The sequence below is a fragment of the Vigna unguiculata genome, chromosome 2 (assembly GCF_037176805.1).
Source record: "Vigna unguiculata cultivar grain cowpea cultivar isolate G323 ecotype 2 chromosome 2, ASM3717680v1, whole genome shotgun sequence".
NCBI classification, from domain to species: Eukaryota; Viridiplantae; Streptophyta; class Magnoliopsida; order Fabales; family Fabaceae; genus Vigna; species Vigna unguiculata.
The window spans coordinates 21,702,409-21,769,149 of NC_140793.1; the positions used below are offsets into that span (position 1 = coordinate 21,702,409).

The 66,741-nt window shown below is 32.3% G+C and overlaps 2 protein-coding genes and 1 non-coding gene across 6 annotated transcripts; 2 read left to right on the forward strand and 1 right to left on the reverse strand.

Moving 5' to 3' along the window:
* The first annotated feature begins 28,623 nt into the window (after window positions 1-28,623).
* LOC114173775 (Squamosa promoter-binding protein-like (SBP domain) transcription factor family protein) lies at window positions 28,624-34,126 on the forward strand. Of its 4 annotated transcripts, none has more exons than XM_028058363.2 (4): window positions 28,624-28,827; window positions 29,577-30,298; window positions 30,707-30,843; window positions 33,006-34,126. In XM_028058363.2, the coding sequence occupies exons 2-4, from the start codon at window positions 29,625-29,627 to the stop codon at window positions 33,638-33,640; spliced, it is 1,446 nt and encodes a 481-aa protein (XP_027914164.1). In that variant the 5' UTR covers window positions 28,624-28,827; window positions 29,577-29,624; the 3' UTR covers window positions 33,641-34,126. The 4 variants fall into 4 exon arrangements, with proteins under 4 accessions (XP_027914164.1, XP_027914167.1, XP_027914166.1 ...); XM_028058366.2 differs by having other exon boundaries at window positions 28,658-28,809; XM_028058365.2 differs by having other exon boundaries at window positions 28,813-28,971.
* Window positions 34,127-51,898: 17,772 nt separating this feature from the next.
* TRNAV-CAC (transfer RNA valine (anticodon CAC)) lies at window positions 51,899-51,972 on the reverse strand. The gene has a single exon. It is a non-coding gene; the product is annotated as a tRNA-Val (tRNA).
* Window positions 51,973-63,718: 11,746 nt separating this feature from the next.
* On the forward strand, window positions 63,719-64,554 carry LOC146888440 (zinc finger BED domain-containing protein DAYSLEEPER-like). The gene is made up of 3 exons (XM_085670106.1): window positions 63,719-64,280; window positions 64,361-64,428; window positions 64,510-64,554. Exons 1-3 carry the CDS (start codon window positions 63,719-63,721, stop codon window positions 64,552-64,554), a joined length of 675 nt encoding a protein of 224 aa, XP_085526232.1.
* Window positions 64,555-66,741: the final 2,187 nt, after the last annotated feature.

The window sequence follows — 66,741 nt, forward strand, 5'->3', positions numbered from 1 at the left end:
CTTTCATATATATATATATATATATATATATATATATATATATATATTACTATGTGATATAATATTTTTTAAGTAATTTTAGAATATAAAAAAATAAAAAAATAGGAAAGTTATTTAAAAAATAATATTTCAGATGATAAGAAAAAATTGTCAAAATTTAATTATTTAAATATTATTTTTTATATGTAAAAGAAATTTAAATGTGTGTGGAAGGAGTGAATAGTAACAGAAATAGATTAAAAATATTGTACAGTTATTAAATTATTTCTTCAATTTGTCAATCAATATTCTCATAATATAATTGACTTTGAACTAGGGAAAGGGTCATTTGGATGTTTGAAATCTTCAATATAAAAACAGTTTTTGTCTGGACTATAAGCATCTTCTTCAAAATGTATCATCTTCAAGTTAACAATTTCATAAAATTAGTTATTAATCAAAAAATGATATTTTTAGTCTTTTAGCGAATGATGAGGTGTATAATTAATTCTCATTAAGTTTTTTCTTGACTTTTAGTCTTCAAAAAATTTAAAAATTGTGTATTTGGTTCTGAAAAAATATTTATCTGTAGTTTCTTTCTACCTTTATTTTGGGTCTTTAAAGTGATTTCTTAAATAGTTTTTTCAGTTTTTTAGCTTTTAACTTCTTATTTTAACAACTTTTATAAAAGTTAAAAACATACTTAAGTCAGAATTAAACATAATAATGTAATGAATACACACTTTAGACTCACATTTAATATAAAAAAAATCGTGTATTCAATTTTCACCCGGTAAAATATAATCAAATCAATGATGATTAGGTTAGTGTGAGTGAGATTTTGTTTCGGAAGAGAATATTTACTAATTTTTGAAAAATAAAAAAAGGAACTATTTTATAGGGTTCATATATTCTCTTAAAATTTTCCTTGATACCTCAAAGATTTTCATAATTTCACATAAAAGAAAATTAGAAGGTGAAGTACATAGAAAATTAGAAATACTTGTAACATGAGAAACTATTTATATTGCGAATACAATGGTTGTTGTTTATGTAACTACAAATTGAAAAAGAAAATGATTTTTAATAAAGCCATGCGTGGTGCATGTTGATCCCCAACAACACACTCTGCTTTTGGGAACAGAGTGGAAGTGAATTCAATAAAGAGGAAGATGGTTTTGCCAAATAGCCTTTAGAAATTTCAATTTTTTGACTTTTAGACTCTCTTCTCTGTTTCACCATATTCTAAACCTTACTTTTCTAGATTCTTTCTCTCCCTTTTTATTCCTTTTTTTTTTAATTCATTTAATTATCTTTTGTTGAGGGTTAAACTCTCTCTTTCATTCTACATCCTATTTTTTCTTCTTCTTTTTCACTAATCAGGTTAAGAAAAATCTAAACTCTATTATAGTTTTAAAATATCACAGATTGTGTGATCTCAAAATGGTTTTTGAATTGTATAATATAAAATTTTAAAAAATATTTTGTATTGTATAATCCAAAATGTATTTTTGAATTTAAAAATATATTTTCCTCGGTATAATATAGATGTACATAGAAAATATATCTCTAAACTTAACAATATATTTTAAATTCTGTAATTTAAATAATTTTTTACATTATACAATCCAAAACATATTTTTAAATTGAAAATTGTAAATTTAACCCATGTACACTTTAGATTCATTTAATACTCATAACATTTGTTGGACTGAAAAACCCATTTCTTGCTTCCCTCCTTGGTAATTTTTTTTTTCTTCACTTCCATAGCTTTCTTCTTGTACTCCTATAATTTCTTTTTCTCATTCTTCCCTTTCTGAAAGTTACAATTTGAAAGTTATTTTATAACTTTTGAATTATGCAATCTAGAAGAATTTTTTTTTTCTTAAAAGAAGACTTTTGGATTAAAATCTAAAAGTCAATTTTGACTTTTGGATTATACATACAAAATTCATTTCTAACTTCTAAATTATAATTTCGAGAGTATTTGCAAAAAAAAAAAAAAAAAAAAAAACTTTGGAAGAAATCTCCTCCCCCATTTGGACTTGAAAGCCCATCCGTGATAATTGGCACGGTACACACATTTTGGACAGAAAGTCCAAAAGACCAAAATGAAAAGAAGTAACTAAAGTAATTGAGATTCAAATATTTATTTTGAAATTACTTCACTTTCCACTTATTTTATCTTAAAATAAGTGACAATTAAAACGTAATAATTAAGATATAAAAAATATGTGTGTTAAAATTTGTTAAGATTAATCTATCGTACCCATTTTACTTTGTAGAATTTGACTCTTTATCTTCCATAAACAAAAAGAAAAACTTGTGTTATTCACTTTGATTCTATGGAAAAAGTCACATACGCTGAAAAAAAATAGCAATTTTAGTTCAAGTAAACTGATTTTGTCTGAAAAAAAAAAAGTTTGTGGCTGTTTTATCGGTTAAGGTTCAAACTTCTGACACCGGTTAGCAAGACTTTTGGGAAATTTATTATATATTTTTTAAATTAAAAGTATCTAACTAAAATACACACCACATAAAATTTGTATATAGAAAAATAAATTCATGCAAATTTCATGTATGGAAAACTAATTACAAAAAGTTACATTTAGGACATAATCAACTTCCCCCTCTTAGATATAAAAATTAGTTTGCATTTACACATAAAAATTGAGTCTAGAAGTCACGTGCATGTGTACTTCTGAGACATAAATTTTAATTTGTTATATCAAGTAAATGTCTGTTTTAAATTTAGAATATAAGATCATTTTTATCAGATTAATTTGAAACAGTTATTAATAATATAAGTTAGCCATTCTTAAGTTTATTTATCATGAAAAGTTTTTAACATGTTTGCCAATTTTTTTTTCTGATTTCGTCTCTTCCATTAGTGCATGAATATTTTAAGAAGATAATACGTATAATAATTTTAAATTTTATTTATGTATTTAGAATTTAAATTTCTTTTTTCTTTTCTAAGTTTCTTTCCTGTAAATCAAATCGAACAATGTTGTACATGTATACAATATGCCCAGTGGACTTTTATTGTAATCTGATTTGCATTTAGGATAAAAGTTTATCTAGTTTTAATTATCTCTATTCTTTATTTTCTATGCATTTGCATTCTTACTATAGGACATTTTAAAAAAGAAAAATTTATGTTATTTTTAATTATATATTTATTAAGTTTTAATTTTGTATATTTTATTTTAATTTCTAAAATTGTTTAGAAGGATTCTAAAATTGTTTGAAGAGATTTATATATATATATATATATATATATATATATATATATATATATATATATATATATATATATATTCAATATGTATAATGAGAAAAAATAAGTGAGAATAATTGTATTATTTTTCATTATTAACATGGTATCAGAGTTCTTAATCTTTAGGACTCTAAGTGTATAAAAGTGAACAGACTTAATTGTTATCTAAACCTAATTGTAACATTAATCTCTGCTCACTAAACCTCTGATCTATGTTATGTGTTTCAACCTCCATTATCGTACACAATTGCAGTCTTCATTGTTGTATGTTTATCCTGATCTAGGTGTTTATCAATTATTTTGCAATGACTGGAATTGAAAATGGAAACAAGCCCAAGCTAGAGGAAAGCTATAGAATGTGCATTCAGCCTGTCGATTCAATGGAAAAAAAATATCTCAAATGGCCTTAATATGCTCATGTTGTTGTTCCACAATCATGAGGAGTTAGAAAGAGTAAGATCCTCCCTTAGTAACATGAAAAACCCAATAGGTATGTGTTCATTGATATATTTTGGTATATTATGAGTCACCCTTTGATGATTGAATCCTCAATGCACAATTAAGAAAACATTCAGTTCTATCATTGTCGTCTTACACATCCATCATTTCGTGTTATAAAACTTTTGTTTCCTTCTTTGTTTAAGGATTTGAATTTGAATATGCATAATTCTCATTGTGAGGTTTGTGAATTGACAAAACACAAACGTGTTCTGTGTCTTCTTGCTTACAATAAAATAAGCTCTAATCCTTTTTTATCTAGTTCATACTAATGTGTGGGGTCCCTTAATGTTTCAAATATTTCAGGAGTTAAATGATTTATTACTTTATTAATTATTGTACAAAGGTAACATGACTTTTTCTCCTTAAAAACAAATTTGAGGTTAGTTATGTTGTTAGGAAATTTGTGGCACTGATTAAAAATCAATTTGGGATGGTTATCAAGAAATTTAGGTCTGATAAAGATTATTTTAATCATACATTAGACCAATTTTTTCAAAATGAATGGATAATTCGTGAATCCTCATGTGTTTATACACCTTAACAAATGAAGTTCCTGAATGGAAAAATTGACATCTTTAGAACAAATAAGAGCATTCCCCTTTCAAAAAAATGTTCCAAAAAGATTTTGAGGGAATCCACTCTCACTACCACTTATTTAATTAACAAATTACCCTCTACTATTTTACAATTAAAAATTCCAACGTCAATTTTCAACTCCCATGAATCTTTCTAACTCCATTGTTCCAGTAGATACACTATCCATTTTTGTCTTATTTTCTTCATTGTGTCATTAGTTATAGGTGATGGATTCTTGAATCTCTGAAAAAATAACACAACTTCATTATGTATGGATATTAATGTTTAAAGTTTGATATGATTTCTAAATGTGAAAGATATATATTATTTCCTCTGCCCAATCACCTCTAATTTCTGCTCAAATATTGGTTTTCATCCAAGACATGACGTAATATCCATATTTCCATGAATATTTCTACTTGTTACACTAAATATGACAAAAAAAATAATCATAGATTAAGCTCATAAATTGACATGCCAAAATGAATAACTTAAAGATGAAAAGAGTTCCAACCTTTGGATAGATTACTTGAATTTGGGTTGATCTAGGCTTACCCAAAAATCTAATTAAATTGGAAACATATGTTAGTAGCAATATATACTAAGTAGATTATATTAGAAAAGTAAGACTTACATTTGTAGCATGATTTTCAAATCATTTTTCATCTTCCTATGCAAAGAACAAAATCAGACAATTATGCATTCTCTTGATTTGATGACCATTAGTTGTCAATGAGACTTATCATGAATCAGAAATAGTTAAATGACTAATTACCATTAGTTCATAAAATTACAGTAATACTTACCCATCAATGTAGGATGTAAGGTATATCTCTCTTTGTAACTCAAACATCTATGTTTGCAAATATGTTTGCATTTGCTCAACTATGTTTCTAAGAATTTGGATGGTTTGAGGTTCGATAAATCCATACATGGAAGCCTGACGTTGGTCAATAGTGATTGTGTCCATGTACCTATAATAAGACAATTAAATATAAATTAAAAAGTAGCAATTTCAATATTTAAATAAGGAAGACAATAAAAAAACTTACAAGCACTATAATTGTATGATTAAAATATTTATCATCTTGTCTCCTGAAATCAACTCTATTGCATCATTTAACAAAATGTACAATGGGACATAACACTAGAGGCCAAATATACTTAACTCTCACTATAGCTCTATTGGTCCTCTTTTCAACTTGATTAAGTTTGTCATGAGCTTTCGTAGAGGATCATCCTCTGTTTCTGCCGTGTCATCATCTTCATGGATAATAGGTTGGCACATCACTTGCTTTTCAGGACGGAAGAACTAATATTAAGATTTTCAAAGGTGTGGATCATTTCTTTGTAAACAATAACATAAAAATACTAAGAATAACAATGTAGTACCTGTGGTCGACCAAAGTAAGGCATTATCAATGCTTTCCAATGGTTATTGTGTGTATATCGTTTCGACCATGGGAAACAAACGAACCTTGAGTCTCTTACTCAACTAAGTCATCTTGCACCACATAATCAAGTTTAATCATAAAGCACATCATATGAACTATGGTTTTGGGTTTAGGGTTTGTACTTACTATTTTTTCAAATATCACCTAAGTTGATTGTGATGTGATGTGCTAATCAGACTTAGTTTGAGCAACCTTCCACATCTTGTACCTAGGAGGTATAGGTACTAGGTCAGGAGAATCAAGTTCTAAAGCCTCTACATGAGACTTACTCAAACGTTTCTCCAACAATGTATAGCCACCTTGCAAGAGTACAAGTGATGCATCATTATGCTTTTGTCTTTGTTGGGCTGCTATTCTTTTCTCACTCTAACACATAACAAAAATTAACAATTGTAAATCACAAATGTATGGCTTGTGTGATTATACAAAGCATTTAAGTAACAAACCTACCAATCCTCAAGCTCTTTAGATGCATGAAATTATATCCACTCCTCCTCAATTATGTGGTACTTATTACAAGGACTCTTATGTCGCCTGTCTCCAAAAATATAAAGACGTGAGTCATGACTTGAAGTTCCTCCATCTAATGGTTGTGTGAAATAACACCTTCTTAATTTATTATTGTTCGAAATGTCAAAATTTTGTTGTTGAAAATAAACATAAAAGATGTTAATGAATTAAGTAAACATATTAAACATTATATCCAATTTTAAGTAAACATATGGAACATACTAGAATATCCTATCATAGGAGGTTCTTCTTTATCCTTATGGCGTCATCCCATGATGCAATCACAATAGAGACATGCCTTTTTGGCAAACACTACTAAATAGCTATGAAAATTTTCTACATTTGGGCTACTAAGTGTACCTGATCGAGGATCAATTCAGTTGTGACATCCGGCAACCGAGTCATAAATATGTTAAGTCTAGTTTTTCTTGATCCAAAGCTCGTCATACCTAAAAACACATTGTTAGTAAATCAAGATAAAAAAATACAACCAATTAGCTCTATATTATTAGAACAAGGAAAGAAGAATAATTGTAAATGTGACAATAATAAATAAAGACCTATTAGGGTATTGCTATCTCCCATATGCCTTCATTGTGATCACTTCCAATATGGATGTCATAGGTTATTTCACTGACATCCACTTGAATGGTTCTTGATGAGAAAAACATTGTCTCAAGTATATCTAGAGAGTCTTCATCATGATTTTCGTGCATGTTTTGTCCTTCCAATATGACTGATAATATTGGCTGGATTAGTGACATAGAAGATTTGTCTTGCTTCACTAGCCATAATAAATGGTTCATTTGTATAATTCATCTTATTAAGATCCACCAAAGAGAAACTGAGGTCATCCGTCCCAACTATATAACTCATTATAGTGAATTTGAATAGATGATCACACATTCTGTCTATGTTCTGACGTATTGGATCAAGACAACGAGTACAAGTATAAAAACATGTCTTGTTCACAAAGATTGTGTGTTTTTGAGCATATTGCAAGAACATAGAAATCCCTTTTCCCTACTTTTCACTGATGTGATGTTCATTCATCCATCTTTAATCCATACAACGTTCTTAACAAACTCCATCAATCTCAAATTTTTAACTCTCACAACTATTCATTCGGAAAAAATATTTTTCATAATTTGTTAACACGTATACGAAGAAGTCTGACATCATAAATTTAATAAATTTTTGAAAACATTTCGCATTGGTCTCTAAAGTACATAAAATGAAGGTGATTATTCATGACCACAATCAAGGATGTATTTGAAGAACAACATGAAATGGTCTTAACCGAAATTTTATTAAATTTATGCATAAACTTCGATGTATACGTTATAGCGAATTATGAAAAGTAATTTTTCCAAACTGTTCAATTAGACAATTCAAGATTTAATACAAATGATTAAATTTTAATCATTTGTACTAAATCTCAAACAAGAACAACACAAAATGGTCTCAACCGAAATATTATCAAATTTATGCATAACTCCAATGTACACATGATATCAAATTATGAAAAATAAATTTTCCAAACTATCTTATCAAAAAATTCAAGATTTAATACAAACAATTAAAGTTAAGTCATTTGTACGAAATCTCAAACTGAAAATAAGGTTCGCTCAGTGTTTAACAAAAATTATAATAAATCTTAGTATAAAATGATAATGCACCGATAACATTCAAAAATCCAATAAATATAAAATTAGTTAAGGAACTAATAATAAATCTAAATTTGATACTAAAAATATTCTAAAAGTTTAAACAAATAAAAATTCCAAAAAGCCCTACTAAAAGAAATTTCTAAGACAAAACAAAAATGGGAAAGAAAAAAACATAACAATTGGCAAAACATGCAATCAATAAGAGACAAAGTGCAATGGCGGATATCAAAACTAACTTGGTAGTGAAACCAAAGTTGAGAACGAAGTCGGATGGAGGGTGGCCTTACAGCCCTAGTTGTCATTTCTAGAATATGACCTCGTCGTCGATGGAATGTGGCCTTAGGGCCTTGTCGCTACCATTAGAATGTGGGGCGTCGTCACCGTCGCTGGAGGTTGGATTTAATCCTTCAAAGCACAATGCATAATGAAATGAAAGCCAAAACCAATCAGTAAAATGAAAAAAATATATCCATAAATGAAAGCGAAACAAGAACGTGAGTGAAATGAATGAAAACTCACCTATGAGCTTCTAGTGTGCTGACCTTGAATGGGTGACATTATAAGCCATTTTATGTTAGTGCCTATGGTTGAGTTTATATTTCTAAATCTGCTATTCAAAAGAAATAAAATAATATTACTAAAACTGAACCTACTGAGAGAATGAGTGGTAAATCAAAATCTTCCTAAAATTGAATAAGGTCAACACATTCCATCCATATTGAAAAGGCTATTCCAGGATATGCTTAGGTTCAAGAATTCAACATGTAACCATTACAAGAGGTGGATATATCTAAACCTGTAAATCCTAATTCTACTAACCATGATGAATCTCCTTGTGATGTTGTTATGAGAATTTATATTTTTCAATTATCCTTAGAAAATAAACTAGAGTCGTTACTAAACATTTTTATCCTTTAGGAAATCATCTATCCTTTGAAAAATTATCTCCTACACATAAAGCCTTTCTCATAAGCCTAAACGCAATAACTATACCTTCTTTTGTATCTGAGGCATTAATTAAGAAAAAAAATTGAAACAAACCATGGATTAGAAAATGAAAGCACTGGAAAAGAATAATACTTGGAAGCTAGTCACTCTATCACTTGGCAAAAAAACATGTTGGGTGAAAGTGGGTTTATACAGTAAAATAGAAGATTGAGGAAACCATTGAGAGGTAAAAGCTTGAAGATCTTCTCATTTTCCTGAATCCAAGCAATTATTTCATCTAGTGTAGCCTTTCTATTGAACTTATCAATATTGTGTCTCATGAAGTTATTCATGTTGACCTGATTCCCAGATGCATTACTGGCAGTTTGCTACTAAATTTCATTTACCATTCGTTGGATGGCCTACGCGACCTAATTAGCAGGTTGGATTAGGTTCGACGTACAAGGTCCATGGCATGCCATCTGACCACATACATCAAGTTAATTCAATACAAAACAATACAATATATGCATTTTAAAACTTTCCAAGGCACATGATAAAAATGTGTCAAAGATTTTCAACCATCACCACTTACTCAGAGACTTTTACAAAGAGACTTTGTAAGCCACACAACCACATATGCAAACCACGGGACACACAACAAAACCGAGCCGAGCTCACTTTCCATAAACCCTAAAGATTTTTCGAAAAATCCTGGTTTTGATACCACAAATGTAACACCCGTTTCGAGATGTCACATGTAACTTTATAATTGCGAAAATATACCATCCTATTAAGTAGGAAGCTTCACAATTTTTTTTCAAAAGCCATTTTCTAAAATATGTATCCAAATGAACCTTTATTATCCAAAGTAAGCATTAATGAAATAAATCAAAATGGTTTAAGTCGTCAAAACAAAAACTTATTACAAGTTCTTTCAAGTTCAAAACTCAACCAATCAAACTATTACATTTGTCTTATTCAAAAGTAAACACTTCTAAATGCTTTTCACAAAAACTCCTAGAAATCTTTCCCATAAGCATCTCACAACTATGTCTCTCTACTAGTATTTGCATCAACATTTGCTCCCATATAACCCACATTATATGATCATCACACAAACACAAAATAATACACAAAAGCAAGGGTGAGCTAACCATTTAAAGTATCATACAACATTATATTACACATATAACTCAACTTGCATTATCACAACATATGTATAAACTTAACCAAGATAACAACTCATCACATGTTCCCAAACCAAAACATGCAATCATTAACATATTACCACCAAGTAATATTAAATAGTATGTCATTCTCTCATACCCACCACTCTACCTTTCCAACGCTACAACGCCTGTGAAAAGGGTCTTTCCCCTACTTTCCATAGACTTACAAGAAACAACTCTAACCGCTCAACAAAAACCTTGGGTAAGAGCACTCTTGCTAAGTTCATGCCAAAGACTTATGACTGAAAAAAACTCGTTTACCCTGACTCAACAAAGCCATCTAGTAAAAGAACCATCCTAGCTTTACTGTTATCAAAGAATTCATATTGTCCACTAGAAACAGAAACACCTTAACTTTATCCCAAAGTTGACACTAATGACTAAAAAATTGTTTCGAGAAAAAGAGGTAATCAAAATGTGCAGTTGCCGAAAACAAATTGATATATTCACTTTATCGACTTTTGGTGGTAATGAAACTGGACTTATTTTTTCTTTTGTTTGAATCCCAAATGGAAATAGTTTCATAAAGCTAAACCAAAACTATTTCTCTTTATTATGTAGTGTTAACGTCACCCATCAATCCTACCGAATTTCACAATTTAACCAATATCTCCTCTATAGAAAAAAAATTAAAAGCTCTTAACCTACCAATTTTCTTTTATTAACAATAATATACAATTGAAAAAGAAAAGAAAAACAAAGACTCATCCCTCGCGTATAAACCTCACTTTTGATACCTGCATAAAACTAATATAATAATATAATTCTCTCCAATACTTCCAATAAACCAACTCTACCGTAATTAAAAGAAACATTTTAACTTTATTCCAAATTTGACACAATTGCCTAAAAATTCAATTATGAGAAAATACGAGAAATCAAAATTGCTTATGGCTTAACCTAAAACTATCTATTTACTTTATTGACTTTTTCTGGTACGAAACATAAATTTATATTTGAATCTGAAATAAAACACTACTACAAATTCTCATATTACATGGGAATTTTCTTGCAAATTTGTTAAAAGAATTTGCAAGAAAAGGCTTTTTCCTACTATTTTTTCTAAAAATTTTAATTGGTAGGTAATTCCTTCATGAGTAATTATTTCCTACTAAATTATAAAATTCGCAAGTATTTCTTACAAAATTTGTTGCGAAAAGTGTTTTATACAAAATATTTTACAAAAAAATTGGCAGCAATTTCTTGCAAATTTTTTTTCATTACAAAATTTATAAATATTTTCTACAAAGAAAATTTCAAAACAAAATTGACAAGAAATATGAGTTTTTTTAGTAGTGAAAATAAACATAGTATATCTAAAAACTGCAATTCCACTTTTTTTTTTCTAGTCTAATTACCACCCATTAATCCTATCATAGCTAAACTTTAATATCCCATAGTACACATCTCCATCTATCTTGCCCAAAGTGACAAATCAATCATATTTCTTTTATTATAAACAATATATAATTGACTGTATAGCAAAGACCCATTCTACAAGTTTTTCCAACTTCTAGCACCAACTAAAAAATTTCTTTCGTATCCTTAGAATAAGTTATTCACTAAACTTGATAAAACTTCACACTACCCATGCAAAAACTAAACCTAAAACCTTGAGCTTCTATTTCTTAAAACATTAGAATAATATCCACACCATAAAACATGCTAAATAAATTATAAATAATTACAAAATATAAGTCACACCAAAGCTACACATAAACATTTCCAATCCACAACAAGACTCTAACTAATTGTGCTACTGTTCACTTATATCTATGTCATTATGTATTAATTTAAATAATACTCCTCAAGTCCAATTACCACTCTTGGAATAATAATATTTTTCTTGGGTCTTACGGTAACAATGGGAGGACCCAAAAGGGCTGGTCACAATGTAGCGTAGCAAAAAAAAAAAAAGGCTCACTCTTTCAATGGTTTGTCACTACAACATTGAGTACAAAGACGAGTCAATTTGAGGCTAAAAACGAATAAAAAAGGAAGAAAACGAGAGGTAACACAAATCTGAACGTGGGTGCTTCCAAACCAAAACAAGGAAGAACATGGGAAGAAAAAGTTTCTCCCTTTCGCATTTGGTCACAACAACATGTTCGAATCGCGTAACGGAATGTTTAGCGCTAGGACAAAAACCAAAAGGGGTGTGAATTAGTTTAATTATAAAATTAATACTTTAAAAAAATTTCCAAAATTTTACCGTTTAAATTAAACTTTTAGTTCTTTTAAAGCAAGTGCAAATAAATAAAGAGAGTGTGGAAGAAGATGAACATAAGTATTTATACAAGCTCAGATCAAAAGACCTTATATCCAGTTATTAATCTCTTAAATAAGGAGATTAACTTAATCACTAAAATAAACACAATACAATCAGATAAGAGAGTAAAGGTTTAGAGAACACCTCTCTCGAAGACACAAGAGATGAAAACACTTCCTCTAAAACACACAGAGGATGACAAACTTTCCTAGCAACAACAGTAGCACTCAATCTCCCAAGAACCCACTTAGGAAAAGTTATCACTCTACCCACACTAGGTTTTGCAAAGCCCCTTTCTTAAAAACACTTAGAGAGTTCTTCAACAATCACAACACTCAACTTTTGATGTTCTAAAACGGTTATTGTGGAAAGTAAAAGGACGATCTATAAATACAGTTTCAAAATTTAGGTCAAGCAACTGAACAGATAATTTCAAATTGCTAGAGATAATTGATTATCATAGTCATAATTGAATATTCCAGAGTGTTTTCTAAAAATAAAAGTTTGAAGTTGATAATCGACTATCTACAAAGAAAATCGATTATTCGAGTGTCTTTTTTGAAAACTGATTAAAACTTAGGATAATCGATTATCATAAGTGATAATCGATTATCCTAAGTGATAATCGATTATCACAATGCATTTTGTGAAAATAAAAATGTTCCCAAACAGATTAAGTGCAAGCTGCAATTTCTTGAAGTTCTAAGCTAATTAAACTACTTAGTAAAAAAATAAATTATTATAAGGAGGCTTTAAACATTAATGAAATGATGTTCAAATTTTCTTCCAATATTTGCTTTGAGGTTCCTTGCAATTTTCATCATCAAAACCTTTGTAACTCTAATCTTTCTGTTTTCCCAACACAACGTTGAGCACAAATATGAGTCAGTTAGAGGCTAAAAACAAACATATGAGGAAGAACTTGAGATGAACTAGCACAGACCTAGTGGCTGCTTTTAAACCAAAATGAAGAAGAACAAGGGAAAAAATTTCTCTTGTTCACAACAGAGGAGTAAATGAAGAATTCAACAAAGTAGAAGGCAACAATTGGTTTTACAGATAACTAAAACTAAAGAAAATAACCCTATTCATGGAGGTATAGGATACAGTTGAGATAAAATTGTAGCATATACCAATATAGGCTACGGTTCTTCAAGGAACCATATCATATAGTGGTATACAAAAAACATAGTCTTTGTTGACGCGGTGCCAATTTTGAAAATACTGTCAAAGAATAAGTGATGATTGAAGTAAAATCATAACATATACCAATATATGCTACAATGTTATTTTAACAATAACCTATTCTTCGACAATATTTTTAAAGAGGCCAACACGTTAACATAGTGTGAGGCTGGTCTCTAATTATAGAGTAGAGTTGAAAATGGAAATAGGAGAAAATTGTGCTCGCTAGAATGAATGGAGTGGCCCTAGGTAGTGATGAAAATGATGAAGGCATGTTGTGGTTTTAGAAATTGAATAAGCTAATGGAGGTGAGGGAAATGATGGCTTTGTGATTGAAAATGGAGGATAGGGGTGATGCTTGTGTATGAGGCATGGAGTGTGCAGGATATGAGAATTTTTATGCAATAGTGTATAAGGAGTTGAAGATGAATGATAATGGTAGAGGGAAGGATTTGTGCCCTTTTGGTGGTATGGGGAACGAAGGTGTGTGATAAGTGATGAAAGTTGTGTAGAGAATTGTGGAGATTTGAGAAAAATGGTGAAGTATCATGGTGAAAGGGTCTCGAAAAGAAGAATATCTCAAATAAAAATAAAAAATGTGCTTCTTTCACAAAAATTTTAGAAGATTTTGCAAATCAAAAGATGACAGATGTCAGCTTGTGAGTGGAGAGGATTTAGGAACAATATTTTTTTAAGAATTTTTGAAGAAACTTTTATTTCATTCTGCTTTTATTTACTACCTATTTTTGTTTTTTTTTTGGAAACTAATTTTATTTACTCGGATGAAATTAGATGTTGACACATGTCATTAACCTCTAAAGGTCCTACTCAATTTGCATCATTTGAAGTTAAATCACCATTAACGTCAAAGGTTCCTATACGACAACAGTCTTCTAAACCATGCCAAGTAAACTCAAAAGACTCTTACAAAGGCTCCTTTAAAGGTTTGGGTTCATTATAATATGGTAGATGACAATACAATTCGAAACTATTCTGGAACGATTAACTGAATTAAACATTTGAATGGTTGTTATACGAAGATACAAAGGGCATTAGGTATTGGAAAAGGGTGTGAGAGTGACCCCAATACCATGAATTTAAATATTGTTAAATTCAATCAAGAAACAACTCTTGTTGCACTTATTAGGACGATAATAATTTATGCACTTCCTTTTAGATTTGTTGAAAATGAAGAGCTTAAAAAGTTTGTATGCAAGAAGTTGCAAACATTGTGCTACTTTTTAATTAGGTTAATAGTGAAAATTGCAACTTTTAATAAGAAAAAATAAATAAAGTTTTTCAAAATTTTAACCCATCTCAATCCAACTTACTAAATAATTAGTTGGATTTAACATAAAAATGGTTGTTTCTTCCTACACCTTCACGTATTTCAACCTGACCAACCATAGAGTGGTGAATGTCTTGTTTTTCCTCATCTTCCCTTCTTCCTATACTAGTCTCATTTTCACAGTGAGGTTCTTCAACCCTTTGTTGTTGTCGATGTTGACATTGATTTTTCCAACAACAACATAGTGTTTCACAATGAATACAGCCCCCATAATGCAAACGCTAGAGAGGTCAACCAACTAGCGGCGTAATGTGCTTTAAGGAGAAGAACCCATGTTTGACTCACTATTTTGGGGACGTTTCTTCCTCCACAATCAACGAAGCTAGGTTCTCCATTTTCACCACCATTGAGTTTCCTGTGTAGGTGTCTTTCACCCCCTCACTATGATGCCAATGTCATTTTCTTCTCTATTTCATACCAATGTGAACCTATTCATTTTGTTTGTATTATTGATTGTAAAATTCGGAATGCATTTTTTATTTTATATTCAGAAATGCATATCCAGAATACAAATTTTGTATTTCGAATTGTATATCTTAAAATACAAATAAAAATAACTAGAATATACATTTTGTATTCTAGATTCGCAATTTTTATTTTGTATTCCTAATGTACAATCTTATATACAAAATTTATATTCTAGATCGTATATTCTATAATACAATTTTTTGTATTTCGAAATGTATACTCCAAAATACAAATTTATTATAGATAGTACATTCTAAAATGTTTCCATATTATAGACATTCATAAACTAAAAATAAAAATCCTAAAAAGTAAATTTAGAATTTTAAAATATATAAAAATACAGATTTAAATTATATAATAAATTTATCCAAATCTAATTAAAAAAATACAAAATCTCAACTCACTTTTTTAAGCTAATTACATAATAAATTTATCCAAATCAACCTACCTCCACCCACAAACACAATAAGAAATACATATGTATATGAGACCGTATGTATTTCCATAATACGGATAATAAAAGGTAACTATTTGAAAAACACCACATATTTATGAGACATAAACAAGCTAAATATCATATAATTATAATGATATCCTAACTACTGTATAGTTATTACAGGAAATTCAAAATCTAAAAAACATTATGTATTTACCACATTTAAAAACATTATTAAATTTCTAAATTTATTTATAATAAATCATAAATTAATCTAATAAGTTCATGCAGTGATTACACACTTTGCATTTGGATCCATGTAACTGGTAACCTGAATTTACTTTTAACAGTGCAAAAGCTTATCAAATCAGCAAGAGTCTCAATCAAAACTTGAACAGTGAAGACCTAAGTAGCATGAAGGATGATATGAAAAAGAAAAATAATAAATATAATAAATAAATGAATAATTTTTGTGGTTTGTGATAAAATATCCCATCATGCCATGAAAGACTCCCTTCTGGATTCTTGTTCTCTAGTGGGAGAAATTCTCCATTGACATAAATGGCTTTGCTGGCATTTGTGTTGCTGCTTTGAAAATTTAAAATTGAAAAGCAAAATTAAGCTAAGCATAACAATGTTGGAATTTCACATCTCCCACTCAACTCCTTCTTCACTCTTTCATACTTTGATTTGACAAATACTAGGCTCATCCATTAAACCCTTTGAGATGATGTTTTAAAGGCTGTTCTGTGTCACACTCCACTTCCAAAAGAGACAAAAAATAATATATAATTAGTTTAGTTATATACAATATATACATATAATATAACCGTATAGAGTACAAATATAACACTCAATGTTGAGGGTCTCTACTCTAATCTTTGTTTTATCTTTTTCTATGCATGTTTTGTTCTTGTAATTATATTGTCAGGTTAAAGAATATCAGAATCTTATCTTAAATTTTATGAGTATTGTTTGTCATCTAATTTCGGACAATCGACGACAAAATCATGTCACAGTTTCCAAACCCCGAAAATATGAAACACCTTAACCATGTCACAAGAAAGTAACACAATTCAGACATGATTATCATCAAAGTTTCAGTTCAAGGGAGCAACATTTTCACAATCTTCCTACCAAGTGTCATGATTTAGTTAATTTGGTGTTAATTTGTTTGTTAAGAACATGTTGCACATCGTAACTTTGTATTATAATAATAACATTATGAATTATATGTCATGGCTTGGACTAACATCAATTGTTGTTGAGAAATATGAAACATAGTTAATTGTTTGTCAACAAATTTGTGTTTGTAGATAATTTTTGTTTGAAAATGAGTGAAAAGAAAATAAAAATTGGAAAATTGATGGTTTTTTTTTTTAAGGAATTTACAAAGAAGATACATAAAAAATGAGACATAAGGTTAATTTTCAATTCAAATATTAGAAGAGTCTTTTAACGAGAGATTCACATCAGTGATACAATAATGAGACATGTTGAACCTATATAATAAAATTGAGATTGTCTCCAATATAAAATTTTAAAACAGGAAATTTATACATTTTTACTTAATGTGATAATCTTAAACTCACTATTTGTATTTCTAAGTAAATTTGTAAGGTGAGATATTCCTACGCAATTATGACGGCAAAAGGAAAATGTGTGAGTAAGCATAACCTAAAGCAAAACATGATTAGGCATACATGAAGGAAGTGGCCTCCACAATATATCTCCACGTGTACGATATTGGCTGATTTGAAGATAGCAACCTAACTCCACAATGTTTATTTTTTCTATTTTTTATAATTGGAAAGTTCTAAAATTTTTACTCATAGTTTGTAATCTATTAAGACTTTCCCCTTTTATTCTTCAGACATATTTCAATTATTGTTACCACAACACAATTAATTATGATAAACAACAGATACATTCAACTTTTATTTTTTAGATGAATAATGTTTTAAACGGAATCTTATTAAAAAATAATCGCTATTAAAATTTCATTTATTGAACTTAAATAATTATTTTAATATTTTTAAAATACTAATTATAATTTTAAAATCATATAATTTTTTAATGGCTTAAATACCTTTTTAGTCCTCATTTTCGTAGTGTTTGTTGTAGATGGTCCTCATTTTGACAGAATGTTTAAGATGGTCCTCATTTTTACCGAATGTTTAAAATGGTCCTCATTTTCGCAATTCGTGTTTTATTTGGTCCTTTTCTGTAAAGTCGTTTAAATCATTAACGGAGCATTGTACAGGTGGCACGGTTTGTAGTAGGGTGTGTTACGTGTACTATATAGGTGTGGTAATTAACATTAATTTTTCAATTTAGGGGAAATTTTGCAATTAGGGAAATTTCTTCATCTTCGTCTTTCTTAAGCTCGGATTTGCAGAGGAAGTAGCTAATACTTGTCGTTTCATCATTGGATTGCAGTTACGCTCTTTATTTCAATTTTACAGATTGAACTTTAAAAGATTACACACAATAACGTGAACCCTATTACTAATTGCAGCCTCTTCTCAGCAACCTTCAATGACTTCTCCAAATCATTAATCTCATTTGTGTCATGATGATGACATCCTTTTCATTAACACCACCATTTGAAAACATTGCAACCCACATTATTGGAACCACCACTCTATAAATCAATAAACCAAAAATTAAAACCAATTTATTATTAACACAAAAATAAAAACAGATTGTACCCAAAATTTTCTACCAATATTCTTTGGAGTTCTTGTCATCCTCAAAGTTGCCATCTCTCCGCAGCTACAAATCGGGGTTAATCCATTTCTCGTTGAACCACTAACAGTGCACAAAGTGATACAACACGGTTGCCTCCAACGATTACAACCAGAGGTAAAGGAAGAAGATTGGGACCGTAACATACCTATATAATGGGATTGCAGGAAGAAGAAGATTAACTGGAAAATTGAAATGAAGAGTGCAAATGCAATCCAATGATGAAATGACAAGTATTAGTTGCTTCCTCTGCAAATAATCCGAGCTTAAGAAAGACGAAGATGAAGAAATATTCCTAATTGCAAAATTTCCCCTAAATTGAGAAATTAACGTTAATTAGCCATATGTACAGTACACGTAACACACCCTAATACAAATGTGTCACCTGTACAATGCTCTGTTAATGATTTAAACGGCGTTACAGGAAAGGACTAAATAAAACACGAATTGCGAAAATGATGACCATTTAAAACATTCAGTAAAAATGAGGACCATTTTAAACATTCTGTCAAAATGAGGATCATCTGCAACAAACACTACGAAAATGAGGACCAAAAAGGTATTTAAGCCTTTTTTAATAGTGTAAAAAGTAGCTGCATAAATAAAATATATCCCTTTATGATTTAGTTAAACTTACACTTTTTTTATGAATTCCATAGTTTAAAAAATATTATAAAAGATTATAACTTTTCAATGTTTTTATTTATTGTATTCTTAAATATCATATTTTACTTTTTTATTATACCTTTTTCTACATTATCTATTGGACACTTTTAACTCTTTGATGACCAAAAGCTATAGTCATTAGTCAGGATCAAGCACTTACCACTAAACCAAAAACTATAGTCATTAACCAAGGCGCAACTATTTTTACTTAACAGTGTAACAACTCAAACGCCACAATCGGATTATGACTCGGCCTACTTGTCCTCCGTCACGGGACAATTGATGTCACATGCAACATTGCTAAGCACATCGACCGCTCGGTCAAATCGCATTGCCCCATCGAAATCGAGTGACATACTCACAAAACTCATGGGGAACCTACTCATATCCTGGAATCACTAGCAGATTCAATTTATCCCCTCTCATCGGACACATCAACATGTACCTCTATAGTTGTGCCCTGAGCAGGCTCCTTGGGAATTTGCCCTTATTCTCAACACCAGCATTCACCTACATAGTGCTATTGTTGACCAACAACACACTCTGCTCAGTTAATCTCTGACTTTTAGACGAAGACCTAAACGATAATGACGACGAGGTAGCACCGTCAGCATGCCCTTGACCCTCCCGACTACAAAACTCCTCAAACGAAGAGTGCAATGGTATTAAATGTAGTAATCAATGGAATTGACTATGTTACTTAAACTTCCTATTTATACTAATTGTAATGGGCTTTTACTTAGGCTCAATCATACCTTAATAGGACTACTTAGGTGTTTTGTATTAAGTTGCTTTTAGACTTGTTAATCCTGCTAAGCGCAAATGATCAGTTATGTTTAAGATTGACTATCGACATGACTAATCAACTTATAGACTGGTCAACTGCTCTTGGATGTTTGATCGGTCAGTACACAATATAATATTGTATTACGTTTAAGAAATAATTTAAATATTTAATGATACAATTTTATTTTTTTTTAACAAATACTTTTTTACTTTAAAGAAAAGGAAAGTCTTTCTTTTATTAGAGAAGAAGGAAGACATGTCCAACTTTATTTAATTAACGTATAAAATCACAACATTTCTACAATAATATATAATAAAAAATTCCTTTTCTTATTTTAGATTTTTACTTTTAATTATATTTAAAAATGAAAATAGTATATATAATACTATTTCTATTAAAAAGTAAATTTTAAATCTAATGTATTACAAAGTCGATTTTAAAATGATGATTATCTTAGTCATTATTTCGATGATTTGATATTTTTGGCATGTTTATCAACTAAAAATAACTATACACCTCTTAATTACGCTCCAAAAGTTATCTTTTATTTTTTTTTCTATTTTTATACAAAATTGAAATTTGCAATTTTCTTTCAAGACTATTTTCATTCAAATTACGAGTTACAGATCAAATATCTCTACCAGTTCATGCCAGGATTCTAGTTTTTTTGTCCACATGTTAGTTTCTATTTTATTCTTAATTATACTTCAAAATTATGATATTTCAAATGGATTTTTATATACACCAAAACTACAAAAGAGAAGAAAAGAAGAATTCATCAACCAAATATAACTACACACATTTCAGCCTTTTTCATTCTCTTCCTCTTTCAAGTGATCAATTTATAATCTATATTACTCTTTCAACAAAGCTTTCATTCAAATTATAAATTGTACATATTAAATACGTAAATAATAGTACATTGTATTTAAATAAATTTATTTAATATACCAAAATAAAAAATAAAAATTCACGTCTTTACACATAGGTTTGGCTAGTATATTACTAATGTATTTTAAAAAAATATTAAAAGTTTCACATTGACTAAGTCAATATATAAAATATATAAATGGGTGCAATTTCACCTCAGTCAATTTTCTGAGGTTGAGTTATGTTTAATGTTGACTATTTAATATGATGGAAGAGTCATGTGTTATAGTCTATCCTAGCAAAATTTGTTTTCTTTATCTATCGTTTCATTCGCTATTGAATCATCCATTAATGTCTAGTCTCATATTTGATATGTATATGTCTCGGTGTGAAAATAATGTTTTGGATGTCTCACATCGACAAAAAATGAGGCAATATATAAATAGATACAAACCTCATTTTGTGATACCCCTTTTTATTATTTCCTTCTTCTCTCATTCCAGAACACTGAAACCCATACACCCCACTCCTGCCTCTTCTCTATTTGCCTCACCACCACTCTCTGCACAGTCACCCTTAATCACTCTCTATCTAAATCCCTCTCCTTACACTTGGAACAGATTCTGGAAGAGTGACCTCAACAGAACCTTTTGTTGTCTCCGCTCTTAGCTCCCCTCCTTCTAGGTAAGTCTTCATTTCCGTTTTGGGGTTCAATTTCAGCTTAAACTCGAAATTTTGTTTCTGTTCTGAGTTTGATCAAGGGTTCCTTCATTCCCTGTGTCTTGATGATGAATTCTTTAGGTTGAACTAAGGAATTCTCCTTTTCCTCTCTGAAGTTGCTTTCACCAAAGCATTCACCATAAAAAGGTAAGGGAAGTTAACTCTTCACTCAATTTTCGTGTAAAAAGTGTCTATGAGTACTTGGATTGCATGATTATGTGTTTAATTGATGTTTGGAACTGCTTGCTGTGTGAAATTGAGTTTTTGTGTGAATTGCGTAGCTCTGCATGTGAAGAACAGATTGGAATCCTGGTAATTTCGCCTAGGCGAGCAGCTCTCGCCTGAGCGAAAATATCAGAGAGTCGCATCTGTCATTGCGTGAGGTCTCGCCTAGGCGAGCTGGGGTCGCTTGAGCGAGAGATCCTCTCGTCTAAGCGAACCAGCTTAGCCTGAGCGAGAATTTGCTCAGATTTTTTAGTTGCCCACTGTAAGTGGTCTCGCCCAGGCGAGAGCAGCTCGCCTAAGCGAGACAACTCTCTAGCTCAGGCGAAATTCTCTAGCTTGAGCGAGATTCATTGCAGGATTGGATTGTTTTCTCTGTTTTAGATTAAATGAAGCTATGCTAAGGGGATTGATGTGATAATTGTCTATCTTGTACGTGAGTTTTATGAATGATAGTATACGTGATGGAATTGTGTGAATTTGGTTCATTAGAGAATGTGATGGAATTAGGATTTCATGGGAAATTCTAAAGATGGTGGCCAAAACTCTGCAGAGTTTGGGAACCGTCACAAGTGCAAGCCACCAGGAGCTCCAATGTCTCTTACATAATCCGGATATCGAGTCTAGAATCATGAATGCGTGTTATGATTGCAGTGATTTGAATAATTCTGATAAATGTGATAAACCTTGATTGATGCCTAATTAACAAATTGTATGATTTCTCTTAATTAAGTTAGCTTACCCTTCTTGCATATGTTTGTTCTTTTGTGTCTTTCTCTTTTGCAATGATCGCCCTTGAATGATTGGCGTGAGCAGACAAAAGTGCAGGTGAGGACACACCCCTCCTGAATAGGAGTTGAGTTGTGGCTCGAGCGTTTCAGCAGTAGTAATTACCCTTGTTAGTTTAGATGGATGGGTGTTTTGTAACCCTTTTTCAGTATAGGCTGGGTTGTTAGACAGTACATGTATGGTTATTTTTGGATAACTGTATTGATACTTTATATCAGCTTATTCTTATCATCTGCTTTGAAGTATCATAATATAATGTTTTGTTTAATAGCGTAAAAACTATTAAAACGGGATGTTATACATTTTATAACATATTTTTTATGAGGTAAAATTAAACTTAAAATTCAATAATTAACAAAAAGATATTATTTTAATATACATAAAAAAAATTTATATATTAATATAGAATTAAAACAGTAATTCCTAACATAACTTATTTGAAAATAGAGTTAAACATTCTATGAACAAGCATCTCAATATTGTCTACATTTATTTAAATCAATATTTTGATAATAAATTTTTAATCAGTTGTAATTATAATTTCTATTAATTTAGTTTATTAACATATATTTTAAACTAATACAATAAATCTATTTTTTATTTTTTGTGTGCATCCTATTATGTTAAAAAAATAATTCTCCGACAGAAAAAAAGGGGAATAACTGCCGCCACACGCTTTGTGTACAGCAACCTAATTCACTACATTAAACCCATAAATAATTCAAACTTTTATTATCCCAGCCATTGAAAATCTAGTCCAAAGTATCAGACACGTGAGGGTGCGAAAATCCAAAAAAAATTAAATAAATTATTTCCCAATAAGACATTAAAAATGTGCAAGTAGATACTTTGTTTAATCATTTACACGTTGCTAATTGGGATTTTTAAATATGAAATCATTATTTTCTTTAATTCTTTATATAATTTGATAAGAAAATGTTTCTTTGAAATCAACTAATCTAAACGCGTGCTGAACTTTTATGTAGTAAATTTAGCATTCAGAGTATTTTTGTAATAAAAAATTTATTTATTTCAGTATACAAATTTATTTTAAATTTTAATTCAATAATAATATAATTACATATTTGCTTTCATGTTTTATTTGACCTCTTAGAGCGTGTCTGCTTTCCCTAATTGCTATAGTTTATTGTTTACCTTCGTTAAGATTATGATGCCAATTACACATCTCCAATTTAAGGGGTAAAAATCATGTTTTTCTCTCTTTTTTATTGTTTTTCATTTTATTTTTTTTATAAAAACATGCATTAAAAACAAGTGAAAATTTATTTGCATAAAATGCTCAACGAAGTCACCAGGAATTCCTTATCAAGGTGATATAAAATGAGATATTACGTAAAATTTTTAATTTTAATGTTGCTATATTATATATATATATATATATATATATATATATATATATATATATATATATATATATACGTGTGTGTGTTAGGAATCCAAGTATGAATTTAAGTTTCACATTGGTTAGAAATGAGAGAGTAAAGCACTATATAAGGATGAATACCCATAAACTCATTGTCTTAGAGTTTTAGGTTGAGAATGATGTCAATATCTTACGTGGTTGAACACGTGGTTGAACTCAAGTCATAAACCTAACAAGTAAATAAGTAAATTGACTCATTTAAAAATGTTATACTAATAATAATAATGAATTGATACAAATAATTTTTATATTAATATTAGTTTAAAATTAGGGAGTCAATTTACATAATTTGATAAATAAATAAATTAAACATTTATATTATTTAAATATTATTAAAATGATAAATTTGACACCTATTTTAAATAAAAAAACTTATTCTAATCTAATCTAACTCAAACGTATGATAAGCTAAATTGATTTTTAAATTCAAAATCATTTTGACATCTCCAAATAATATATATGTAAACTTGTTAACTTGTAGTGATTAATTAGAAATTGACCTTAAAAATATAATTTTAGCATATATAAACACTCCCACCCTTATACCTTATACCCTCAACTAAAAGGTACGTCAATATATATTAAAAAAATAATGTCCTCTTTCTTTCTTTTTTCAATATAGGCTATATCTTATGCATTTTTTATTTTTTTGGTTTTATGAGGGGTGTGTATATGTTTATAAGGGGAGTGTAGCTTTTTGAAAAAGAAAAGGTAGTGGTAGTGGTGATGGACATAGGAAAGCATGCTTTCCAACAGTAAAAAGAATGAAGTGAGCCACCAAAATACCAGGAACTGGGGCCACACCCACTCCCTTATGCCACCTTCCTCTAACTATTCATTTCATTTTTTCTTAATCACTATTAATTACTTCCATCTAATTCATTCTAACCACTCATTAAATTTAATGGATTAATTCAATTAAGTGGTTAGACTACTTAAACTCCTATGCTCACATACAATCCATGTACATGAAAGAATTTATATTTCATGTTTGTTATGAATCAATAAATTTTAAAAAATTTCATGTCAAAACCAAATATATTGCCTTCTTATTTATGTTAACTAACATTATTAGAGTATTCAAATCCATGGTTTCACTTAAATGTTTTTGTAGGTAATTATAATATAATGTCACATACACTTTAGTATTGTTTAATAAAATTCAATAACCGTAAGTTTGTTAAATTTAATTTTTTGGATACTGTTATTTTTCTCTTTTTATCAAATTATTATTGATTACTATCGTTATAAACTTTAAGTTACAATTTACTTTAGTTTCTATTATGTTGATACTAAAAATTTCTTTGTCTTTTCTTTTGTTATATCTTCACTCACATATAGCTACACATCAAGAACACACTTATTATATGAGAGATAAACTTTTTACAACCTTCTAGATATAACTCTTTTTCACATCACAATCTAAGTTATAGGAATCTTCATCAACTTTCACTACCTTTCAATATTAGTAAAGTCAGGATAATTGATTTTTATCAAATCATCATTCAATGCACAAATTACAACCTTTCAACATAATATTTTCTCTTTGGACATAACTACATTCACATCACACAAATATCATATCACCAACTCACAATAGATTATGGACACACCATTAGGCTCTACTCGATCTCTCACACACAAGCAGGAGATTATGACTACACCTCCAGTTTTATTGGATCACATACACATATATAAGTAGTAGATTATCTATTTCTGACTTTACACGACCTCATATATCACATATCCTACGTTTTAATCTCAAAATATTAATGCAACTCATTAGATATCAAACGAGATCACAAATGTCAATTGTTTGTATAAAAAGAATGTGATGAAAAACCAACAATTTCTAACATTTTAGAATAATTTAAATCACATTTGTCAAAAGTTTTTAAAATATTGTCTTGTTCGTCTAAAAAGCTCACAAGCTCAATAATAAGATCACCCGATCGTCCAACGAGTAATCTTTAAACGACCAATCTTTAAAAATTCTTATCAAAACAGCTTGTCAAATGAGAAAATTGGTTCGCTCAATAATAAATGTTTTTCTAACTTTAGTATATTTTATTTATTTTACACCTTCAAATTTTTTATACACATATTTTAATAATTTAAAATATTTTTTTGAAGATTCGTATGTTACATATCAACCTTTTATGCATGGATGTCCAACTTTCAAAATTGACTCAATAAAAAAATATAAGGATAAACTTAATCAAATAAAAATTCTAATAGGATAAGATTATTGCATTACTCCAATATCTATAAGGTGGACTAGATCTTCAAAAAGATGACCAAATTCATCAAAATCTTAAAGAAAAGTTAGAAAGAAAAAATGAAATAGTTCTAAAAAGATTATGGTCTTTGTAATATAAACTCAAATACTTATTTTTTTTTATTTATAAGTTTGACATTTTAATAATACAATATTTAAATTTTTCCTAAGGGACTAGTTTTACATTTAACTATTTTCTATATTCTTATAAATACTTAAATTAATTACATCAAAATAACAATATTTAGTATGATTATAATTAAGAAATTAAGTTTTTTTTTGTGATAAAGATATAAATTGAAATAATTTTAAAAAAATTAACTCTTCTTTTTCATTTTAAAAAAGGGTCAAACTTCCTTCACAACTCACACACTCCACCACATTATAACTTTTAACTAATATTAAATATTTCTTAATTGTGCCAGTTTAATTTTTTCTTCGTACTAACATTATGATTTCTTTTAAATGATTACTTGGCTAGTTAGTCCAATTTCTTTAATAAAAAAATAATAATATATCACATTGTATAGATAAAATAATTTATATACTTAAAATTTTAAAACTTATAGATGTCTAAAAGTGGCACGTGTATAAAAAAAAAACACATGTATCATTAAATGGCTTCATAAATTAAAAGGCTCCACATATATTATAAGTTGGGCATTGCTCATAAAATGACATCAATATTTTGGCTCTATGTGTGGTGTGAACGTTGCAAGGTGGATCATGTCTATGCTTAAACCACAAACATGATTTGTGGTGCCCATTTTAACTAGCTATGTTGGACCATCTACTATTCAATTTTTTTCCAATGTTACTTCGAATCACAACCTTATTCACCAATTAAACTTTATATTAACTTTTTTTTTTAAAATCACAATCAATTATACTAGATCTCACATCTTATTTAATGATTTTATTTTTTGATTTTGTAATTTTTAATAAACTTTAACCCATAAAAAAGTGTGTCCAATAGTGTGATAGAAAGTACATTTCTAACACTTTTTTCATTCTCAAAAGAACATAGTATGTATTATCAACTCTTTTTTTTCTTATCAAATCACCTTTTAAATGATAAGTTTATCTAAATTGGGTGAATAACTACATACGACAAATAGTTACACATTTAATCCAATTATATAAATTTCCTATCATTTACTAATATTTAATTCATTTACCTAAAAGTACTTAAGATTTAAATTCACCATTAGGGATATTAAACTAAAATAATTATACTTCATCTGATTCTTGCCATTATCATTTAGAGTAACTTAAACTTTATATCGATTATATATATATATATATATATATATATATATATATATATATATATATATATATATATATATATATTTAAATTTTTGCTTAAATTGTCTTGGATAAATTACTAAATTATTCCCTAAACAATATTATGTCAGACATATTAGTTTCTAAATGTGTATTATATCAATCAAACAAATTCTTAAGTATCATTATATGTTTTGTTCTTTAGTTTAATTTTTTGTAGTTTTTATCCCTATTCTTTGTTTTGAATTAATCTTTTATTGGTTTTTTCTTGTTAAAAAGTATTAAATCATTTTAAACATTCTTCCATTCAAGTCTTCCTGTAAATTTCTTATACATTTCTAAGTTTGGATTATTTAAAATTGATTTTTATCCCAAATCCATTATAAAACCCTAAAAACTAGATAAAAAAATAACAATATTAAAATTTCATGAATGAAAAATTGTTAGAGTATTAAATTTGTTTATTTGTAAAAGTCGAAAGAGAACAAATTACATATAATTTGTATTAAGGAAATGAAAAGAATGATTAAACTCAGTCTTTAATATTTATAACCTAAGAACTAATTTGACTGAAAATACCCATTATAAAGCCATACACATAATTTTCATCACCCAAAAACTAACACAAGTGACTTTCAATAAACTTAGTAGCTTCTGAGGTAAGAGATCCACCAAACTAAAATTGTCAAATGGAAAATTTTCTACTTTGGCATAAAAGTGTCTTGAGAAACGAGATTGTTCCCTCTACGGTGAAAAAAAAAAAATCATAATCATGATCTACCATGTTGTTTAGAGTTTTACTCTAACTACCAATTTAACTTTTACTCAAAGTTTTAGTCATCATACATACAAAACAACAACTAAATTCAAAAACACACATTTTTTTCATTATTATAATGTTCAACTTCTTTGGTATGTTTATGTAAATAGAACCAAATCAAATGTACTAGAATGGAATTCCCATGCTGTCTCAAAAGCTACAAAAGACCTCAACATGCTTTTGGTTTGGTAGTAGAGGAAGAAATCATGTTGACTCATGCTCTATCTGCTTCAACGTTACCACTGCTCTGAAAAAAAGAAAAAATCTCTAAAAAAAAAGTTCTTTTTCTTTCTCTCTCTCACTGTTCACTCTGCTGTGTGCCAAAACCAAAACCATTCACAAGGTGCCACTAATCTGTCAGGTTATTTCAAGATACCATTTTTCTGGTGTTTGGTTCCCAAGAAACTGTTTAGAATAGAATCACGGAACAGTGAGAAGGCCCATTCATTTTCTTCAACCTGTGTCAGCACCACGCTTGTTTTGCATTTTTCTTTTACTTCTAGCGGTTTGTTTCCCTTTTCCTCTCATGAAAAGAGTCCTTTCAGCTTCTTCTTTCATGGGCATATTCTTTTTCACCTTTATTCTGCTCCAACACTGTTTGAGCTGCCAACATTTTTACTTTGTCCATTGGGGGTTTGAGCTTAAAAGGAGTTGGAGAGATATCTAATCATGCAATCTGGGTTTGGTTTGATTTGATTTACCCTTTTGAATTTTTGTTTCTGGGTGCTGGGTTTACCTTAGCGTCAATGTCCCTGTCATAAAAAGTTGAGATTTTTGGATGCTATTTTTGGCTGGTAGCAGGTCAAGGATTATAAGTTTCCTGTCTATAAAACAAAGTGGGATCTGATTTTCTTTTTCTTTCGCCTTTTCTTCTTTTGGTGAAAAATTTGCTTTCACATGTTTGTGGGAATTTGTTATATTTTGACACGGTTGTCATACCTGTTTGTTTTATTTTGTTTCCCTAGTGTTCATTAGTACATGTACTTTATTTGTCTACAGCTATAGTTATGTCTTGAGCAGTGCGTATTCATATATGTATATAGATATGCCTGAATTTGGTAAAACTTTTGATTTGGCATGGGAGTAATGTATTTCTTTTGATTGTGGTAGGATTCTTCATTATTTCACAGCACCTGTGACTTCAATTTGGTTGTACTAATGGAATCTTGGAGTTATGTCCCTGAAGAGAAAGGCTATTTGTTTTCTGATGAAATGGATTTTTCACTTGATGCTTTTATGAGAAGTCGAAGAACATTGGTTGAATGGGACAACAAATCCAACTTTGAGAGAGATGGATTTAATTCAGACAGAGAGGTAGTTAAAAGCATGGAATTTGTGGACTTGGGATTCCCTGACTTGTTGCAGAAGTCTTTTCATGGTAGCCAGCCTCTAGAGACATCAAGCTATGAACTAGATAGTAATTCTAGTAGAAGAGGGAATTCCTCCACACATGTCATTGCTTTGGATTCTACTATGGGGGAAGAAGAATCTGATTCAAAGCATTTAAGTTCTCTAGTTGAAACTAAGACTCATGATTCTTCACTGATTGATCTGAAGCTTGGGAGATTAGCAGATTGTAAAGGTGCAAGCAGTGATAAAGTTGCAAAAGAAGGGTTTACTTTGACATCTATAAATCCAACTACGCTTTCAAAGAGAGCTCGCACTTCCAGCTTATCTGCACAGGCTCCTGTATGTCAAGTCTATGGTTGTAACATGGATCTTAGTTCCTCAAAAGATTACCACAAAAGGCATAAAGTTTGTGATGCTCACTCCAAAACGGCCAAAGTTATTGTAAATGGCCTTGAACAAAGGTTTTGTCAGCAGTGCAGCAGGTATTTTTGGGTTCCTCTGATGGATAGTGAGTTATATATATATTGAAGTTTTAATACTTCTCTTACACTTTGATGGTCAAATTCATACCTTTGTAGGCTCCTTATATTTGTTTAGCCGGTGAGGTACCTCAATCCTGTTGATTAGAAACACATAAAATTTGAGCAAATTATTTGCTAGAAAAATCTCAACTAAAGGTATCAGGGTTGGCAAATATTTAAAATTTTCTTTTCATACAACAAATGTAGTCAAATTGATTTGACAAATGAGAATACATAGTTTATTAAACTACAATCAATCATTTTGTATAACCATATATTGTCTGTCTATTTTAATTTCTAGTAGTAAATTTAACCTGATTGTTACTTATGGATTGAATTACACCATTTGTTTTGTTTTGTAATAATTAGGTTCCATTTGCTAGCCGAGTTCGACGATGGCAAGCGCAGTTGTCGCAGGCGCCTAGCAGGACACAATGAACGCCGGAGGAAACCTCAATTTGATTACATGACTGGTAAACAGCACAAGATTCTTCAATCATATCAAGGTATGAAAATTTATCTGTTAGTTCCTTCATTGGCAATAGATAAGACATAATTATCATTTAAATTTTCAACTTTTAAATCTTCTACTTTATTGTCCAAGTGCAATTTTTGATATTGGTAATTTAATGACGTGTTGTATTATATAGCAGCTTTAGTAGATGCTTTTTGTGTCCAGTTTGTTAAGCACATTCTGTTTTTCAAAAACTTCTGTGGTTTTAACTTCTTTAGCAGAAACACAATTTAAACGAACTATTAGGCATGCAATAGATTGATGATGAAGGGATAATAGGTTTCAGATACAAGGTAGTGATAGTTTTGTTTGATTAAAGATACAGAGAAATCATTCAAGAAAGTTGAGACATCGTAGAATCATAATGTTTAGACAAACACCAATGCTCTAGTATGAAGAACTAGAGGTTTCAAAGAGGCTTGTTAAAAAAGGAATCAAGAAAATTTATAGCACTCTGAAAGAAAGATTAGGAAGAAAATTGCATATTGAAAATCCTTGTTGATTGGTTCTTATTGGGATTTATGTAGCTGATAATTGCTCATGTGTAGCTCAATGTATTTTAACTATTCAGAAATGATATTGATAGGAAGCACTCAATAGAATAACTTGAAAATTAGAATCTTATTTGAAAATTAACATCATGATGTTTATGATGATTTCTGTATGATATCATCTTCGTACTTAAAATACCTACTGGATAAGCAAACATGCCATAACCATGATGAGAAAAATAAAATAGAAATTAAATTCATACCCATTTCTTAAATTTGGGTAGCATACTTCAAATCAAATCTGATAGGATCTATGCAGTATTACAAAAAGTTGAGTTTTTAACAATTTTGAGTGAACTCAATCAAAATTTGCCTAAATTGTGAGCAAATATTGTTCATGTGGCTGCATTTTGTAGCATTTCTATGTCAGGAGACTTTAATAACCATTTTACTTGGGATTTTGGGTGAAGGTAGGGTCTCTGCATATATAACCATGTATTGGAGGGCTTAGAATAAAATGTAATCTTATTGGTGTACATATTTTACTTTGATAAGCTGATGCAACAATATATGAAATTGATAGGTATTATTTTTCCCTTATGTTTTTTGTATTTCTCTTTTAATATATGCTGTATTCTTTGTGATCATATTCCTGAGTTTATGACGCACAAGTTGTATAGTAGAAATCTCTTATTCAATTCTCAAGGGATTACATATAAATAAGTTTTGGCATTTTCTGTTTGTTGCCTCTAGACATAAACTAGATATTTCACGCTTTTTTGGTCACTATTAGTGCAGATATGTCACGAACTTTGTCTGATAGTGTATAACTAAATAATGTTTGTTTGATTCTGTTATAGTTTATTCTTCAATTGTTCTGTTGTATCAAATATCAATTATGGTAATGAAGTCATTTAAAGAAGAAAGCCAAATGTGTCTTCTTTTAACAGTAAGATGCCAATACCATAGGATATTTGGGTCAACTCAAGCCAAGTTGGCTACATTAGCTGCACTGAAAGCTTCTTTTATGCTCCCTGTCCAATGACTTTTTGCCAAAATCAGAGGAGTTTTCAAAAGATGATGATTCAACTCCTTCCATGAACTAAAATAAAACCATTAAATCTTGAAAAGACAAGCCTCAATTTTTTAAACATTTTAGACAAAGGAAGCACTTACATGTTCTTTAAATTATGTTATCTCCTTATATCATGGTCCCGGGGAATGATGTGGACCATTTAACTAATGTTGGCATGTATTTGTTAGAATTTTTTATCCACGAAGTTCAAGCAAAGCATACCAGTATTGAACATGTTTTCTTTATCATTGTAGGACTTTTTACACTCAGCTAATCCTCAGATATCTATATGATTTCATTTGATTCTTAATTAAAACAAGAAAATAATGCTGGAATGTTCTTACAAAATGTATTCTTTAGTCACTGAGAAATATAAGACAAAAATAAATTGTTACTGTTATAATGAATTTGAACAAGATCCTTCTCTAATTTCATCTGATCTCCACAAGTGTTCAAGAAAAGTTTCCTTGTTTTTTCCGTGTTGGATGTTTGTCATTCCTGTCATACCTTTCCAATGGGAAGGGTATATGGACTTACACTACATGCACCAAGAGTCAAGAACTTCTCTTACACTGATTGTGTTATCAGGTACCAAATATCTTGGGTCCTCATTGCAGAACAAACCCCAGTTTCCCTTTCAAAACATATTTCAAAGTGGCATCCTTTTCCCTGGAAAACAGTCTCAGAACTCTCAGAGTGGACGCATCAAACTGGAAGAAGATTCCTTGTACAGTTCCCAACTTGCTGCACCCGTCACACTTGGTCAGGAATTATCAAGCTGTGCTCTCTCTCTTCTGTCAGATCAGTCACAGTATCCCTCACGCCATGCAGCAGGAAATCCATTAGCCGGTGCCCGAATCCTTCACGGCATTCACATTCAAGATAGAGATGACCTAGTTTCCGAAACATCTTTGAGGATAACAAGTTCTGCAGATAAATATGCAGCAAACGAGTCCTTTCCATGCAACACAGCCTCTAAGGAAGTTATCAAGAATCAAACCGCACCATCATTCTCTAATGCAGGCCATGCTCTTCAAGACCATCATGGAGATGCTATTTGCCAACCATCAGATCTGTTCGACATCAAACACAGGCTTTCATCGGAACATGGAGCTACAGTTGATCTGTTCCAGTTGTCCTCACATCTTCAGAGGGTGGAGCAGCAAAGAAATTCTGTTTTGGTGAAGTGGGAAAATGAAGACTACTGTTTCCCAACTGTATGAAAGGCTGCTGCTCATTGTTTAAGCCTTGAACTGTCATTAACATGTCCTTTTTATTGATACCTATGTTGTGATGCTATAACAGTGGCCTTAGTAGTGAGACTGTTCTTGGTGGATTGATTCATTTGTGTAGTATGATATCATTGATGGGTAGGGGAGTGAGGAATATCTTAACTAACAATGGTAGTGGAGAGTGTTTGTAATGAGGAGAAAAAGGAGAGACAAGAAAATCCAACTGTATAGCACAGATACCCCTTGAGCATTTCAAAAAGAGAAAAAAAGAACCATGCTATTTGGGTTTAGCTGTATTAACAGTCGTAATTTATTGGCCTTGAACTGTTGTTATTGACAGTGACACTCATGTTCATATCTTTGAACATGTCTTTTGTGTTGTTTATGAGACATTCAACTTTGTCTATGGACAACAATAGTAGTCTTTATGCACCCACTTCATTTTGTCATATAAACTGTTTTTTATTTTTATTGGAACCTATGTCATGTACATGAGACCTGGCACATATGAATTCTTCTCACCAAAATAAATCTTGATTATATGACTATATAAATTGTTCATAATGATTTTATCTAAAGTTAATCTTAATCATTCATTCATGGATGTTATGGTTAATATTATTTGTTTAATGATAACTATTTTCTCATGATTTATCTACACAAAGTATGAAACAACACTGAAACTAATAGTTGAATTGACAATCTGCAGATTATGTTCATAAGAATAAAAAGTTATATAGTTCGAAATAGTTATTAATCCAAAATAAAGGTGTTGATTTTGGTTAGGTTGTGAGTAAAGGGGTAGATTCAAAGAGAAAGAAGATGCAAAATGGAATCAGGACATTAAAAGTAGATATAATTGAAGTATCTACTTTAGAATTTATTAATTTAAGGTTCAGGTAGTTGGCTCTTGGGTGGTCCAAAGAACAAAGATAATAATGTTTGATTAGTTTATGAAGAATATACATCCATGAAAATCCTTTGAAGAGGGTATCACCTTTTTCAACTTTTACCTTAATTTTTGGGTATATGGTCTCAAAAAGTTTAGGGGGTTCTTGAGCAGGGAAAACTTTATTTTTACAAAAGGAATGGCTATAATTAGAATGATTGTTCCATATTAGGTATAGTTCTAGGTGGTTACACCCTTTTGCCCTAGGGAATCCCCTTTACAGCCTCATCACTTCCCATAAGAAATTAGCTTAGATCAAACTACCAATAATAAAGTAATGAAGCAAATTCCCAGAAGCAACACCCATTTTAAATTTGCATGGAATAATGCAACTTGCACTTCATGTAATGGATTCCATCATTACAAAGCACATATTAGTTGCAAGATAGAATCATCTTCGTAAAATATTCTAAGCACCATGTTCACGTGTGAAGACTCTTCTTCACATATACCTACCAGAGAGTTTCAATAATATTATAATATGCTTCTTCTTCTCTCTGCTATCATCTTATTATATATAATTCACATTGTCTAGTAGGGTTTCAAACTCCACACGCATTATACAAAACCTTCAACTTCAAACAAAACAAAACAAAACAATCATTTTTTTATTCTGTTTCTTTTTCTTTATACAAGAAACTCTTTTCTTTCCTGTTATTTGTCTTTTAAGAAGCATTTGCAGGATTTCTTTTTTATTATATTTGAGAATCTTGGACTTTCAGAATCGTCAATAGTATTGCGTGTACTCTCATTTCTGGTGATAGTTAAAATGTGGTTTCATAATTATAAACATCTTAAGCTATTTACAGATTTTTTTTTTTATGAATCAAAGATTTTCATTTATTGCAATTTTTTTTTCCAGCGTGTATATTTTTTTACCCAGAAATAATCTTTAAGTGAGATAAATCATTAGAGCATTCACAGTACATACATAGATAATTTGCTTATCTTAATTTTTAAGAATCTTTCAATGTAAAATATTATATACAAAAACTCATTGCAATGTTAATAAACTGAGTACTTTACTTAATTTTGTAAGTCTTAAAATGAATTCCATATTTTCTCTATTAATTTCTCTCCTTCAAAATATGCTTTTTCTTAATAATATCACATCATTCATTCTGTTGGAAAATATTATTGAACGCTATTATTTGACTTTAGACAGTCTTTATAAGCAACTACATCGAGGATGGTTTTAAATATATTAATTTAAAGAACTGTTATTATGTTTTTAATGTGTGTACGTGAACATTTATTATTTAAATCAAATTTCATTAGTTTTGTATAATGATAAATTTTGAAAATATTTTATTAAACATGACAAGGGCAACTTTTACTCTTTCGTGCCCACCAAAGAAATTAAAATATGAAGTTTTTATTCTTTTTGTAGGTTGATTATTTATTTCAATTAAAGAAAATTATATCTTTTTTAAAATATGAAAGAAATGTAGACTAAGACTTTTGTAGCAACAAGTATTAATAACGGAACATTTAAATTAGTTTAAAACACACATTAGTTACTTATTTTTATTTAATTGTATCAATTCAGTTATAATATATTTTTTTTGGGTCAGGTCCAAATTTTCGTAAATTGTATTTAAATTAATCTTGTTGATGACATTTAAAGAATAAATGGTAATAAACGATGATGATGGTCACGTGTCACTTCATGATTTTTTTGTTTTTAATTATTTTTAATTTTGGAAAAAATGTCCAAATGTCCACCCACTAGTGTATCATGCGTTAGAATCAATGATTTATATTCAATTTAGTTTCTATACTCATTATTTTTGTTTAATCTCATCCTATTTTTTTTAAATGGAGCAATTTTGTCCTTCTCCAAATTGAGACCAAATTTAATTTTTATATAAAATTTATATTGTGAATTTTAATAAAAAAATCATTATAACTTTTATAATAATTAAATTTGGTCTCAATCTGGAGATGAAAAAAATTGCTCCATTTAAAAAAATGTGACTAAATTGAACAAAAATTAGATCTGTCAAAACGGGTAACTCGGCTCGGCCTGACTCGACCCATCATGGGTTGACCATTTAGTGAGTTAACCCAACTCGGTTCACTTATTAGTGAGCCAAAAAAATTTGAACTCGGTCCGACCCACCATAAGTTGATTCACTGACTCATTTAATTAAATATATATATATATATATATATATTTTTTTTTTCTTTTTTTTCTTCAACCTAAAAAAAATTACAATTCTGATTAAAATATAAATAAACTTCAATAAAATCCAAATGCAATCAAAAGGATGTTAAACTCCAACTACAAACCAAAATCACAAAAATATCAATGTGTGGTCCTTTATTTGCTAGTTGGTGAGCCAACTCGACTTACCCCGGGTTCAACCTGGGAGAGCTGGGTTCTAGGTGGGCCGGGTAAAAAATTAATTCGTATTAAAATTCGTAAAAAATTTTTAACCTAACCCAGCCCGAACCCGTGGTGGGCCGGGTTGGCTCGTGGGTTCCAACCCATTTTGACAACTCTAACAAAAATAATAAATATAAGGATCAAATTGAATACAAAAAGATTGATTTTGACAAGTGGCATGTTGTTGGTTGACACATGGACATTTTTTCAAAAAAAAAAACTACGAAGTGACACAATCACTATTCATTACCGTCAATAATTTAAACATAGTTAGAAAAAAGGGAGCAAATTGAACAAAAGTATCAAAAATTGGACCTCATTGATCAAACAAAAATATTAGAACTAAATTGACAAAATTGAACGAAAATAGGGACCAAGTGTATATTTCAACATTTAAATTAAAAAAAAAATGTTAATAACCTAATTTTTATAAATGAATATCAAAATAGTTAAGGTTAATTAATCTAGGTAATCATTGGTTCAATCTCAGTATAGTTGAAAATATAGGTTTTTAAATGTCATCTAAATTAAACTTTGTTCACTTAATGTGTAAGTTAGATGAGTTTGGATGGAGTTTGAGGTAAGTTTATGTAACACACCAATAATATTTCTTTATTATTATTATTATTATTTCATTATAGTTATTTATTACTTTTAATTATGTTGATCGATGTAAAATGATCTTTAAAATTTTCATTAAAAATTTTGCTTAAAAATAATTGATAATAGGAGAAAATTGAGTGCAATTGGTAATGAACACCAAAAATAACAAAAATCCAAGATAATGGGAGAAAAAAACTCAAGATCACACAATAAATTTTATATTGCTTCGATCTTTCTGAATCTACATTTAGTTGATCCAAATAATTTGAGCTAGATCTTTTACTAGAAAACTTGATTTATCCAATTATAAGAGCATCTATACAAATAAAACAAGAAAACTAAAAATAATTCTTGAAACATCCTTCAAGAAGCTCTACACTAGGTAAAGAAAACACTCAATTACCTACACACACCAAAACACTAATGCAAGATTTTCAATTAAGATTACAAGAAAAGGACAAATATCACCCGATATGTAACAAACATTACAAAAGATCAACCAATAGCATGATCAACCTTGATGAACCTGTTAGGAACAAAGCAATAAAGGAAAGAATAAAGGAGAGAAAAATAGACACAGAGAATTTAACGTGGTTTGGCGTACAATGTGTATGCCTACGTCCACGACTACACTAGGAAGTATTTGTATTTCTGGTGTATCTTAAAGCTTTACATAGAGTCTCTTATATAGTAAAATAGAGAACCACATCTCACTATTCTAAGCGATGTGGGACTAAATCAAGCACCATAATACTAACAATTCTCCCACTTGGGGTTTGATTTACATTACCACCTAGTGTAGTGCCTTCATCATCAATTTTCTCGAAGGCCAGTTGAGGCAATGCAAAGCCTCAACTTAGTTGTTGTGACAGTCTTCATCAACATATCAGCTAGATTCTCTGCACCTGGAATCTTCAACAAAATCAAATCTCCATCATTTATCAAGTTTCTGATAAAATGATACTTCAATTCAATGTGTTTACATCTGGAGTGAAGAATTGGATTTTTAGTAAGACAAATGGCACTTTGACTGTCACTGAACAATGAAGGTTCATCTTGCCCTTTTCCTAATTCTTTTAGAAGATTCTTCAACCATATCATCTCTTTTGTTGTTTCTGAGATAGCTATATATTCAGCTTCAGTGGTTGAAAGGGAGACTCTTCCTTGAAGTTTGGACTTCCAACTAATAGCTGTGCCACCCAACGTAAAAATATAACCTGTTGTGCTCTTTCTACCATCCAAATCACCTCCCAAATATGCATCAGAAAACCCCTGTAAAGTGAGATTACTTCTTTTAAAGGACAAATGCATCTTTGAAGTGCCCTTCAAATATCTCAATATCCACTTCACGCCTTCCCAATGCTCCTTTCCGGGATTGGATAGAAACTTGCTCACAACTCCCACTGCATGTGCTATATCAGGTCTGGTGCAAACCATAGCATACATCAAGCTCCCTACTGCAGATGCATATGACACTTTAGACATGTGATTTTCTTCTTCCTCTGTCTGAGAAGATTGCCATTTTGAGAACTTTAAGTGAGTTCCCAAAGGTGTATTCCTGGTTTTAGCATTTCCAACATTGAACCTACTAAGCAATTTTTCTATATATTTTTCCTGAGATAAGTTTAGAATATCTTTAGATCTATCCCTGGAAATTCTCATACCAAGAATTTGCTTGGCTGGACCAAGATCCTTCATTTCAAAATTTTCTGACAATTGTTTCTTCAACCTGTTAATTCCTGTCATATTAGCACCAGCAATCAACATGTCATCAACATACAAGGCAAGAATGATATAACTATCAACATATTTCTTCACGTAACAACAATGATCTTCTTCACATCTGTGAAATCCTGAGTTTCTCATAAACTCATTAAAGTTCTTATACTATTGTCGCGGTGCTTGTTTCAACCCATACAAACTTTTATGAAGCTTGCATACAAGATTCTCTTTGCCTTGTACTTCAAAACCTTTTGGTTGTGCCATAAAGATTTCTTCCTCAAGATCTCCATGTAGGAATGCAGTTTTCACATCTAACTGCTCCAGATGAAGATTTTCTGCAGCTACTATACTCAAGATAACTCTGATGGTAGTCATCTTGACAACAGGAGAGAAAATTTCTGTGAAGTCAATTCCTTGTCTCTGTTGGAACCCTTTCACTACGAGTCTGGCTTTATATCGTTTGCTGCCATCTGGTTCTTCTTTTAACCGATAGACCCACTTGTTTTGCAAAACCTTCTTTCCTTCTGGAAGCTTGGTTAAAGACCATGTCTTATTCTTCTGAAGAGACTTTATCTCATCTTCCATTGCTAGCTCCCACTTAATAGATTCACCTCCCTGCATAGCCTCAGCAAAATGCTCTGGCTCACCAACATCAGTCAACAACAAGTAATGCAATGAAGGGGAGTACCTTTGTGGTGCTACAATTGTTCTGCTAGACCTTCTAGTCGGTAATTCAGGAGTTACTGACTCTACTATCTGTTCAGGTTCTGACCCAAACTTTGACTCGGGCTCTGACTGAGGCTCTACTTCTGTATTCTGCCTTCTGTTGGCTACATCACTTTCTGAAATTTCTTCTAATGATACCTGCTCTGGCTTTTTATTTGCAAATTCTGCAGTTCTATCCTTATAGAACATGTTTTCATTAAAAGTAACATTTCTACTTCTGATAATTTTCTTGTTTTGGTCATCCCAAAACCTGTAGCCATACATGTCAGATCCATAGCCAATGAAATAGCATCGCTTTGCCTTAGGGTCCAATTTATCTCTACTATTAGAGTTCAACAAAATATATGAAGCACAACCAAAAACTTTCAGATGTGAAAGGTTTACCTCATTTCCAGACCATACTTCTTCAGGTAACTGATAGCCTAAAGGAACTGATGGTCCTCTGTTTATGAGATAGGCTGCTGTGCTTATTACATCTGCCCAAAATACCTTGGATAATCCTGACTGGATTCTCATACATCTTGCTCTCTCATTCAAGGTTCTGTTCATTCTTTCTGCCACACCATTTTGTTCTGGTGTTCCTGGAACCGTCTTGATCATTCTGATCCCATTCTCTGAACAAAACTCCTTGAATTGATTATTGTCATATTCTCCACCATTATCAGACTTCAAACATTTAATCTTTAAACCTGTTTGAGTCTCAACCTCCTGTTTCCACCTTTTAAACACAGAAAACACATCAGGTTTATTTTTAAGAAAATAAACCCATACCTTTCTTGTAGAGTCATCAATGAAGGTTACGTAATACTGTGAACCTCCAAGAGATTTCACTGGAGCTGGCCCCCAAACATCTGTATGCACTAGTGCTAGTCTTTCAACTTTAGACGACTTACTTGTTTTGGAGAAGCTAACCTTTTTCTACTTTCCAAAGATACAATGTTCGCAAGGTCCAATGTCAACATGCTTCAAGTTAGGTATTTTACCTTTTGAGACCATGAGCTTCATTCCTTTCTCACTCATATGCCCAAGCCTCCGTTGCCACAAAGAGGAACTGTTGCCAACTTCTGCAACTGATATCATATCCTCATATGCAATCATGTAAAAAGATCCTCGCTTCTTTCCACGAGCAACAACAAGATTACCTTTCATTACTTTCCAGTGTCCATCTCCAAAGGTGGTGTAATGACCTTCATCATCCAACTGCCCTATAGATATTAAGTTTCTCTTTAAGGCTGAAATATGTCTGACATTCTTCAAAGTCCACAGACTTCCATTAGAGGTTCTGATATTGATATCACCTCTTCCTATAATATCAAGAGATTTTCCATCTGCAAGGTAGACCTTCCCAAACTTTCCTGGAACATAGTTAGATAATAATTCTAAGGAAGGTGTAGTATGAAATGACGCACCTGAGTCCATAATCCATGAGTCAATAGAACTATCTAGACTACATAATAGTGTATCTTCAATTTCATCAGTTGCTGCATTTGTTAATTGATCACTATCTTGCCTCTTGTTGTTGTTGTTCTTCCTTGGAGCCTTACATTGATTTGTAAAATGACCCCTTTTCTGACAATTCCAACAAGTGATATCATTCTGGAATTTTGGTTTTGATTTCTCTCTAGACTTTGATCTGCCTCGGCCTTGATTACGACCTTTCTGGCTACTTCTTCCTCTAGTTTCAGTACTCAATGCTGAACCAGAACTAGAATTGGAAGATTCCCCTAAACTTTTCCTGCGAACATCTTCGCTTAAGATCAAGTCACGAATGTTATCAAGCTTCAACTTACTATTACTTGCAGAATTACTAACTGCAGTAACAGTTGCACTCCAACTTTCCGGAAGAGATGATAATAAAATTAAGCTTTCACCTCATCATCAAATGTTATCTGAACTTATGTCAACTGCGCAATAATTGTATTGAATTCACTAATATGATTAGTAATCGAGTTACCTTCACCCATTTTTAGGTTGACTAGTCTGCGAATCAAATACACTTTATTGGCTGCAGATGGCTTCTCATACATATTTGACAATGCCTTCATCAAATCTATGGTTGTGTTCTCGTTCATGATGTTGAACGCAACATTCTTGGCTAATGTCAACCGGATCACACCGAGTGTCTGTCGATTTAACAAATCCCATTCCGCCTGCTCCATGTCAGTTGGCTTCTGCCTTGTTAAGGGTAGATACAACTTCTTCTGATACAGGTAGTCCTCTATTTGCATCTTCCAGAACCCGAAGTCACTGCCATCAAACTTCTCAATCCTCACCTTCCCTTTTTCCAATGCCATTGTTCTTGCTACTTTGACGAAAGCTCCTGCTGCTTTTGACCAAAGTTCCTGTTGCCTTTGACCAAAGCTCATGCTGCCTTTGACCAAAACTCCTGCTGCGGCTTTTGACCAAAGCTCCTGTTGCGACTTTTGACCAAAGCTCCCACTACTTCTCTAAATTGAGATCCCCAAGAAGAAAAATAGAAACCAAATCTTTTCTGATGTGGAAGATCAGACAATGCTGCAACCACAGAGCATACTAAGAAAAATGGCTTTGATACCAATTGTTAGGAACAAGGCAATAAAGGAAAGAATAAAGGAGAGAAAAATAGACACAGAGAATTTAACGTGGTTCGGCGTACAATGTGTATGTCTACGTCCACGACTACACTAGGAAGTATTTGTATTTCTGGTGTATCTTAAAGCTTTACATAGAGTCTCTTATATAGTAAAATAGAGAACCACATCTCACTATTCTAAGCGATGTGGGACTAAATCAAGCACCATAATACTAACAGAACCTTGAGTAAAAATATTGTTGCAAAAGATTTCTAAATCATAACAAAGTTTTCTTTATTGAAAAATATGAAATTATTGTGTTTGAAAAGGAAGAAGTTTCCTTTTAAAAGAAATTTTGAAATAACTTATTAACATAATCGATTATTATTAAAGATAATTGATTAATATGTTTGTTCGTCAATCCAAAAAACACTTAAGTAATAGGTTGATTAATTATTATTTAGACTTAATCAATTATTTTTGAGAGGTTGAGTTTTTCATGTTACCTAACATAGGTTAGGTTTTACAGAGGGGGTTTCACTGGGGAGAACAACACCAATGAGATCTAAGCCTAACCACATAAGACACTAACACCACTCTCAACCCAAAACCTTAAGGCAATGGGTTTATGGGTCTTTATTCTTATATAGTGCTCTACTTTCTCATTTCTGGTCAATGTGGGACTTAAACTCACACTTGGATTCTTAACAACATAATTGATTATTTTCTGTAATAATAGATTATTTGCGAAACATGTGAAAATCATTTTTGACCAACATCATTGATTACTGTACCTGATCGATACCATTTTAGTGCGGAACCAGACGATCTCAAGAACCCTCTGTGTCGAACCTCCTTTTGTTCCCCTCTGGACTCCTCCTAGATCTCCCTACCGTCTGCACTCCGAGGGCGGGGGTACCTGCAGGCACTCCGACGCTCAAGTCAAATAGTGATTCGATATGAGATGTAATTGGTTCAGTGAGAAAAGCATACCTTTACGTGTTAACTAGGCCTTAATTTATACTAATTTCTTAACGGACCTGTTATTATTATTTGCGGGTTGTTTGTATTCGAGAATCAATTCTTTCCCTTTCCGACCAAGGTTGTACGCGTCGGTTCTTTCCTTATTGACTGAGATTGTGTGTCTGCATTTTGTTAGAGATCAACTCTTTCCTTTTGAACGAGATTGTTCGTCTGTGCCTTTGTTAAAGATCAGCTCTTTCCATTTTGAGATTTGTTTGTCCGTACTTTTGTCAAAGATCAGCTATTTCCATTCTGAGATTTGTTCGTCTGTACTTTTGTCAAAGATCAGCTGTTTCCATTATGAGATTTGCCCGTTTGTACTTCTCTAAATATCAACTATTTCCTTTTTGGGGTTTGCCCATCTGTACTTCGTCAAATATCAACTCATTCCTTTTTGGGGTTTGTCCGTCTGTACTTCTCCAAATATCAACTCCTTCCTTTTTGGGGTTTGCCCGTCTGTACTTCTCCAAATATCAACTCCTTCCTTTTTGGGGTTTGCCCGTCTGCACTTCTCCTAATATCAACTTCTTCCTTTTGTGGCTGAGATTGCGCGCTTCTCTTCTGCACCCATACGCCATAATCCCATTTTTCGTCTGTCACTCCATTGGGTCGGGATGTATACGGCCAAAAAGGCTGGGATTTACCCAACCATCACACTTATTGGGCCCTCTGTGTTGTGCTGGAGAAGTACCCCAACAACTAGGCCAGAGCGCGAGGGCGCCCCATACTCGGGCCAGGGTGAACCTAGCCGTTTGCTTCTTATCAGGACGGGACGTACCCGACCATACACCAACAATTACTTTTTAACATGATTAATTAGTTCCCGTAATAACCTATTATTTGAAAAACATGTGAAAGCTATTTTTGACCCAACGTATTTGATTACTTTTTACCTAATCGATTATAAATGATCGAGTATTTCCTAACATAATCAATTATTATGTTAAGAAAAAAAGGGCATAAACTAGTTTTTCAATGAAAGTTTGCTCAAGATTATCTGAAAGATTGATTCATACTTTACATTTTGATCATATTAAGATACTGAGTGAAGGAGAAATGAAGCAACAAGAGGTGCAAGATGACTCTAGAAGGGGGAAGGAGTGATGAATAAAGCTTGCAGATAATTTATTAATACTTGTGTTGTAATCAAATGAAATATTTGATAAGTGGAATATTTTAACCGTATTACTTAAGAGATTGAACGTAGCCCTTGCATTGAAGGTAAACAAGTATACATTTTATGTGTGCATTGCATTCCTTATACTTCTATTTTATTCCATTATTGCTTTGCAAGATTAAATTTTGATAATCTTTTCAAAGGTCTAATGCTCTGATATTTGCAATCAAAGTTTAAAATAAACTTAAGGTTTATCATAAACAAGTTTTGAATAACTGAAAAGTTTTAAAAATCAAATCTTTAACTTCAAACCAATTCACCTCCTCTTGATTTTGTTCAACCTCCCATTTTATTCTATCAGTTGACATCAAAGTTAGTTTTTGATAGTCTTTCAAAAACTAGATCTCAAAATGATTGGACAAAATCAAACATTTGTTGAGGGTGTTTCGATCAATATACCACCTTTGTTTGTAGGTAAAAAATATCCTTTCTAGAATGTAATAATGCAAATATTTCCTCAGTTTGTGGATATGGGAGTTTGGGATGTTGTTATAAATGGTCCATATATTCCTATGGTTATTGTTAACAATATATAGGAACCTAAAGATTTTTCATAGTGGACAAATGAGGAAAATCGCAGAGCTCAATATGATGTAAGAGGTAAAAATATTATTTCATCTACTTTAACTGTTGATGAGTTTTACAAGATATATATCTATAAGAGTGCCAGAGAAATGTGGGATAAACTAGAAGTTACCCATGAGAGCACACACGATGTAGAAAGAGTTAGGAAAAATATTTTAATCCAAGAGTAAGAGATGTTCTAGATGCTACAAGGATAAAAAAATTTATGATGTTCAAAAGAGATTCACCTACATCGTCAACCATTTTGTGGGTCTAGGTAAAGCATTTGATATTAATGAATTAAATATAAAATTTCCAAAATCTTTTGAACATGACTTGGCAACGAAAGGTCACTAGCATAATGGAGTCTCAAACTGTCTAGGTTTGCTATGTTTGGGAAGCTAAGAGAACATGAATTGGAGTTAGGAAGACTCAATGAGGAAGAAGATGAAAGAAAAAAGAAATATGTAGACCTTAAATTTGAAATTTCAAAAGGTAAAAGTCATGTAGAAAAAAATGACTCAGACTATGAAAATGAGAACCTCATGAAGAAGAAATTCATAAAATTCATAAAAAACAAGAACAAAAGTCAGCACAAAAACTATAAGAAGGAGAATCAAAATTTTGTCTCAACTAGCAAGTGTTATGGATGCAAAGAAATCAGTCACGTCAAATCGGGAAGCAAAGAAAGGCAAGAAATTTACGAAGAAAAAGAAGGCCTACATAGTCCGGGAATAAAATGACTCAAGCTCTTCTTCTAGATCAAATGACTCGAATGAAGAAGCAAACCTTAGCTTAATGATAGATAATAAATCCACAAGTAGCAAGGTTATTAGTTTTAGTAATCCAAATGAATATTTTGAATTACAATCTACTTTTCAATAACTTATATTGAATTAGAAGAGTTGTCAACCTTGCATAATAAACTAAAAATGGAATATAAGTTCTTGAACAAAAACTTGAAAATTCTCAACAAAAGGAAGACATGTTGAGAAGAAAATCGTCTATCCTTGAGAAAGGTGAAACAATAATTGTTGAGTGTGAAAATTGCAAGATTTGTGAAAGTAAAATTGTTAATCTTGAAAGTCTCTTGCAAAATTTTCATAGGTCAAAATATCTCTTTGAAAAATTCATGGTAGAAGTCTTTCAATAGAAATGGACAAGTTTTTAGAAACTATAATAAGAAGTTTTATAAAACATCCTTTGAAAAAGGAGAACCTTTTTCTAGACTAAAAAGTCTAATATGTTTCTATTGCATGAAAAAGGAACACTCTTCAAATAAATGTAGGATTAAACATTTTGGTGTTCCAAATGGGAAGTATGCCTGGATCCCTAAAAGTAAGTGATTTGCTTCTAACCTTAAAGGACACAAACACATTTTTTGGAACATAAGTTCTTTTTCATTTTTTTGTAGGATGTCTCTAAATTAAGGAAGTCTTTTTGGTATCTTGATAATGAATGCTCAAGAAATATGATAGGAGCTAAAATAAAATTTCAAAATTTCAAAAAGAAGGAACAAAGTTTTGTAACATATGGAGGCAACAACAAAAGAAAAATTCTTAGAAGTGGATATATGGGTAGTGTTGAAACTTTGAAAATTCAAGATGTGTTTCTTGTAGAAGAATTAAACACAATTTGTTGAGCATTAGTCAACTTTGTGACAAAGGCTTAAAAGTGACTATTGAACCATTCATCACAAGGACTCAAATGAAGTTGCTCTTATAGATAAGACACAACAACATTTATCTTATTGACATTGATCATGCATTATCTAATATTATTACATGTTTAGTTATTAAAGAAGAAGATCCATGGTTTTGGCATAAAAGTGTTGTTGATATTCGTATGGAACATTTAAATAAACTCATATCAAAAGATTTAGTAGTTGGTCTACCAAAGCTAAAGCTTCATAAAGACAAAATTTGTGAGCTTGTCAAAAAGGAAAACAAGTGAAATCTTCTTTTAAATCTAAAAATGTTATTTATATTTCAAAACCTTTAGGTCCTTCATGGACAAAATGTTTTGGTGGAAATTACTATGCTCTTGTGATTATTGGGGATTACTCTAGGTATACTTGGACTTTCTTTCTTACATTTAAAAGTGAAACTTTTAAAGGATTTAAGAAATTTGCCAAAGTAATTCAAAATGAAAAAGAATTGAAAATAAAAATCTTAAGAATCTTAAAATGAATATTTTGAAACTTTTTTTGAAGAAAATGTGATTTCTTATAATTTTTTAGCTCTTAGAACTCTTTAACAAAATGAGATTGTTGAAAGGAAAAATAGATCATTAGAAGACTTATCAAGAACCACGTTAAATGAGAGTGATGTACCTAAAATTTTTTGGGCTGATGTAGTTAATAGTGCTTGTTATGTCTCAAATAGAATGCTAATAAGATCCATTTTAAAGGTCATTCCTTATGAACTTTTCAAAGGAGTAAACCAAATATTTCTCATTTAAGAATCTCTAGATGAAAATGCTTTGTTTTCAATAATGGATAATAAAATATTGGTAAATTTGATTCTAAAGCAGATGAAACTATATTTTTGGGATGCTTGTTACCTAGCAAATCATATAGAGTTTTCAATAGAAGAACACTTCATATAGAAGAATCCATGCATGTTGTTTTTGATCAAATTTTGGATGTTAAGGAAACCCCTATTGAGTCAAACAAACAATCTTTAGATGATGAAAAACATCCTAAAATGGATGAAGAATGTATGAAAGAAGCTCTACAAGGAGTTTCTAAGAACTTGAAATCTCCTAGAGGATTATCATTAAAAAAATGTCATTGGAGATGTTTCTAAAGGAGTCACTACAAGGAGGAACATAAAAAACTATTGTACGAATGTTGCTTTTGTGTCCCAACTTGAACCAAGAACTATGGAGGAAGCTTTACATAATGACTAATGGTGTGTTGCTATGCAAGAAGAATTAAATCAATTTGAAAGAAATGAGGTATGGGATTTAATTCCAAGAGAAGATTCACAATAAGTTATTGACACAAAGTGAGTGTTTAGAAACCAGCTTGATGAAGATGGAAATATTACTAAAAGCAAAGCAAGGTTTGTTGAAAAAGGATATATTTAAGAAAAAGTATAAACAATGAAAAAACCTATGATCCGATTGTAAGGTTAGAGGTTATACTTTTACTTCTTTCTTATATTTCAGTTATGGGATTTAAACTTTTCCAAGTGGATGTAAAAAATGTTTTTTTTAATGGATATATTAAGGAGGAAGTTTATATAACAATTCTTATATATATATATATATATAACATTGTTCTTATACATATAAGCTATTTGACATCACTTTTATCCAAAACCTTAACCTTGTGTTTGGATGGAGCATTTCAACAATGCTCAGAAATTGAAATGTTTTTTATTTGAATTACTTGCAATTAAATATCCTTCATTTTCTAAATAACTTGTTTGGATAAAGAAATTAAAATACCTTACATTTCAATTTCTTGTTTGGAAAAAACAATTGAATTTCTTGTGAGATAAAATTTAATTATTACAATATTTATTTTAGGCTTAATTATGTTTTGAGTTTATGATAAATTTGGAAACGGGCTTGACGACCCAGATGGGCCGGGCTGACCCGACTACCAGTCAAATTGGTCTGACCCGACGACCTAGACGGCCTGGGCCGGCCAGAAAACCTAGACAAGATGGGTTATCTTGATGATGCAAACAAGTCTAACAGCCCATACCTGTCAGTCATGCCCGTCAAGTTCTTCAACCTGGCCCGACACGACCCGACCCAACTCGACCCATCTGGGTCATTGGCCCGACTTGGCCGCACTAGGTCGTCAAGCCCACTCGACCCATCTTGGCCGTCGGCCCACCCGAACGATGTGGGTTGTCAGGCTTGACCGACTTGTTTGGGTTGTCAAACTCGCCCGACTTGTATCTGTCATCAGGTCACCCGGTCCATCTGGGTCATCGGGCCCGCTCAACCCGTATGGGTTACTACGCCTGCTCGACCTGTTTGTGTCGTTAGGTTGGTCCGATCCGTTTGGATCGTATGGATAGTCCAGCCTATCATGGTTGTCGGGTTTGCGGGGTCCGTTTGGGATTTAGTTCAGAGTGTGAGGTTGAGTGAGAAGAATTTCAAATTCCACATTTTTTTAGGGTATTTGAATTTCATCTAATTTAGCTAATTGAAATACTTCAAAAAAATGCATGCATTTTAAATGCTTTTTAATTTCTCTATCCAAACAAAGCATTTCATTACAAAGAATTTTAAATTCTCCAAATAAATGAATCACCCTCCTAAATTGCCTCATCCAAACACACCATTAAGATCTTCTACAAAACTCAAGAGACAAAAGAGATGTAGATGGTTTGCTTCAATCCATGGTCTACAAATAAAGACATCATAAAGAAATCTCTTTCTAGAAAAACAAATAGAAAAAGGAAGCACAAAAAAGACTTAAAAATTAAAATCAATAAGATTGTCTGAGCCCAGCCTAGGTTCAAACTGGGGACCTCTAGCGTGTAAGACTAGCATGATAACCAACTACACCACCCAAACCTTGATGCTTTATTCTTTTCAATTGCATTCTTTGAACACCTAGTTAAAGAGTGAAACCGATATGCAACATAAAATAAAATAATATTATTAAGCAAACACAAATAGATATAGATACTTTTGGTGATGCCCTATAATGAAATATATGGATATGCCATTGGTAATTCCTGTAACATGGGTTTCAATTATATTTAATTACATATTTTATTATTTTATAAATTTTATCTTTCAAATTTTTTGAATGGAAAATAAAGGAATATAAATTTGTAAATTAGTATCTAAATTGGTCACTGTAGTGACCAATAACTTTTGGTCACAAAAATTGGTTGTTAATGAGACACTTTATGGTAGTGATAAAATAATCTTTATATATACAAGATGTTCTCGAAGATAGAAAATATAATAGATCTAAAACACAATGATTAAGTGTAAAAGAATAATGGGAGAGAAAAAAATGTATTATTTCAAATCGATGAATAGTACACTTTATGCAATCAAAGAAAACTTTTAAATGTTAAACAAAATAAAACAAAAAAAAGTTCAAAAAATTAAGAAAAAGTAGTATTTTAAACACACTTTAAATTGGGACAGTTAACATTATATTTTTCTTATACGTTTCATTTTGGATTAATTTGATACACACCCTATATCGTAACGTGTGGAACCATTTGGTTTTTGCACGTTATAAGCATCAAAGATTTAAGCGTCTTCTACAAAAGTCAAGAGACAAAAGAGATGCAGATGGTTTCTTCTGTCCACGGACTACAAATAAAGACATCTCTTTCTAGAAAAACAAATTGAAAAAAAAAGAACAAAAACACACTTAAAAAAATCAAATGTATATTGCTTTTGTGTACAGTTAGTTCTCTCTCACAACTTGTGGTTGCTTTCACCTACAAACAAGACAATGACGAAAAATTGGAATATCAATACAAACTGTAAAAATTAAAATTAGTAAGATTGTCTAAGCCCAGGTTCGACTAGCGTGATAACCAACTACACCACCCAAACCTTGATGCTTTATTCTTTTCAATTGCATTGTTTGAACACTTAGTTAAAGAGTGAAACCGATATACAACATAAAATAAAATAATATTATTGAGCAAACACAGATAGATATAGATGCTTTTCGTGATGTCCTATAATGAAATATATGGATTTGCCTTTGGTAATGCTCGTAACATGGGTTTCAATTATATTTAATTACATATTTTATTATTTTATAAATTTTATCTTTCAAATTTATTGAATGGAAAATAAAGGAATATAAATTTGTAAATTAGTATCTAAATTGGTCACTAATAACTTTTGGTCACAAAAGTTGGTTGTTAATGAGAAACTTTTTGGTAGTGATAAAATAATATTTATATATATACAAGATGTTTTGGAAGATAGAAAATACAATAGATCTAAAACACAAAGATTAAGTGTAAGAGAATAATGAGACAAAAAAATGTATTAATTCAAATCAATGAATAATATACTTTATGCAATCATAGAAAACTTTTAAATGTTAAACAAAATAAAACAAAACAAATCAAAACATTAACAAAAAGTAGTAATTTAAACAAACTTAAAATTGGGACAATTAACATTATATTTTTCCTACACGTTTCATTTTGGATTAATTTGATACACACCCTATATCGTAACGTGTGGAACCATTTGGTTTTTACAAGTTATAAGCATCAAAGATTTAAGCGTCTTCAACAAAAGTCAAGAGACAAAAGAGATGCAGATGGTTTCTTCTGTCCACGGACTACAGATAAAGACATCTCTTTCTAGGAAAACAAATAGAAAAAAAAAAGAACAAAAACACACTTAAAAAAATCAAATGTCTATTGGTTTCACCTTCAAGCAGAACAATCAACTCAACGTTTCGAGTTCTTCCTCACATTTATTTGTGTTCCAATCTCTAAAGTTCACTAATTCACCAATGTTTATTCTCTAACTTGAGACGAAAAATTGGGATATCATTGCAAATTGTAAAAATAAAAATTAGTAAGATTGTCTGAGCCCAGGTTTGAACTGGGGACCTCTAGTGTGTGAGACTAGCGTGATAACCAACTACACCACCCAAACCTTGATGCTTTATTCTTTTCAATTGCATTATTTGAACACTTAGTTAAAGAGTGAAACCGATATACAACATAAAATAAAATAATATTATTGAGCAAACACAGATAGATATAGATGCCTTTGGTAATGCTCGTAACATGGGTTTCAATTCTATTTAATTACATATTTTATTATTTTATAAATTTTATCTTTCAAATTTATTGAATGGAAAATAAAGGAATATAAATTTGTAAATTAGTATCTAAATTGGTCACTAATAACTTTTGGTCACAAAAGTTAGTTGTTAATGAGACACTTTTTGGTAGTGATAAAATAATATTTATATATATACAAGATGTTTTGGAAGATAAAAAATACAATAGATCTAAAACACAATGATTAAGTGTAAGAGAATAATGGGACAAAAAGAACGTATTATTTCAAATCGATGAATAGCACTTTATGCAATCAAAGAAAACTTTTAAATGTTAAACAAAATAAAACAAAACAAATTAAAAAATTAACAAAAAGTAGTAATTTAAACACACTTAAAATTGGGACAATTAACATTCTATTTTTCTTACACATTTCAATTTGGATCAATTTGATACACACCACATATTGTAACATGTGGCATTGTTTGGTTTTTACATTTGATAAGCATGAAACATTTTTTTTATAGAGTATGTTAATGAAGCGATTCATTTTTTTTGAAGAATTTAGATTTCTTTGTAATGAAATGCTTTGTTTGGATTGAGAAATTAAAAAATATTTAAAATGCAGACATTTTTTTTGAAGTATTTCAATTAGCTAAATCAATAGAAATTCAAATACCTTCAAAATAGGTGAAATTTGAAATTCTTCTCACTTAACCCCACACTTTGGACCCTTTAGTAGATTTGTCAATTTAGCCCAATCCACAAGGTTTGGCCCTCACCCATGTGGGATAGGCCAAAACAGTCTGACAACTAAGACGAGGCTGACCTACACGACGATTCAGATGGGCCAGCCAGGGTAGGCAACCCAAACAGACCTAGCAAGCTCGATAACCATGACGGGCTGGGCCGACCAGATTGTAAGCTCTGGGAAATTTAAATAATTAAATAAATAATTATTTAATAAATGCGAGTAGTGGGAACCTTTATGACATTTAATGTTGGGATTTATGATGTGGAATAGTACTAGCTCAAGTGATTGAGAGTACTTAATTATGTGAGAGGACTTAGGTTTATGTCTTGTGTATACTATTTGTATGTTATTTTAATAGTTTATTATTTTTAATGATATGCTTGATCATGATGAGTGATTATAAATTCGTAGATGTATAGGAATTATAAAAAAACATGAATTGGTTGAATGATTGTGCATTGAGTTGACAATGGTGAGGTTGTGTGTTCGAACCTTGGCTTGTGCGAAATAAAGTTCCTTTTTGCTAAAATTATTTTTGACATGAATGAGGGGGATCAGAAAACCCTAGCTATCCTGTGAACCGGATGGAAGGGCTGGAAAACCATCTCATAATGGTTGTTGAATGGAAATTAAACCCTATTTCAATGCATTTTCGTTTTCTTGCAATAAACCACAATGAACACATAGTTATGGGGAAAATTAAGGGTGATATAGTGTGTTTTGGAGGCTGTTGTTGTTGAGTACTATGAGGAGAGAAATTGCAGAGCAACAATTGTGTTTAGCGAGTGAAAGGGAGAGCTAATTGAGGAAGAGCAAAAGAAGTAATTGGTGATCAAGGAAGGAACTCTAAAATCATCAAGTTTAAGCAAGGAGTACCAAGTTAGTGGAGCTGCATTTCGTGTCTTAATCTTTAACATTATATAATTATATGATGCATGAAATGCATGTGGGCTTTTGGTTTTGTAAATTTTTTGGGTTTTTCGTGTTTCTGGAATTTTTCCAGAAACCGCTTGGTGGCCCTTCATGATGTTTGAACTCAAGTTTTGGGTTCTGCCCAGAAACTGCCTGGCGGCAATGAAGGTCCGCCAGGCGATACGAACTGGATTGGTTCGTTTCTACGACTTTGTGGTTTTGTTTGAACATGCACCTTTGGTTTTGGGTAGTTTTATGCATGATGGATGAACCTTTGTTAAATTCTACATGTTTGAGTGCCTTTAAATTGATCAAAGTATGTACCAAAACACAGTTTTTCGTATTTTTTTGCGTAGTAGGAACCGCTGGGTGCTGGTTTTGTACCGCCAGGCACCAGGTTCCTGACTTATGGGTGTTGAGCACCACCTATTTTTCTAGTCTGCGCAGTTTTTGTAAAACTGCATTTCTCGATTCGTTAACTGTTTGATTTAGCTGAAATTTTGACAGCGGGTTCATAACATGTTGCTATTTAGTTTGTATGGTGGGATTTTAATTTGGATGTTTGTAGTTGGAGATATATGATACACATGATTGCTAGTTTGGAGGTCTTTAAAATGCATGAGTTGGAAGCATGGTTAGGTCTTGTTGTGAGTCTCCATGAATTTCAATGTTCCTTTGGATTAGTCACATGTTGAGAATGAGTTTAATTTTGAATGCATGTGTATCAATATAAAGGATATTGTTGCATAAGATGTGAGAAGTGCTATATTAATTTGCAATGGTGCATAAAATCATGTGCTTAAGTTGTTAGAGTGCTACTACTTTATATTTGATATGAGCATGTATTATTCATAACTTGAAATTGGATGCTAGCATGGATTTAAATTGTGGAGTATATATATGAATATATAAGGATTGATGCATGTTATATGTGGTGAATTCTATTAATAATTGAGTAATGGTATGATCTCAACTATGAACCTGTTGGGTATATGAATGTGTTGAATTGTGATTTAATTATGATAATATGTCTAGATAAGTGTGGTTGATGTTTTGGATTGTTTGTGGATTTTTTAGGTTCATTGAGAACCTTTCCAAAGTGCTAAAAACCAGTAGCCTTAACTCTACTGGTATGGCGCTTGGCGGCAAGGGTTGGTCCATCAGGCGACTACTGTCAGACAACAAACTCTGAAGGTGCATAGTGCTCGACAATGTGTGATACCCGCCAAGTTGTCTAGAACAAGGTTTAGCCAGGCGGTTTGTGTTGTGATTTCGCCTGGCGGCGCTTAGGCAGTGTAACATCCCAGTCGAATATTACTAATTTAAATAAAATAAAATAGAAATAAATACAAACTCGCATTTAATGTAATTGTCTTTCCCAAAACTGCAGAAAATTTAAAACATTTATTAAACTCATCCATTTAAACCATAGTGTTTCAATAATCCATATTAGTTCATATTCCAGTAAAAATAGGGTTTACAAAAAATCTGAAAATAAAATGATAGTAAACTTCCATAAAAAGCTTTCCCACGCTAGCCCCTTTCCGGCTCTATGCCTCACTGGCATCACCTGGAACATCATCTGCTCTCGTGTGACAAGTCATGCGATCATCCCCAAACACACACAGAAAGGGTGAACTCATAATAATACAAATATACAATTAATAAAATAGAGATTCACCCCAAACTACTTTATTTCATCTAAATTGCTTAATCTTAACACTTGATACCCAAAGATTTCAGATCATCGTCTCATTATACAAATGAAACTACTAATCCATTTACCCATACAATTGCTTGGCCATGGACCCAGAATATATCATGCTTCCACGAACCTCCTTGCTTGTAGTCCAACTCTACGGACCTCCCCGCCCGTAGTCCAACACATTTGATCCATCCAGCTCTCCCCGCTCGTAGTAGCCCTCAAGTGTGAGAACGAAACATACAAACCTCCCTGTTCGTATCCTCACACGAGAGCATCATTAATATGAACCTCCCCGCTTATATTAATCACATGTTCACCACCAATCATGAACCTACCCGCTCATGACCTTGTCAAGCATCTCCTAGTCCAAGTCCACATCTCAACACATCAAAATGAAATTAAGAAAAACATACTACCATATACAAGATACACACTCAAGCTGGTCTTAGGGATTCCAATGCTTCCACAAACCTACCCGCTCGTGGTCCAACTTACGAGCCTCCTCGCTCGTAGTCCAACTCTACGGATCTTCCCGCCGTAGTCCAACAAGCGTGATCCATCCAGTTACGAACCTCCCTGCTCGTAGCAACTCTCAAGTGTGAGAATGAAACATACGAATCTCTCCACTCGTATCCTCATACCAGAGTATTATTAATATGAACCTCCTCTCTCATATTAATCACGCGTTCCAACACCAATCACGAACCTACCTACTCGTGATATGGTCAAGCATCTAGGACTAGAACCAACACAACAAGCGATGCAAAATAGATCATAAATGCACCCTACCACTTGCACTATCGCTTGGTGCAACTTAAGTGTTGCTAGGCGAAATGGCAATGCAGACCGCTTGGCGGTTCCACAACACCGCTAGGCGCCACAACACATAGGGCTTCCTTGTTTCCTGTTATAGCCTGGCGGTTCGCTCTGCATCGCCAATTGTTGCTCCAGTAATGCAACACTATTGGTTTTAAACACTTTGAGACAGTTCCTAACACCCAAACATCCAATTATCATGCATCCAGAAACCACAATACGCATTCATACACTTCACATAGTCCAATTTACATCATCAAACCTCATATGCATCATTCAAGTATAAGAACACATGCATTTACAATTTGAAATCATGACCACACTTGAGCTTACCCAAGAATACACAATGCTTATAGGAGTTTATAAGGCAACAACCAAATCATGCATATACTTACAAGGTGGTGGAGCTCCAAAGGTGCGTGAAGAGCTCCATGGGCAGCGGAAATGGATGAAGGAATGGAGGCAAGTTGGAAGGCACTTGCAAGCAATGGAAGGTGAAAGAGAGGTGATAGGATTTCCTAATCTATGCTAGCCTAAGGAAGGTGGCTAGAGGTAGAGAGAGGAAATCTCTAGAAAGTGGTGACTCTCAAAGGCAATAGAGGGAGGAGTGCTCTCAACTCAAGTTGCATCTATTGCATAAAATTTCAAGAGTGTCTACAAATGAGTGAAATTTTGGCTTTTATATGAAGCCATTTACACATGAGAAAGGAGAGCCATTGGATGGAATGGGCCTTGATCTTGGCCCTTAGATCAAGCTAGGAGAAGGAGACTTGATCTTGGCCATTGGATGATGCCTTGGAAAAGGAGGAAGCATTCCTAACCCTTGGATGCTTTGGATCCATGAGGTGTAGGAAGAAGTGTTGACTTCCACTTAGTCCACCTTGGCTTTTTTGATAGCTCATGGCCAAATCTCCTATTGGGCTTAGTCAAGCCCAATTTTATCAATTGAACTACTCATTGTTTGACTTATTATTCTAGAAAGCAAAGCCTAAACAATGGGCCAATATTATTGTTATTCTATTGCTCTTTGAGAAACCTCTTCAAATCTTCACATCTTTTTTGGCCCATGTGAAGAGTATGAGAAGCCCATGTGGGTTTGGGCCATCTTGAATGAAGCCCAATTGGATCTTTTTAGCATGCTCCTTGTTATTGGGCCTCTTGATGGGCTTGGACTTGAAGGTGCATGTGGGTCATGTATTGGGTCTTGAGCATGATTTGGGCCTAGGCGTTGACCCAAGCTATAAGCCTTGTTGGGATCACATCACAAGGTCTCCAACAGTATCTACAAGAGTCTTTTTTTTTTCAATGATTCACACCAAAACCAATATTCAGCATTATACATGATTATATCAAATATAAAGCAGCAACACTCTAACACTTAAGCATGTGATTCTATACACCAATGCGAAATAATATAACACTTCACACCTCATATGCAACAATTTCATTTATAATTATACACATGCATTCACTAATAAACCAATTCTCAACATGTGACTAACCCAAAGGAACATCCAAATTCATGGAGACTCACAACATAACTCAATCATGCTTCTGAATCATGCCACATTTGTAGTTACTTGGAATTATCAAGAGATTATTCATGCCTTTTAAATACTTCCAAACCAACAATCATGTGTATCATATCTCTAACTACAGAGATCCAAACTAAGATCCAACCGTACAAAATAAAGAACAACATGTTATGAATCCATTTTCTAAATTTTAGGTAAAGTGGACGGTTAATGAATTAGGAAATGCAATTTTACGAAAACTGCACAAACTAGAAAAACGTAGTCGCCCAATGACTAGAGCTCTACATCCAGCGACCAAAACCAGAGACTTGGCCCTTGACGATATGAAACCACCACCCGGCGATCCCTAGTGTGCGAAAAGTACGAGAAACAACGTAATTGCATATACTTTGGTCAATTTAAAGGCACTCAAACATACAAAATTTAACAAAGATTCATTCATCATGAATAAAGCTACACAACATCAAAGGTGCACCAACCCAACACTTGCGTTCCATAAACATGCAAACTTCCATACACAATAACGTACACTTGAACCAAAGAAATGTTGAAAGCCCATTGGTCACATTGCACCTAGACCATTTTTAAGCAAAGAGTCAATTTAACTATGTTGCACCCCAAAATTGTATACAAAGGAACAAAGATTACCCTTTACAAAGAGGGGCACCTACGACTAGAAGAAAAAGTGCCATGCACTTATGTATTATCTGCACCACCAAAAGCTTAAAGTGGACAAATTGAATTGGTATGTGTGGGCCCACGGTCATGCTATCACTTAACTAGCATGTGAAATGGAACAATTGAAAAGGGAAAAGCCAACCCTTAACCACATACATTGCAACAATGAAAAAAAACAAAGCTTTCTCCCTCGGCACACATAGAAGATGTGATTGATTGACTAAAGGGAGTGGCATAAAGCAAAACAGGGTCCACCCCAAAGAAACATCCCATCAAAGGTGACAAAGGTGTTGGCACATTCCTTTCATGGCTAAGCAAAAGAATAAACAAAATGCAACCCACACACTGAAGTGAATTCGTAAGCCCTGGACTTGCACCATGTGTCCATTTAAGGTTGCAGAACTTCCATAACCAAATATAATTTTGCATGCGTGACGAATAAGCCAACCATCTATACTAGGCTCGAAAGAAATCAGCAAGGGAAGATACAATAACCCACAATAGTTACCACTCCCATCACCACTTCAACGCTGCAACTCCTATGGAAGACAACCTAAAATGCGACTAGAACCTCCCGAACAGATATTCTTGCAACTGAACTAGCATGAACGAAGCTACTCGCATTCCCATAAGGTGTTCGACATAAATATACTCCAAAGACAATCTCACGCAAGGCAAGCAACGATTCCAAAAACAAATTGGTGTATACACATCACATATGGAAGCATAAAAAAAACGAGAGCCAAATCACCTTATTCACAAATCAGAAACATATAACTATAACGACAAGGTACAATTTGTAAGACCTGAGAAATTTAAATAATTAAATAAATAATTATTTAATAAATACGGGTATTAGGAGCCTTATGGCATTTAATGTAGATTGTTATGACGTGGAAAAGTACTAACTCAAGTTGTTAAGAGTACTTAGTTGTGTTGAAAGGACTTGGGTTCGAGTTCTCTGTATGCCAATTTATGATATTTTAATATGTGTATTATTTTAATGTTATGTTGAATGTGCTTAGTGATAATGTCCCTAAAAGGATAGAAATTATCACGATACATGTATTGGTTGAATTGGTTGTGCATTGACTTTGTAATTGAGTGGTTGTGTGTTCAAACCTTGTTAAGAACGAATTTAACTTTCTTTTTTGCCAAAATTTCTTTTGGCATTGAGATGAAAAGGCAGAGTAACCCTAGCTGCCAAGAGAGGCAACCTAGTGGGTTGGGAGACAACCAAATAATGGTTCTTGATTAGCCATTAACATGAAACTTAATGGCATTTTCGGTTTTGGGGTTATTTACACTTAATTAGGGTAGTAATTTAGAGAGAGAATGGAACTGGAGGAAGAAGGAGGACTGCATTTTGTGTGGGTCTTTGGGCATAGATTTTTCTAGAGATTTCATGCTTGTTTGTAGAGAGAAGTGAGGGTGGAAGCCATTGTTGGAGTGGAAGAAAAGGCTAAGAGAGTTTTGGTCTAAGGACACACACCAAACTCAAATTTAAGCAAGGAATCTAGGTAAGAGGAGCTGCTTTCGTGTGCTTTTATTCGTATATAATGCATATTGCCTTGTTGTGACCATAATTGCATGAAATTCTCCTATTTTGTTGTTTTTCGTAAAGTTTCTGGGTTTCGCCCATAAACTGCTTGGCAGTCAGGAGTGTGCCGCCAGGCAACTCATCTTTCCTACCCAGTTTTCTGGGTTCTCCTATGAACCACTAGGTGACGATGAACTACCGCCAGGCGACGCTATTCTATTTTGGGTTGGTTTTGTTGTGTTCTGTGCAGAAGTCCTTGTGACTTCTGGAAATTTGTTGTATAAATCATATAAGATGAGTTACTATCATGAGTTTAATGATATTCGTGTGTGTGTTGACTTTTTGGGGAATCATGAGTGATAAAGCATGAACACATGTTAGGAATTTGGGAGAAGTGATTTGGAATTCGATTCCAGTGAGTAAGTATAGATGATTATTAAGAATTAAATAGGGGGAGGAAATTTTAATAAGGCGTATGCGATTTGGTGTGATTTGGTTATTTTAGCAATTGAAAACATTATGGAAAGGGACCTAGATATCGTAGATCAAGAGACAGGAGGTTCTGCCAGGTACTAATATGCCGCCTGGCGGCACCCTGCTTGCCACCAGGCGATGATGATGTGCAGGTACAATTTCACGAATTTATTTGGTTGGCAACAAGGAGGAGACCTATGGAAGCGAATTGTAATAGAAAATAGGTGAGGAAACGGGAAGGAGTAATACATATATTAACTAAGAATGAGGATAGTTAAGAAGTGATGGTATGTTTTTGTCAATGTTTAGTTTTAATGATGGTAATGAAAGAAAGGGAAAATATTAATTCTAATTGAAATTTCAAGTTCTGTAAAGAATAGGTTTTCTTAGGTGTGTACATTTGGTACGTGTGATGGTCATGCGGTAGTGAGTTGAGGTATAAATCATAGATTGTGAAGCATGGAGTGGAAGTTAATTGGGTTGAACATGTGGTATCGTTGCAATGTGATATAGGCAGGTTGTGTACTATGGAATGTTGCCGTTGTGTCATTTTCCTAAGTTAGATCAAGTCATTACAGAACCATAGAAAGCTTGGAGAATTCTAGGTCTTGAATAAGGGGATTGGCAGTTACGAATGATAGGCACTTGAACCATATGAGGACTGCAGGGTACCAAAAACAATTTAACCTTGACTGAAGAGTATATATATCTGGACTTCTGGAAATGATTTAGACTGCAAGTCAATCTGTTTTTGCTGCTAAAACCAATAGAGTTTCGCTACCGATATAGCGATTGGCGGCACGGGTGTGGCCGTTAGGCGATAGGAGTAGTAGGGATGTCCCTGCAACGTGTGGTGCCTGGCGGCAAGGTATGCTCCGCCAGGCGATGGACCTTGAAATAGTGGGTCTGGGAGAAGCCTGGCGCCTGGCGGCAAGGGTGTCCCGCCAGGCGATCTGCACAGGAATTTCGCCTGGCGGCGCTTAGGCTACGCCAGGCGATAGTGCTGTAGGCAGTGGTTGCGTGTGTTGTTTGTACGCAATGATGCGAGACTTAAATCAGGAGATGTTGTGCCATGAGCAGGTAGGTTCATGGATGGTGGTGAACACGTGATGATATGAGCGAGGAGATTCATATCCTATTACGCTCGTGTGGGGATACGAGCGGTAGGTTCGTATTAGGGATGTCAAAAAAATCTGTACCCACGGGTATCCGTGGATAAAACCCGCAACGGGTAGGAAATGGATATTAAAAATGGATACCCACTACCCGCAAGTACGGGTATTTTTAATACCCGCATGTTAACGGGGCGGGTACGGGTATCATAGTATCTGTACCCGTGGATACCCGTACTCGCTAAATTTTAATTCACAAAAATACCCTTATATATATATATATATTAGTAAAAAATATTCTAACCTAATTTTTTCTAAGCTGCACATCTTGTCTTGTCATCTGTCTTCATTCTTCCACCTTCAAGTATTGGTACATTGTCTTCTTCCAATTACATCCCTTGACATTCTTCTCTTTCCTTTCTTTGAATTTGGGCATATACATTGAATCCTATATAGACAGTGACGTTTATGGTATGTTGGTTAACAATGTCTACAAATTTATATAAATTATCTAAATATGTATTGGTTTGTTGTTTAGCATGTCCACGGAAAAAATTTCTACTCTCAATGAAGGTGAAGAACAAGTGAAAAATGCCTTTAATGTTGGTGAATCAAATGTAGGGGAATCAAATAATATTCATGTGAATGAAGGTGATGACTCAACCCAAGTAGAAACTGGAAGTTCATTTCAAACAGAGGATAACATTATTGGAAAAAGACGCACATCAGTTGTATGGAATCACTTTAAGAAACAAAAATTAGATGGAAAATGGAAAGCCATTTGTAAGTATTGTGGTTCAAAAATTTTGGGGGAGTCAAAGCAAGGGACATCACACTTGATGGCCCACTTTAGGTGTTGCAAACTTCGAACAACTCGAGACATCAAGCAAGCATTTCTCAAAACACAAAAAACAGGGAGTAAAACAATAGTTGTTGGCAACTATGTATCTAGTCAAGAAGCAGCAAGGTGTGCACTTGTTAAGATGATAGTTCTACATGAGTATCCAATGTCAATGGTTGATCACATGGGCTTTAAGGAATTTTGTCTTGCTTTGCAACCTTTATTCAAGGGGATTTCTCAAAACACCATAAGGAGTGACATTATGAAGACTTATAATGAAGGAAAAGAGAATATAATGAAATTGTTATCAAAGAATCAGAGTCGAGTTGCAATTACTACTGACATGTGGACTGCTAGTAACCAGAATAGAGGTTACATGACGGTCACTGCTCACTTTATAACTGATTCATGAAACCTAGAAAGTCGACTTGTGAGGTAATGTTTCTAAATTATATAATTACAATTTGTATTATTTTCTTTACTTGTTTATGAATAGATTATTAAAATATTTATCTTTATGTTATGTTCATTTATGTACCTGGTCCTCATACAAGCAAGGTTTTTGCTGATGTTTTAATTCAATGTTTAATGGATTGGAATCTAGATAGAAACTTGTCCACTTTGACAGTTGATAATTGCACTACAAATGATGCTATGATTGAGCGAGTTTTAGAGAAGATTTTATCTAGAAAACTTATTTTAGGTGGCCAAATATTTCACATGCGTTGTTGTGCTCATATTTTAAATCTGATTATTAAAGATGGTTTATGTATAATCTCTGATGCCATTGAAAAGATTAGAGAAAGTGTTCATTTTTGGATAGCAACACCTAAAAGAGAGGAGAAATTTATAGAGTCATGTGGTCAAGTGAACATTCCATTTAAGAAAAAATTAGTTCTTGATTGCAAGACTAGGTGGAATTCTACATTTTTGATGCTTCAAGTTGCTATACAATACAAAGATGTGTTTCATAGATTATCACAGCGAGATAATCAATACAAAGCTTTACCTAGTGAACATGATTGGATGATGGCAAATGAGATTTGTCAAAGATTGGAATTATTTTATGATGTGACACTTTTATTCTCTAGTACTTTGTATCCAACTGTGAATGTCGTTTTCCCAAAAATATGTGAAAATAAGTTGTCTTTGATTGAATAGCTTTCATGTCCTAATTCCATTATTCATGGAATGACTACAACCATGATTACTAAATTTGATAAGTATTGGGGTGTGATCAACGGGGTGATGGCGGTAGGAATTGTATTAGATCCTAGGTACAAAATTGACTTGTTAGATTATTTTTTCCCTCAAATTTATGGAGAAAATTCTCATTATGAAATTGAGAGGGTAAAATCTATTTGTCAAGATTTGGTAAAAGAGTATGCCATTAAAGTCAAGGGTAAAGAATTGGCTGCTTCATCTCAAAGTTCAAACCTAAATGTAGTGGATGTAGGTATTCTTGGAAGAAAAGAAAGTTGGAGGTCAAATTTTGAAAAACATAAGATTGCAAAGATAAGTGACACACCAAATTTTAAGTCAGGATTAGATCGTTATTTAGAAGAGGCAATACTTCCTGATTTAGATGCACAATTTGATATCTTAGCGTGGTGGAAAAGTAATGGGTTAAAATACCCAACCTTGCAAATGTTGGCGAGAGACATTCTAGCAATCCCCATCTCAACTGTTGCTTTAGAGTCTTCATTCAGTAATGGTGGTCAGATTCTTACCCCACATCGTAGTAGATTACTTCCAGATACTGTGGGGGCATTGATGTGTCTCCAAGATTGGTTATGGACCAACATAGAAGGTAATGAAATTAATACTTTTACTTAAATATTTTAATTAAGTGATATTTAGAAATTTTTAATAAACTTCTTATGTTTTCAGGCTCTTCTAGATTAAAATTGGACAACATGAAACTTTATACAATGTTGCAAGATGTAGACATTGATGAAGTTAGTAATTTCTTTAATATTTCATTCAAAAATAAACTACAACATAAATTATTAGTGATTTTTTATTTGTTTATTTTTCAGGAATCAATCAGAGAAAGTGAGCTTGTTGATCAAAGCACTAATTAAAGAATTTCTATTATGTTGAACGCCATTTTATATTTATTTTTATAATTATTTGGATTTGTATGAACTTTATTTGATCTTTATTTAAAATTTATAACAATGATGTATTTTATTTGAATTTATGATTAAATATTTATTTTTTAAAATATTTTTGTAAATATCCGCGGGTAGCCGTGGATACCCGCGGATATGAAAAAAATAGACGGGTACCCGCATAACGGATACCCGACGGATATGGGTACGGGTACGGGGCTGATATTTATCCAGCGGGTAGGGTACGGGGGAGCTACTACCCGTACCCTACCCGCCCCATTGACATCTCTAGTTCGTATGTTTCGTGCTCACACTTGAGAGATGCTGCAAGTTGGGAGGTTCGTAGCTGGTGGATCACGTGTGTTGGACTACGGGCGGGTAAGTCCGTAGAGTAGGACTACGAGTGGGGAGGTTTGTAAAGCAGGACTACGAGCGGGGATGTTCGTAGAGGTAGGACCACGAGCGGGCATGTTCATGTGCACATTATAAATCTTGAATCCAAGGCTAACTATTTGTGTGAATTGAAGGTTGAAAAGCCTTGGGGATTAAGGTCTTGGCCAAGAACTAACTAGAATAAAACAATGGGGTGTATTTTGATTTATATTAATTTATGTGTTAATTTATATAGGGATTTTATTATATTTTATTCTATTTTGTCGAATTTTGGAACTTGTAATAAGATTATTATTTTAGTTATGTTTAAATTATGGCGCGTTGAAAAATATTTTGAATTTTCCCGTTTGGGAATAATAAAATTATGTCATTTGATCTTTATTTCTTATTTATTTATTTATTTTAGTTAAGCAATTTCTAGTAGGGACGTTACACAGTTCCCTTTACCTAGATTTCCTGCTTCGAGTTCTCTTTTAAAGACCTTTCTTGTTCCCAAGAAAACACCACACTGGCTTCTACTCAACGGCCTTCTCTATCATTCCAAGTACTCTCCAAAACTCAACTGCAATGCTCTCCGCTACACCCTTATGCTGCCACACAATGTCCCTCTCTTTGTCACCTTAATTTCCTCCTTCCACCTCTCTTTCCCCACTCTTAAAAAATTCATTAAAAAAATAAAACGAAAATTTTATTGACAAGGTTAATAGTCTTCAATTACCATTAACCTGATGGTTTCTCTACCCTGATTTCTCACACTAATGGCTAGTTGGTTTCTTGAGTATCTCCTATTGATCCAATATAATTAAACCCACATCCACATAATGACCAACAAATGTACAACCAACAAGCCAATTTGTGTTTCTTGCTATTTTAAGCACCTACACACTTATCAATATACCTCACACCTTCATGCATAAATGGAAAATAATTAAGTAATTAAACTATAATACTAATGGCATACATAGGACTCGAACTTAAGTACTCTCATCACAACCAAGTACTCTCAACCACTTGAGCTAGCACCATTCCTTGTCTTCTCTCTCCGCATTAATTAACTTAGGGGTTCCTGCCCTCGCATTAATTAAATAACATATATTTCTTTATTTAATTTTCCCATGTCTTATAGGTAGCGCCAGGCGATAGTGCAAAGAGTAGTGTGTTATGTTGGCTTGTGTTTTGCATGTTTGTGATGTTGGGCTTGGACCAGGAGATGCTTGACTATGTCATGAGCGAGTAGGTTCATGGCTAGTGGTGAACACATGATAATATGAGTGGGGAGGTTCATATTATGATGCTCTCGTGTGAGGATACGAACGGGAAGGTTTGTATGTTCTGTGCTCACACTTGAGGGTTGCTGTGAGCGGGGAGGTTCGTAGTTGTTTGATCACATGTGTTGGACTACGGACGGGAAGGTCCGTAGAGTTGGACTACGAGCGTGGAGATTTGTAGAGGCAGGACGACGAACAGACAGGTTCGTGGAAACATGTATATCCTGGGTCCATGGTCAAGTATTTGTATGGTGTGCTTAGAATAGTAGCTTCATGTGCATAATGAGATTTAGAGTTTTACACGACTTGTGACTGGTTTCTTTGGAGGTGCGTGGTCTACAAGGCTTTGGGTGATACCTTAAGGATGGAATTTGCTGTGACATTTCTTGAGTTGTGGCTCGGAATGGTATCCCTTAAGTTGTGGTTCGGGATAAAGGGTAAACACATGGCATTCCTTGAGTTGTGGCACGAAATGACATCCCTTGAGTTGTGGCTC

What these genes read in the sequence shown, in the direction of transcription:
- LOC114173775 (XM_028058363.2), top strand. Translation starts at nt 29,625, where the DNA reads ATGGAATCTTGGAGTTATGTCCCTGAAGAGAAAGGCTATTTGTTTTCT. An exon ending in TTTTGTCAGCAGTGCAGCAG is followed by an intron (nt 30,299 to 30,706) that starts GTATTTTTGGGT and finishes TGTAATAATTAG; the next exon opens with GTTCCATTTGCTAGCCGAGT. An exon ending in GATTCTTCAATCATATCAAG is followed by an intron (nt 30,844 to 33,005) that starts GTATGAAAATTT and finishes TTGTGTTATCAG; the next exon opens with GTACCAAATATCTTGGGTCC.
- LOC146888440 (XM_085670106.1), top strand. Translation starts at nt 63,719, where the DNA reads ATGGCGGTAGGAATTGTATTAGATCCTAGGTACAAAATTGACTTGTTA. An exon ending in GTTATGGACCAACATAGAAG is followed by an intron (nt 64,281 to 64,360) that starts GTAATGAAATTA and finishes TTATGTTTTCAG; the next exon opens with GCTCTTCTAGATTAAAATTG. An exon ending in AAGATGTAGACATTGATGAA is followed by an intron (nt 64,429 to 64,509) that starts GTTAGTAATTTC and finishes TTTATTTTTCAG; the next exon opens with GAATCAATCAGAGAAAGTGA.